This window comes from Podarcis filfolensis, assembly GCF_964270895.1.
Source record: "Podarcis filfolensis genome assembly, chromosome: 16".
NCBI classification, from domain to species: Eukaryota; Metazoa; Chordata; class Lepidosauria; order Squamata; family Lacertidae; genus Podarcis; species Podarcis filfolensis.
The window spans coordinates 15628221-15696679 of NC_139620.1; the positions used below are offsets into that span (position 1 = coordinate 15628221).

The 68459-nt window shown below is 45.8% G+C and overlaps 6 protein-coding genes across 15 annotated transcripts in view; 2 read left to right on the top strand and 4 right to left on the bottom strand.

Annotated features, from left to right (window-relative positions):
- Window positions 1-527: 527 nt before the first annotated feature.
- LOC310752197 (cystatin-like) lies at window positions 528-11371 on the bottom strand. The gene is made up of 3 exons (XM_083592073.1): window positions 11082-11371; window positions 6400-6528; window positions 528-921 (listed from the first exon to the last, which is right to left on the bottom strand). Exons 1-3 carry the CDS (start codon window positions 11349-11351, stop codon window positions 832-834), a joined length of 489 nt encoding a protein of 162 aa, XP_083448199.1. The 5' UTR covers window positions 11352-11371; the 3' UTR covers window positions 528-831.
- Window positions 11372-13118: 1747 nt separating this feature from the next.
- SSR2 (signal sequence receptor subunit 2) lies at window positions 13119-19092 on the bottom strand. Of its 3 annotated transcripts, none has more exons than XM_083592064.1 (6): window positions 19011-19092; window positions 17181-17335; window positions 15934-16032; window positions 15104-15212; window positions 14674-14751; window positions 13119-13636 (listed from the first exon to the last, which is right to left on the bottom strand). In XM_083592064.1, the coding sequence occupies exons 2-6, from the start codon at window positions 17333-17335 to the stop codon at window positions 13526-13528; spliced, it is 552 nt and encodes a 183-aa protein (XP_083448190.1). In that variant the 5' UTR covers window positions 19011-19092; the 3' UTR covers window positions 13119-13525. The 3 variants fall into 3 exon arrangements, with proteins under 3 accessions (XP_083448190.1, XP_083448189.1, XP_083448188.1); XM_083592063.1 differs by having other exon boundaries at window positions 17181-17370; window positions 19011-19068; XM_083592062.1 differs by lacking the exon at window positions 19011-19092 and adding an exon at window positions 18888-18908.
- Window positions 19093-20761: 1669 nt separating this feature from the next.
- On the bottom strand, window positions 20762-26491 carry TSACC (TSSK6 activating cochaperone). 4 transcript variants are annotated; one of them, XM_083592056.1, is made up of 6 exons: window positions 26341-26481; window positions 23905-23988; window positions 23731-23798; window positions 22679-22708; window positions 21756-21914; window positions 20762-21325 (listed from the first exon to the last, which is right to left on the bottom strand). In XM_083592056.1, the coding sequence occupies exons 1-6, from the start codon at window positions 26412-26414 to the stop codon at window positions 21099-21101; spliced, it is 642 nt and encodes a 213-aa protein (XP_083448182.1). In that variant the 5' UTR covers window positions 26415-26481; the 3' UTR covers window positions 20762-21098. The 4 variants fall into 4 exon arrangements, with proteins under 4 accessions (XP_083448182.1, XP_083448184.1, XP_083448183.1 ...); XM_083592058.1 differs by lacking the exon at window positions 21756-21914 and having other exon boundaries at window positions 26341-26491; XM_083592057.1 differs by lacking the exon at window positions 23905-23988 and having other exon boundaries at window positions 23731-23799; window positions 26341-26473.
- Window positions 26492-26565: 74 nt separating this feature from the next.
- On the top strand, window positions 26566-38858 carry CCT3 (chaperonin containing TCP1 subunit 3). The gene is made up of 14 exons (XM_083592018.1): window positions 26566-26900; window positions 29523-29584; window positions 30264-30314; window positions 30443-30505; window positions 31111-31207; window positions 31961-32078; window positions 32651-32837; window positions 33361-33510; window positions 34092-34224; window positions 34321-34402; window positions 35120-35300; window positions 36167-36412; window positions 36807-36938; window positions 38457-38858. Exons 1-14 carry the CDS (start codon window positions 26870-26872, stop codon window positions 38562-38564), a joined length of 1641 nt encoding a protein of 546 aa, XP_083448144.1. The 5' UTR covers window positions 26566-26869; the 3' UTR covers window positions 38565-38858.
- A 2175-nt stretch (window positions 38859-41033) lies between these two features.
- Window positions 41034-50590, top strand: GLMP (glycosylated lysosomal membrane protein). The gene is made up of 7 exons (XM_083592036.1): window positions 41034-41169; window positions 44631-44888; window positions 45124-45321; window positions 46388-46606; window positions 47923-48200; window positions 48744-48893; window positions 49843-50590. The coding sequence occupies exons 1-7, from the start codon at window positions 41077-41079 to the stop codon at window positions 49916-49918; spliced, it is 1272 nt and encodes a 423-aa protein (XP_083448162.1). The 5' UTR covers window positions 41034-41076; the 3' UTR covers window positions 49919-50590.
- Window positions 50591-53043: 2453 nt separating this feature from the next.
- The window catches only part of TMEM79 (transmembrane protein 79), a 20790-nt gene continuing 5374 nt past the window's right edge, over window positions 53044-68459 (bottom strand). For 4 of the 5 annotated variants that reach the window (XM_083592042.1, XM_083592041.1, XM_083592040.1 and 1 more), the window contains exons 2-4: window positions 60267-61245; window positions 57930-58143; window positions 53044-55418 (exon numbers count right to left, since the gene is read on the bottom strand). In XM_083592042.1, coding sequence (XP_083448168.1) covers window positions 55202-55418; window positions 57930-58143; window positions 60267-61026 — 1191 coding nt within the window. In that variant the 5' untranslated portion in view covers window positions 61027-61245 and the 3' untranslated portion in view covers window positions 53044-55201. Of the gene's footprint in view, window positions 55419-57929; window positions 58144-60266; window positions 61246-61568; window positions 61909-68459 lie in introns of those variants that run through there. The other variant, XM_083592043.1, reaches the window with a different exon arrangement.

Below are 68459 nucleotides of genomic sequence, written 5' to 3' on the forward strand. Positions count from 1 at the left end.
AACGCCAAACATGGCCAGTGGTCAGGGATGATGGGAGATTTAATTCCAACAACCTCTGGGGACCCAAGTTTGAGAAAGGCTGGGTTCCGGCATCCGATGAGGACCTGGGAAAGACCAGGGTTCAAATCCCCACTCAACCATGATGCTTACTAGGTGCCCATAGGCCAGTCATTGCCTCTGAGCCTAACCTACTTCACAGGGTTGTTGTGGGACGGGGAAGAACTATGTTTGGCACCATCAGTTCCTTGGATCAAAAAGTGGGAAGCAAATGAACTAAAACAAACAAACAGGACTGGGGAGGGGGAGAGCTCATACACCGCCAATGTTCAACCTTGGCATGTGCTGCAAACCCAGAACACTGTCTGGTGACCCACGTCCAAGAATTTAATTTCATTCCCATGGAGGTAGATAACAGAAGCAAGGTGGAATTATTTCAATACAATGGATGGAGTCCTTTAGGTGGTGGAATTCTGTGCAGGAAAGTGAGAATGAGCTCGTTAAAAGGAAAAAAAGCAATAACACTTGAACACTGACAAAGTGATACCTTTATTGGGATGAATCAGCAAGTTACAAAGAAAAAAAGAGATTTGCAGGACCATCAAAACAAAGAGAGGGAGTATATTTGGAGGCATGGTAGAAAAGCCCCAGTGCAATTTTAGAAATGTGGGAAATGTGATTTCAGAATTAAAATAGTGATTTTCCATTCTTGAGATAGGAGTGGGGTAGATAGTTTCAAGCTTGCACTGGCCCCCCAGGAATGATGCTTTGGCCTGAGTTCATTCAGGCAGCAGGGAAGCCGATGTCCATCCGAGTCACCCCCAGGCGTGACGTTCAGGAACTGGCTGCTCTGCAGCTCATGTGTGTCAGTCGCGTGTCACTGAGCCATGGACGGGACCAGACGTGGAACTCACAGATTTGTTTCTGGAAAGAGGGAAAAGGAGAGAGAGAGAAAAATATCCAGACAATTAGGGCTAAGTGTGTGTGGGGGGGGTTATTATAATTGATTCATTAATCACCTTCTAAACCACCTTCAAGGCAATTTGCATTATAAAAAACAGTTAAAAACGCAAAACAGCTAACACATTTAATGCAAAATTAAAACCCCAACAAATGAACACACGTGGCAAAGATCCTTTATCCAGCTGGGAAAGCCTGGCAGAGCAAAAATATCTCCAGCTATTTCCAGAAAGTGCAGATCGTGGGTGCCCTGTTATATCTGTGGATGCTATTCCACAGAACAGGGGCAGCACAGCCACGCTAAAAGCCCTGCACTCTGAGATACTACAGCATAGGCTTCCAATACTTTAAGAACTTGCAGGAGAAACTCTCCCACAGACACAGCCCAGTCACAGTTGCTGAACATTTGTGGTGGGGGAATAGGAGAGAGGCCTGGAACAGGAGCAGTCTATCTGAAATATGGAAGCATCGACATTCAACAGCATAGGCCTCAAAAAGAGCAAGGAAGGCATTATTGCGAACTCGCTTTGGGCCAGGAGCAGGAGAGTGGCATAGAATTGGGAACCAGCCCCGGTGTGGAAATAGCTCGTCATGGGAACGTGGACAACCTTGTTCTAGCAAGAGCCTCATGAATAAAGAGAACAGTTTTTTAAAAAAGTTGGTCAAGGAAGGCAGAAGCACTGGAGGGTTTTTGTGCAATGACGTGTCCTCACTATACAGGAATGCAATGCGCAAGGCTGCTTCCTCCCTGCTCTCAGGAAGAACCTTCCCTGGAGAGGTCACAGGGATTTCTTCTGAAATCTCAGAAACTGCACAGGCAACATTTCCAAGACAAGCAGAACCTGTTTCAGGATAGACATGCCAGGGCCTTCAGTGCATCTTGAGACATGCCACGTTCCACTCCCATGTTTTTTCCAGGTCAGAGAACGTGAGGAGGAGACAGGAAAGAGGTCAGTGCAAGACTCTCATCCCTGGATGCCTCAAACCCCAATGATGCCGTAGTCAGCTGGGCCTGCTCAGTGGTGAGTCAAATGAACTTCATACACACAAGATTCGCATCTCTGTTGCTTCGTCAATAAATACATGGGGTTAAGGCAGAGGGAGCCTCGGCTCAGATTAAACACAGCACCAACATGACACATTTTGCACCAATACAACTATAGCTGGGGACCCTGCTTCCATCTGGGGTTAACTGGAGTCAACCTTAGAACATATTTGCAGCAAGAGAGCACCTGCCCCTTTGCCCGGCCTGCACACATTCAAGCTGCCACTCATCAGAGACACAGTTGTGGGGGGGAAAGACACCAAACTGTACTTGTTGTCTCCCCTAGTGCAGCAGGCTTGGAGAGTCCATCTCATTACTCCATTGCAGATTTTCAGACCAACCAAGAACATTTCCCCAAACATTCCAGCTGTGTACAGAGGTGATTCTCAGGCACAGCAATGAGGGTTCACTGGGAAACTCCAAACTGAAAATGATTCCTAATTGTGCCAATTTGCATCAGAACGGTTTCTGACGCCCTGGAGCACGATCTAATTTAGCAATGTTTCTTTTCCTTGTATCGAATAAGCAAAGCTGGTTCCCTAATCTTGCACCTGTAATTAATTGCATCCATTAATTGTCCCTCTTGAGCCAACGAAATGTCAAATTTTCCATGGAAAAATTAAGCACTGCCATTTAATGCTGTATTGTTTTTAACACTTGATTGGAAGCCGCCCAGAGTGGCTGGGGAAACTCAGCCAGATGGGCGGGGTATAAATAATAAATTATTATTATATTATTATTATTATTTGGGGGCGGAAGTGGAATTCTGATGGTATGGGGGCAAGAGGCTTTGGGAACCATTAGGGGACACAGATCTGGAGACAGCTCTCCTTCACAAATGAACAGAAGCTTATTCAAGGACAACACAGCAGTGTTGTTGTGAAGGAGAACTTGCTGGTGACTTGACTTGGGCCCTGGGCTTTATTAGCAGAAAGTGATATAGCGTTGCAATTCGCTAATACAGCCCCCAGAACATCTTCAGTCAGCCCAGCTGGTGAACTATTTACCAGACCATATTTGGGGGCATCACCCAAAAACATGTACCAAGACCCATTTTTTCTTTACAGGCATTTGAGCTGCTGGCCTTGTAAAATCCTCATCTCCCCCTTGTCTGAGCTATATTTGCCAGCCATTATGTGTTTAGCTCATTACGATAAAAATATAAATGACAAAATAGATTACAGTGGTACCTTGGGTTACATACGCTTCAGGTTACATACGCTTCAGGTTACAGACTCCGCTAAGCCAGAAATAGTGCTTCAGGTTAAGAACTTTGCTTCAGAATGAACAGAAATCATGCTCCGGCAGCGGGAGGCCCCATTAGCTAAAGTGGTGCTTCAGGTTAAGAACGGTTTCAGGTTAAGAACGGACCTCCGGAACGAATTAAGTACTTAACCCGAGGTACCACTGTATATTACAAAACATAATATTCTACTATGTTAGCCGCTGAACTTTTTTTATAAACTGAAAGGTAAAATACAATGCTTTTTATCACTAAATTACAACACAAAAATGATTTCATCTATAAACTATAAAATTATTGATCACAACCAAAACAGCAAACTCTGATTTCTTTAAATTTTTTAAAAGCATGGCTTTGTTGCCCATTAGGCATAATTGGCCACTTTTATGATTTAAATGCAAAATGTCAGACTGTAAGAATGAATTTGTATTGGAATTTAAAATTCTAGTAACAAGCAAGCTCCATTTTTTAAAAAAATAAACATATTTCACACACATCCTTCAATGTCTCATTGGCAACAGGAAATGTTTGTTAACAAAGCTACATCCTCACACTTCCTTGTGCCATTGCAATATGCCAAGTGAAATGTCAGATTTCCAATTGTTTGCTATTACTGGTCTAGCCACCATTAGCTGTCACAAGTTTCAGGTCACCCTTGGGAGGTGAAATATAAAGGTATAACACTTTATCCAGACATAATGTTTGGACAGTTAAAATAATATTCAGGTTGTATCCCGTATTAATCATACTCTGAGTAAACCCATTGAAGTAGACAGACATGACTAACTTGACACCATTAATCACAATGGGCTCATATGACTAATGTCCACTGAGATTAATGTCCTATGAGCCCATTGAAATTAATGGTGTCAAGCATCACAAGATATACAAGATGTGGCAATAGCCACTGGCCTGGATAGCTTTCCTAAAGGAATTGTGTGGGGGAGATATGTCAACTAACGGCTATTCAGCTAACAGCAAAACAAACCCTCCTTATACAGAAGCAGTCTACCCAGTGTGTGAACAAAAGAACAACCAGCACATTCATGTCCCATCTGTAAGTGTCCACAGGTGGTCAGCTAGTTACTGATGAGCAAAACTACTATTGCTTTCTTTAAATAAATAAAACCCACGCCAAACCCTAGCAAACTGAGAATGAGGAAGCCCCATGGAAATCCCATTTTTCCTCAGGTTTCCATCTGTGGTCCTCCAGATGTTGCTGGACTGACACCAGCCAGAGACTACTGAGGTGGGAAGTCCATCAACACCTGGAGAGCCACAATTGGTTTTCATCCACAAAGGCTGCTCTGATTTACTTCTGTGCAAGAATGGCAGGTCAACAAGGTGTGGTGGTAGGAAATACTCACTGGCCAAGAGACTACACATTTCAAGGGTTTGTGGCTTTCCACAGCTCAAGTCCAAGCTTTTCTGAAAAACCACACTCTCTCATACAAACCTGCTCAGGTTTTGAGGTCTTTTGGGAAGGCCCTTCTCTCGGTCCCACAACCCTTACAGACCCACTTGGTGGGGATGTGAGAGAGGGCCTTCTCAGTGATGGCTCCGAAAGTTTGGAGCTCCTTCCCTAGAGAAGTTCGACTGGCTCCCTCCTTGCCTTAGTTCCTCTGGCAAGCAAAAACTTTCTGGTTCCAACAGGCTTTGAGAAACAGACCGCTTTTAATGAAAGGGTTGGTGCCATGCTCTTCTTGTTGTAATTGTCTGGCTTTAATAGATTTTATATATGGTCATAGTTTTCATTCCACCAATGTTTACTTTTTTAATGATTGCTTTTTCTATAATCTTAGAGGTTCTTATTTTTATCTGTAAGCTGCCTTGAGTTCCATCAGGGGAAAAGGCAGGGAGTGAACAAATATAGTAACTGTGGAAATGACAAGAAGATTAAACGGCTGGCTGGCTGCCAGTTTCAACAAGAGAAGCTGCCTCTTGCTTATTTACAATGATTAGTCATTAAACACAGGAAGGAGTTACTCACAACGTTCTTAGGACATGATAAACACTACTTATATAATGCTCTAATCCGACACCAACCAGGCAGGTGAAATAGGCCTAAGGTTACATTCTGCACAAGGAAGGCTGCAGCTGAGTGCCAGGACATCTGCACTGCATGCAGAATGTTCCCTGGTTAGATTATTCAGCATTCCCAGGCAGGACTAGGAAATACCCCCTCCCATCTGAAAAACCTGGAGAGCTGTTGCCACTCAGCATTGACAGCAGTGGGCACCTGGACCAAGGGTCTGATTCTGCTTAAGGCAGATTCCCATGTGCTTGCTGGCAGTGGGGAATGCTAGGCACAGACTGGCTGCAATGTGGGGCTTCCCTTACACTTGAACCAGAAGCTGCAGTTAGTGCAGAATGCTGCAGCACAATTTCTAACAGGAGTTGACCCTGTCAGCTTATTAACACCTATGCTCAGAGACCCACACTGCTTGCCGATTTGCTACCGGACCAGGTTCAAGGTGTTACTAGGAGTATATAAAGCCCTGAACAGCTTAGGACCACTTTACCTATGAGATTGCTTCACCCCATATATGCCCAGTCAACTACTTTGATCTGTGGAACTGGCACTGTTACAGGTGACACAGAATACTCATTTTGCTTTCCTAATACATCAGTCTTTTAGTGTGGTAGCGTAACACTTTAGAAATCCCTGCCCAATGGCATCAGCAGAGGCCATCACCATATCCCTTTGGGTGCCTGCTAAAAACAGCTTTGTTCAGGCAGGCTTACCCAGTTAGGTAGAATATTGTCTTTTAACTGTTGTAACCCACCCTGGGAACTAAGGGTGAAAGGTGGGCAATTAATAATAATTATAACAATAACAATTATTATGCTCTCATCAGCTCTAGCATCCCACAGCTGGCTGTGGCTGATGTAAGCTGTAGTCCAGATCACCAGATGAGCACCAGGCGGTTCAGAGAATTATTACTGTATCTTGGAATTACTCAACAAAACTGAGGATATTCACAAATTCCTAAAGCTGTTTGCATGAAGGGCTGGAAAGTCGCATCATCAAAGCTGCTCCATCTACGGCAGTTTTAAACTGTGTTGTACAGGGAGGGCCCAGCCTTTCTTATCACTGAATAAACACCAAGAAGCTGTGAGGTCCCCGGTCAACACATCTGGTTCCTAGTCTCACCTGCTGTTCTCCTTCCAAGGGCAGGCTGCAGCGCTGGAGGTCCTCGGCACTCAGGTTTGACCCTCCCTTCTTCTCACACAGGGTATTCACCAACTCGACAGTCAAGTAGTATTTCACACCCTGCACCACCTGGAAAACAAATGAGGCATTTGACATTTAGCAGAGTAATGCAAGATATATATATATCTTGAGAGAGAGATACGGAGGCAGGAAATAGATTGATGTAAACAGATGCAATTAAAGGTTAGTGTCATTTAATGAACCATGTGCTCAATTCTACATGAAAAAAGTCCTGCTGGATCAGGCCGATGGCCCATGCAATCCAGCATCCTGTTCTCACAGGGGTCAGCCAGATAACCCAGATGCAAGCAAGGACCCAAGTACAAGAGCACTCTCCCTTTGTGAAGTTTCCAGCAAACAGTGTCCAGAAGTATTACAGTGGTACCTCGGGTTACATACGCTTCAGGTTACATACACTTCAGGTTATAGACTCCACTAACCCAGAAATGGGACGCGGGTGGCACTGTGGGTTATACCACAGCGCCTAGGACTTGCTGGTCAGAAGGTTGGCGGTTCGAATCCCCGCAATGGGGTGAGCTCCCATTGCTTGGACCCTGCTCCTGCCAACCTAGCAGTTCGAAAGCACATCAAAGTGCAAGTAGATAAATAGGTACCGCTCCGGCGGGAAGGTAAACAGGCGTTTCTGTGAGCTGCTCTGGTTTGCCAGAAGCGGCTTAGTCATGCTGGCCACATGACCCAGAAGCTGTACGCCGGCTCCCTCTGCCAATAAAGCGAGATGAACACCACAACCCCAGAGTCAGTCACGACTGGACCTAACGGTCAGGGGTCCCTTTACCTTTACCCCAGAAATAGTACCTCGGGTTAAGAACTTTGCTTCAGGATGAGAACAGAAATCACGTGGCGGCGGCGCAGCAGGCCCCATTAGCTAAAGTGGTGCTTTCAGGTTAAGAACGGACCCCCAGAACAAATTAAGTATGTAACCAGAGGTACCATTGTACTGCCTTTGACTGCAGAGAATAGCCATCATGACAAATAGCCACTGACAGCCTTCTCCCTCTGTGAATTGGTCCAATCCTCTTTCAAAGCCATCAAAATGGGTGGCCATCCCTTCGATAATATAATATGGGAATTCATGTTGAAAAATCTTGAATATATGGAGGTAGGAGAAGAGTTCTTTAACGGTATCAAGGCAATATATACAGAGCAGCGAGCTAAATTGATAGTTAACAATGTGGTCTCCGAAGATATAAAAATATCTAAAGGAACAAGACAGGGATGTCCGCTCTCGCCACTGTTATTTATAACGGTCCTGGAGGTCTTTCTAAATGCAATAAGACAAAATAGTCGAATAAAAGGGGTAACAGTAGGTCAGAATGAATATAAAGTGAAAGCTTTTGCCGACGATCTGGTTATAACGATGGAGGAACCATTAGAAAGCGTTGGAGAGGTATTAGAGGAGATTGAACAATTTGGGATGGTGGCCGGGTTTAGATTGAATAAGAAAAAAACTAAAATAATGGCTAAAAATATGGATCAGGATAAGATAGAAATATTGCAACAACAAACGGAGATAGAAGTAGTGAAGAAAATAAAATACTTGGGAATATGGATAACAACTAAAAATATTGACCTGTACCAGAATAATTATGTTCAAATATGGAAAGATATAAAAAAAGACCTGGAGGTGTGGAATAGAATGAAGCTGTCCTTTTGGGGCAGGATCTCTACAATTAAGATGAACGTGCTCCCAAGGTTGTTATTTTTGTTCCAGACAATCCCCATAATTAAGGGGAGTGGAACCTTCAAAGATTGGCAAAAAGTGATATCAAGGTTTATCTGGCAGGGCAAGAAGCCAAGAATAAAATATAAATTACTTACAGATGCGAAAGAGAGAGGAGGCTTCGCCCTGCCAGATTTGAAACTATATTATGAGGCAGCATGTATTTGCTGGTTAAAAGATTGGATTAAGCTTGAAAATAAGGAATTATTAGATCTTGAAGGTTTCGACAACAGGTTCGGGTGGCACGCTTATTTATGGAGTGACAAGAAAAAGGTTCACAAAGGCTTCGGAAACCACGTCTTCAGAAATTCGTTAATAGAGGTATGGGACAGGTACAAAAGCCTTTTAGAACCAAGGGTTCCACATTGGTTATCTCCGTTGGAGGCTATGAGTGTAAAGAAAGTGAACATGAGAGGCAATTGGGCTACATACGGAGATTTGGTAATGAAGGAAGGAGGAAAATGGAAACTAAAACCATATGAACAAGTTAAGGACTATGTATATGATTGGTTACACTACTTCCAGTTAAATGAAATGTTTAAGAAAGAGGCAAAGGAAAAGGCGTATATAGAAAAAGACTCTAGGTTTCAAATGGATATAATTAATAGTGATAATAAGATTTTGTCAAAAATGTACAAGATATTGCTGGAATGGTGTACGAAGGACGAAGAAGTTAAATCAGTAATGATACACTGGGCTAGAGATTTTGGATATAATATCCAATTTGATGATTGGGAGAAATTATGGAAAGAAAATTTAAAATTCACTGCATGCATGGGATTGAAGGAAAATGTGATGAAAATGTTCTATAGGTGGTATATCACACCTGTCAAGTTAGCTAAAATGTATAAAATGGACAATAAGTGTTGGAAATGCAAAGAAAGGGAGGGAACATTTCATCACATGTGGTGGGAATGCAAGAAAGTTAAGAACTTCTGGGAAGGGATATATAACGAACTAAAAAAAATGTTAAAATATACTTTTGTCAAGAAACCAGAAGCTTTTCTTTTAGGTATCACAGGAAAAGAGATAAGAAGGAAAGACTGTAAGCTATTCCAGTATGCAGTTACGGCAGCAAGAATTTTACTAGCCCAGAAGTGGAAACAGGAAGAAACGCCGACAATTCAAGAGTGGAGAACGAAATTAATAGACTATGCGGAGCTAGATAAACTGACTGGAAAAATAAGATACTATAAAAATCGAAAGTTCATCGAACACTGGGGGAATTTTGTAGATTATCTGAAAAATTTATGTGATTCACAAACAACGCTAGTGGGGTTTCAAGAAGCACTGTAAAGGTTAAGATGTATTGTTTGGGAAAATATATATTGGTAAAGGTGAAAGTTAAAAGACAATGCAAAAAAGGAAATGCGTTATAGTTAGGAGTATATATGGATGATTACCAGAAAAATCGAAGGAAGTCTCAAAAGTATAATTTGTGAAAATTTGGTTAGAAATATATGATTTTTGCTGTAAACTAATAAAAAGTATATTGGAAAAAAAAATGGGTGGCCATCACTTCCTTTTCTATCACCAACTCAGAACCCGATGGCTTTTTAATATGCTAATATGAGTTTGTATTCTCTGGGAATACACCTTGGGGGGAGGGGTGTATCCTGAAAGGCAGGACAAGAGTTGCCATAAATAAGTAATGTTACCTCTGAACCTTTTTCAGTACCTCTTACTTCCTGCTTTGCAAACACACACTGCACCTCAACAATCGTCACCCTCAATGAGGACTACCTTGTTCCTTTTTGTCTCAGGACCCTAGACTTCTACATCCCAGTGCCATTTTCCCCCAGGGATGATGGGGGAAAGAAAGCCCAGACTACCTAGCTAGATATTTTAGCCTTTCTAGCTGGGGCAGGGGGGGGGAGCTGAGTGTTTAACCTTTTGCTTGACTTAGGTTCACACTGAAGCATTTAAGAAAACTGAATTTAAAATGAGCGTTTGTATGTACACATCATTAGTCTACAGCAGTTGCCAGAACATCATGCATTTATTCAGCTTGCCACTTGGCCTGGGGGCATTTTAGCAGTCCGTGACAGTTCATAAGGAGCCATGATTTCCAATCCTGTCCTTTTCTTGGGACTCCTCCCCCTACAAAAAAAACCATCACACACACACTCACTCTCCTACTGTGTCAACCCATCTCAATTCTCTTCCCTCCACCCCCAGCTTCCAGGAACTTAAGAAGTTGCCTTTAAACCGACAGACCGTTCATCCATCTTGCCCATTATTGTCTACACTGACTGGCAGAAATGACTCTCCAGCATTTCAGGCGGGGGGGGGGGTCTCTCCCATCCCTACCTAGGGATGCCAGGGACTGAACCTGGGATCTTCTGCATTCAAGGCAGATAGATGACAACTTGCACACTGCTTTTCAATCTGGGACATAGCTGTCAACTTTCAGATTTGAAAATAAGGGATCAGCAGCCTCGAAAATAAGGGATCAGCAGCCTCACCTGTCCCGGGGACAGTCTACGGGATATCTAACAATCCGGGATAGCAGCGAGAAACGGCGCTGGAATAAGGGAATTTCCCGCAAAAAAAAGGAAGGTTGACAGCTATGATCTGGGACCTTCTACACACAAGACAGATGCTCTACGGCTGAGTTACAGCCCTTCCATTCCCCTCTCCACCCCCCGAGGCCCTCCTTCCTTCAACGACTAGGCTACTTCTCTATGTCAGCCTGCACCCTTTCGGATGCTTTGGGCTGTGGGCTGGAGGCTAATGACAGGCCAAGACAGCAGGAGGGCACCAGGCTGGGGAAGGCTGGTGTGAAGAGAGAGGTTAAGTGGTTTTTAAAAAAAAATAGTTTTAGGGATGGAGAGTGGAAAAGGGGCCCAAGAATTTCTTGCAAGCCCCCCCGCGTCCTTACCTGGCTCTCCGCCTTGACGATGCTCAGCTGCCGGCAATAGAACATGCTGTTGCTGGCCTGGTTGTAGGCGGACACGGCGAAGGCAGCGGCCTTCTGCACGTCGGGATCCGAGACGGAGCGAGGCGTCAGGCCTCCGGGCATCCCGATGCTTCCCGCAAACAGCGCCGGGAGGAAAAGCAGCAGCAGCCCAAGGCAAGAGGAGATGCGCATCGCGACAAGTGAGCACAACTGCGCCATTGCTGAGAATGAGCTGGAAGTGAGCGCGGCCATAGGCTGATATAAAGGCCGAGGCCACGCCTACGCCGCAGAGCCGGCCAATCAACGACGCGGGAGGCGGAAGCTTGAAAGGACAGGGAAGGCGCGGAGCCACGCCCACTCCTGGGGAGGGCTGCTCCCGCTGGAGGGAAGACGCAGGCGCGTCCTGGGAATGTTCGTGCCTTTACCTGGGAGTAAATCCCACTACGCCGCGTGGGGCTTCCTTTTGCGTAGGCGCTGCAGAGGACGGCGTGGATCTTTCGCTGGTGGGTCACCTCTGGGTTGCAGCCTGACCGGAGGTGACCGATTCAGATTCAAAGCAGCGCAAATATAAAGGATCCTTCCTCAACCATGTGCCCTCCAGATATTTGGACTCTGGTGGGACGTAGTCCACTAGAGGGCACCAGGTTTGGGAAAGGCAGCTGTTTCTGGAAGATCCTGTGCTGTGCATGCGCACCAGACATGTAAAACACATCCAATGCGCATGGTGGCGCTGTGGGTTAAACCACAGAGCCTAGGACTTGCCAATCAGGTCGGCGGTTCGAATCCCAGCAACAGAGTGAGCTCCTGTTGCTCGGTCCCTGCTCCTGCCAAACTAGCAGTTCGAAAGCACGGCAAAGTGCAAGTAGATAAATAGGTACTGCTCCGGCGGGAAGGTAAACTGCGTTTCCGTGCGCTGCTCTGGTTCGCCAGAAGTGGCTTAGTCATGCTGGCCACATGACCCAGAAGCTGTACGCTGGCTCGCTCGGCCAATAAAGCAAGATGAACGCCGCAACCCCAGAGTTGGTCAAGACTGGACCCAATGGTCAGGGGTCCCTTTACCTTTTACCTCCCCCAAAATCCTGGCAACTGTAGTTTCGCACTCAGATTGTTCCCAAGCAGCCTGAACAAGATTATTCCCAATATTCTGTGTTTTGAATGTGTATTGCGTGTGCTTTAAACCTTCCACTTGGATTTGACCTGTGTCACTACAGCAGCACTCAGACCAGGCAAATATTGAGCGGAACAGATTTGCAGAAAAGACTCTACAACCTGAAATTAGAGACAATGCATGTACTTTTGTAACCCAATAAAATCTTCAATAAAAATTATTTTTAAAAATTGAGAAGTGTGTCCTAAAATGCCTATTTAGGAAAATGGTAGGATCCTGCTCTGAAAAGATTGGAGACTCACTGCTCTAAGGCACTTAAAAGTAAGTATTGTTTTTCATTCCTTTTAAATTTGTTAGCAATGTTATTACCTTATAATTTAAATACCTTATTTTTCCGTGTATAAGACAATGTTTTTGCTAAACACCAGAAAAATACGGTATTTCCTTGATCTTCCAGCGGCTGCTTCCGCCACCAGACAAGTGTTGCCTCCTTCTCCTTCCCCTGCTGCATGTGCCGCTCTTTCTCGTGCGTGCACACACGGGTGCAAGGCGCCGCAAACTGCGCAAGGTTAAGGGCACCAACAGAGAACTCCGAGTAAAAGTGCATCCGGGGCCTTCTTCATTTCTCTGTTTTGGGTTCAAATAAACAGGGGTCGTCTTATACATGGAAAAATGCAGTAATATCCTTTTGGACTGGGCCTGCACATATTTTACAGAACCTGACGCAGTTAAAACAATACCATTTGTTTCTGTTCAGTACCCCCATTTCAAAACATGCTGGTGCCAATGCCTTTCCACCCATCTGGTGCCCTACAGATGTTTTGAACGACAACTCCTCCCTTCCCACTGGGATCAGAGGTAGGAGAAGGCCTGCTTTTGTGCTAAGGGAAGAGAAAAGAAATCACAGCAGATTCAAAGTTTGTGTTTTATTTTTCATGATAAAAAAACACACACGCACACCATTCTGAGGCACAACAGATTTCTCTGACAGATTATCTAATTCTTCACGCTTAGGGCTCTGATATTTCCCCTTCCTTCCAGTGCCCTCCTGTGGCCAAGAAGAGCAGATTTGACGCGGAGAAGGAAGAGGGGTGGAACCTCCGTCACTGAGGCTGGACGGATCCCTCATTAGAATGGCTAGGAGGGCTGGCAGAAAATGTGGGGCCTGTTTTAATTCACTGATGGGTTGGTTTTCCTTTTTACGGCAGCTGTATCTTGAAGAGCAACACCCCAATTTGTTTGGAAACGCTGGCTGCTCTGCTGTCGCTCCTGAGTACCCCTAGAACCGCAGAGGGGAACACAATCCACCTGGCACAGCTCAGTTCTTCTTGCTCTTGGGGGTGTCGTACTTCCTTTTGCTCGAGTACCAGAGGAGCAGAGGGATGCCGATGGAGGGGAGCGTCATGACCCCAAAGGCTGCCCAATCCAGCTTTATAAAAGAAAAGGAGGTGAAAGGGAAATAATTAGTCGTTTCAATTCAACAAGTTCATTGTGCTAGTCCAGTGGTTTCCAAAGGGTGGGGGGAGGCAGCACCCTCTGGGAAGCGGTGGGATTACAGAGGTAAGGAGAGCAGCTGGAGGTATAAATGGCTATAGACTTTGAAAAGCTGGCATCACATGATCAAGTTCATCAACTCTGTTGAGGTCATTAAACTAAATAGTTTAAACTAGATTTTGAACAGATGTGCAACAACTAGCTGTTAGTCACGCATCTTCCTTAGTGGATTGTGCACACCACTATTCTGAATAATGCTTTTTATAGAGTAGAGTGGTGGACACTGGGGATTAGTTTATGGAACCAAGGGGATGGTGGCCTGAAAAAGTCTGGGAACCACTGTGCTAGTCAAAAGCCGTGACTGTGATGATGATATTATAGTGTTCCGAAACACAAGCATAGTGATAATATAACAAACATAAATAATACAGTGGTACCTCCGGTTACGAACAGGATCCGTTCCGGAGGCCGAGCCGCATCCTGAAAACTTCGTACTGGAGGTGCCTTTCTGCACATGCGCGCAATGTGATTGAGCGCTTCTGCGCATGCGGTGAAACCCGGAAGTATATACTTCTGAAGAAGTGTGCATGCACACGAAAGCTCATACCAATAACAAACTTAGTTGGTCTGTAAGGTGCTACTGGAAGGATTTTTTAAATATGGTTTCGACTACGGCAGACCAACACGGCTACCTACCTGTTCTTAATGGCTGCTAGCCATAATGGCTATGCTCTGCCACCACAGTCAGAGGCAGCAATGCTTCTGAATGGAAGCTGCTGGAATCCACAGGCGAGGGAAGTGCCCTTGTGCTCCGGTCCTGCTTACAAGTTTCCCAGTTGGGCACCTGGTTGGCCACTGTGAGATCAGGATGTGGACTAAATGAGCCATTGGGTTGATCCATCAGGCTCTTATGTTTTTAATGCCCCCAAGGCTGTATTGGAGCAGGTTGACAGCACTGCTTTATTTACTTACAAAGTGTGGCGAAAACCTCCGGTCAAATTCTCGCTGGGCGAGGATCCCCCCTTGCCCTGGAGCGCTGGTGAAGCCCACCTGAAAAGAAAGAAAATTGAGGGGGTTTGTGTTTGTTATTATTCTTATTATATATTTATTTAACCCCACCTTTTCCCCTGAAGGGCCATGGTCCTTGCGGTCATGCGAGGTCTCCTTGTTAAACAACCACCACAAAACTCTAACCCAGGGTTTCCCAGACTTGGGTCTCTAGCTGCTTTTGGACTTCAATTCCCATCACACACACCCTCCCCAAATTTCCCTGCACAAGTCATAGGACTCAAGAAAGGGAGGGGTCAGTGGTAACTACAAAGAATGCCTTTGTTTGTGAGCTGAGCCAAAGCCTGTGGGCCCCTGCAGATCCCAGGCTCCACCCAAGGCGCTTGCTACTTACCACCACCTGGGCCCCCTCCTGTGCCAGGTAAGTGATGGTGGCCGAGGTGAAGTTGAAGTAGCCGGCTTTCAGGGGTCTCAGGACCACCGTGTGGGACACGTTGCTGGCGCTGAGCGACAGTGGCTAAGGAAGCAGACTGTGTCGCGGAAAAGGAAAGAAAGAGAGGGGATTTTGGGGAGAAGAGACCAGGGGGTGGTTTGGGTCTTACTGCTCATGTGTGTAACACTGAATACTTGCTCACTGCTTCAAGATAAATAAGGGACAATCCCGAGGGTTTGTTGAGGCTTAAGATCTAAACCCAAATGTATTTGGGGGGCCCTGCCCCAATAGTTCCATAAACTTATTCCCAATGTGCCTGCTCTACCCTAGAAAAAGCATTACAGGCGACTCAATTTATGCAGGGGTTGCGTTCCAGTGATTACACAAGAAAGTCAAAGTTCCATCTAGTCCAAACACCTTGAGTGCAATGGTGGGTGGGAATGACAAAGTTGTTGTCCCCCCCGATGCCTGCCCCCTTTTTATTTTTGTCAAATGCATAAAGCTGAATGCACACAAGTTAAAGGTGATTTAAGTTGTGAGTTACCTGCATTCAGAATAGCGGTTTGCACAACCCAGTAAGAAAGGTAATAACACAACAAAACTCAACACAGTAACATTTAACTGCACATTTATTCCAAATCCAATTAAAACTATTGAGTTTGATTAATGGGTCATTGGTCTGATCCAGCAGGCTGCTCTACTGTTCTTACGACTCTAAAGAATCTAAAAAGAGCCACTGTCACCCCTACACACACACACACCTGCCACACTCTGTGCAAAAAAAAGGATACGGTGCGATCCTGTCCCACTTGACATTGAGCATCCCAGAAACAATGCCGAAGTCTTCAGGAGGAAACGAGTCATCCGACAACTCCACCTCTAAGGCAGCGCTTTATGCCAGCAGATAAAAGGATAGGGATAACAGTATTAGGAACAAGACACCATTTGAAGGCAGGGTGTGTGGGGTGGTGGGACCCTTACCTAGATCCCTTCCAATCTGGCTTCCAACTTGAGTTTGGAACTAAAACTACCTTGATCACCCTGGCAGATGATTTGTATTGTGAGATGGAAAGGGTGAGTGAAATCTTATGGATTCTCCGGGATTTCTTAGCTGCCATTGACCATGGTGTCCTGTCCTTCCCAGAGGATAGGTCCCTGAAGTCTGGTGTGTAAGTGCCATAGCAATCCATCTTATTCCCAAATGCTATTCTTTAACACCTACATCATGGACCAATGGCAGGAGGCACCTGGAGATAAGGGGTAGGGTGCCATCAATATGCAGCTGACAGTGGCTTAATTTTTGATTAGACAAGTAACCTTAATGATTACCAGTATTTTTTTAAAAAATGAAAGTAACTTTTTTAAAAAAAGTTATATGATGGTAAAGAAATATTGATGATTTAATGAATTTGTACTCAATTTTTCTTCCAAATTGGAATTCAAGACAGCTTCCAACATTTAAAAAACATTATAAAATACAATGTAATAAAGACAAACTAAAATCAATAATTAAAAATACAACAAAACACATTTAGAACCAGCAATTAAAAGTACAGTTTGCCCTGATAGCAGCCCAGTGGTCAGCATTGTCTGTGCCTTAGTTTCCAAAGGTCTGACTGAACAGGAAGGTCATAGCCTGCCGGCCAAAGGATAACAAAAAGGAAACCAGTCTAACCTTTCTTGAGATGGAATTACACAATCTGGGAGCAGCCACACAGAAGCCTCTCTCTTGGGTCACCACCAGCCATGCATCTGATGTTGAAGGTGCACTCCCAAGGTTCATATAGGGAGATAGACTCTTTCAGGTGGCCTGGGCCGAAGCCCTAGAGGGCTTTATACGTTATAACCAACACTTTGAATTTTGCCCGGAAACAGACCAGTAGTCAGTGACAAGAGAATAACATGCTTCCTGCAACCCGCTCCAGTCTGCAGGCTGGTCATAGCATTCTGCACCAGCTGCAGCTTCTAAAAACTTTTCAAATGCATCTCCATGGAAAGAGCATTAAGATACCATCAGCCTTTCCTAAGAGGGATTTACCTAGAGCCAACATTGTAGATGTTGTACTGCAAAGTGAGATCCCGGCCCTCGACGGCATATCTGTTCAACAGGGACTTGGAGGCCAAGAGCCTGGCCCCTTCCTCACAGTAGACTGAGGAGGTGGCAACCAGCACAGCAAGAATCAACAGCTTCATCTGGAATGGAGAAGAGGATGGATTTGTAGTTGCACCTGAAGAAGAATATCATTTGGATAAAGTGAAGTACAGAATGGTGAATCTGTTTAAAGTGTGAGGAAGGGAAACAGTATCAGCACAGCAATTAAATGTGTGTTTATTTTTAAAAACCTGCTGCCAAATTAATCAAATTGAAAATTTGTTTTAATCGGTTAGCCTAACCGATTCACCAATTAAAACACTGCTATCTTACTAAACAGAGATTAGAACCCCTACTTTGCCTCTAAGCGAATATGGTTTTGGGATGGCTAAAGAGTATATAACCCTAATCCATGATACATGATCTTTGAGCATCCATGCTCAAACATGAATGAAATATGGCCATGCCTCCAAAGTGACTTAAAATAAATCAGTAAAAATACAATTAAGAAACATACAAAATCTTAGCACAGTGGATTACAATTGCTACAACAGGCAGGAAACTGATTTACGTGGTTTGTCAAGACCCTCAGCAATTTTCATCTGGCCCGTGAAGGAAAAAGTTTGGGAACTGCTGAGCTAGAGAAGGGAATGCTGGGCAAAGTGAATTTTATTTATTAACTTAGTCCATACAATGCTGCTTCCTGTGATCCAACACCACTATAGGTTTATCCTATAGTTCTGATCCCCTCAATGGAATGGCAAATACTCTTGATGTTTCCTATAGTTCTGATCCCCTCAACTGAATGGCAATTTTTTCTCTACTGTGATCCCGTCCTCTTTTTCTTCTGTCAGGACCCTTCCCCAATTGCTCAGAAATTGCCCCATAATAAGATTCCATCAAGAGCCAGTGTGATGTAGTGGTTAGAGCATCAGTCTAGTAGGATCTGGGACAGACCAGGGTTCAAATATCCACTTGGCCATCATGAAGTTCAGTGGGTGACCTTGGGCCAGTCAACATCCCTCTCAGCCTAGGGTTGTTGTGGGGATTAAATTAGGAGAGGGACAACGGTGTGCGCCACCTTGAACACCACAGAGCAAAAGGTGGGATAAAAACGCAATAAACAGTAGTAGTAATAGCAGTAGTTCATCTCGCCAAGTGATCATTCTGACTGCCAGCCACTCTCCAGAATCTCAGTCCATGAAAAGAGACAATGTTGTGTAGCAGAGTGTTCGACCCGAGAGAGACCAGGGTTCGAATCCCCACCCAGCCAGGAAGCTCACTAAGGGAATGACCCTGAGCTTATTCCCTGCCTCTCAGCCTAACCGACCTAACACGGTTGTGGTGGGGATTAAATATGGACTAGGATTTAGGAGACCAGGTTCAAAACCTCCACTTGGCCATGAAACTGCTGGGCGGGGGGGACCTCACTGTCCTCTCAGCCTAACCAACCTCAAAGGGTTGTTGTGGGGATAAAACGGGGGACGGGGACCCACGTGCACCACCTCGAGCTACTCGGAGGAAAGAAGATGGGACACAACTGCTGTCAATGAATGAATGAAACTTTCTCTGCCAAGCCTCCTTGCACCCAGCACCCAGTTCCAATCGCCCTCCTTTTTCCCTGGCAGAATAGACCCCCCTCCTCCCATCAACCTGCATTTCCCCAACTAGAAACCCCTCTCCTCCTTTTCTCATCCAAAGCTGTCCTCCGATCAGACCCCCAAACCCGGTTTTGCCTGCCAAGACCACCTGCCCTCCCCTCCTGCGCTCGCCCACCTCGGCTCCTGCAGCTGCCAGCAGAACGGAAGGGAGAGTCAGCACTCCCCGCGGCCGGAACCCCGCCTCTCTCTTTCGCGCGCGCGCGCGCGCATTACGTCCCTTCCTCGCGTTGCCGCTGAGCTCGCTGGGAAATGTAGTCCTCAGCCCTGCTTAAGAACCTATGCGGAGACAAGCTGGAGGATGCCAGTGGCCCTTTTGACTCAGCATCCTGTTCTCCCAGATGAACCAGAGGGGTGCCCACAGGAAGGTCCCGAGCACAACAGCAAACCTCCTCTCTTGGGGCTGCCAGAGACCAGCACCTGATCCTGGATTTACCGCCTGCTCTCAGGTTATTTTGGTGCATAGCTGTCAACTTTCAGATTTGAAAATAAGGGATCAGCAGCCTCGAAAATAAGGGATCAGCAGCCTCACCTGTCCTGGGGACAGTCTACGGGATATCTAACAATCTGAGATAGCAGCGGGAAGCAGCAGGAAACCGCGCTGGAATAAGGGGATTTCCCACAAAAAAAGGGAAGGTTGACAGCTATGTTTTGGTGTTAGAATATGCAAAAAACACGAAAGATCATTAGGAGAGCCCTGCTAGATCAGACCAGTGGCCCATCAAGTCCTTGCATAGTTTTATAACCTTCTATCATGCCACCTCTTTCTTGCCTTTTCTCTAAACTAGCCATTCCCAAAAGCTGCAATCTTTCCTTCATCCTTCTCCTGACCCTATTCTGAACCTTTTCCAAGTCTACAATATCCATTTTGAGAGGAGGTGACCAGAACAGTATTCCAAATGTGGTCTTAGATATGTACAACAACATTTTGATAGTGGCAATTTTATTTTCAATTCCTCTAATGATCCCTAGCATGGAATTTCCCTTTTTCATGCCTTCCACATGCTGGGTTGACATTTTCATTGAGCTATCCATTAAGGCTCCAAGGTGTTACTCCTTTTCTGCCACCACCAGTTCAGCCCCCATGAGAAATTAATATTTTTTTGCCCCCACATGCATCACTACACACTTGTTTACATTGAACTGAATTTGCCATTTTACTGCCCATTCACTCAGTTTAGAGAAGTCCTTTTGGAGCTCTTTGCAATCTTTTTAACAACCCTGAAAAAAATCTAGTATCATCAGCAAACTTTGCCACTTCACTGCCAAGTCCTAACTCTCGATTGTTTATGAACAAGTTAAAAAACACAGGACCAATACCAATCCTTGGGGGGGGACACCACTTTTTACCTCTCTTCGTTTGGAGAACTGTTCATTTGGACAGTTAACTATCCAATTAGTCACTGTAACTATTTTGTGTTCAGATAAATCACCAGTTCCTCTGCCTATTTTGCATTTCATTGCTCACTGAACTCATTTTTCCACACCCACCCAGTGTGATGTATGCCAACCAATTCAAGATTTCACTCCGTGCATCTGATTGGCAGCACTGGCAAAGCCCTGTGGAAAACTTCACCCACAGCACTTTACAAATGGGCAAAAAGGGGGTCGCCTGATGTCACTGTGACATCAGGTGATCGACAGGTGGCTTGCCCCACCTACCTGTCAAATTTGGCCTGCAGGAGGTAGGGAAGATAGCCAGTTCCCCAACCCTGCTTTAATCCAAAGAACACCCTCATTCCTAGCTGCCACTTTTTATTTAGAGCAATATGTTTTTTGTTTTTTTTAATTGCATTAGGCAAGCAGGCTGGCCTGGCTTGTCTTACTCATCACGAACCTTTCCTGAAAAGATCACACTGCAGAACCATGTTTATAACAACCATGTTTATTTCAAATCACTGTCTCTTCCCACACCACAAAATACTGCCAGCCAGTGCAGAAAAAGAAATCAAATTTTGACAAGCATTGCTAATCTACGGAAATCGTATATTGTCGCAGTGTGTGGTAGGAATAGGTACACAGTTGCTCTAGGGTAGCTTTTACCCACCTGGCAGCCCTCCAGATGTGTTTGACCACAATGCCCATCTACCCCGGCCAACGTGATGGGAATTGTCACCCGAAATATCTGGAGGACATGAGGTTTGCTACCGTGGCTCTAGGGAGACTGAGAGCTTTGAGTTGGACAGGAGGGCATGTGCCAAGGCTGCTAGCTGGTGGGGTTGGGAGAGGTGGCAGAGTTCTTCGTGGTGCGTTGATCTGACTGCCCCAGGCGCTCCTGGTTTTGCTTCTCCTGCCTGGCAAGGAGGATGTTCATGGACTCTCGCATGTCTTCGAGGAGGGAGAGCTGTGCCTGTGCGATCTGCGTCTGTGTCTGGATGTTGTTGTGCATGCACTCCAGCAGGCCGAAACACTCCTGGGGCTGATGTTCAGGGGCTGGGGAGAGAGAGGAGGAGGGAAGGGAACAGGCAGAGGTTGGCTGAATCATCCACATTTTCTGTAAAGAGAGGGAGCCAAGGTGTTTGGTTTCCCAGGTAAGACTGTATTTGGAAAATACAACCTGTGTACTGCTCCTATATTTTGTAACTTGCTTATGTTTTTGTTTGTTTGTACTTTTGATTCCATTTTAATAAAAACTTAAAAAGCGGGGGATAGGGAACAAGATAAAGAACCCTAGAGGGAAAGGGAGGGATCAGTGAGTCACTCAAAGCAGACGGAGCAGGCATACAAATATTATATGCATCTCTACATATAAAGATGTGTATGCAATGTTTGCACAAATTGGTGTCCACTTTTTTGGCCATGGGGCTACTCTAAGATGATGGCCCACATGCATATAAAGCATGAGAGGGTTCCCCTAACTTACAGAAATGTCTCTTTCCCTTCCCGATCCGAGCTGTCTGGGTATATGGCAGGCCTGGGCTGGGCCTCCACTGAGTTGACGGGAGTTCCAGGAAACTGGGGGAGGGCTTGGCCGGACACAGAGGCTTAAAAGAAGGAGGCGGAGGACCATCAAAGTCTTCTCCTGTTGAGAGAGAAAGAGTGGATCAGGTTGCATGGCCAAGATCTCTAGAATCCTGGGATCAACTCTCACATCGTTAAAAGTCATCTTAGTTTATTAATCGTATGAGCTGGGTTAGTCGCTGAAATTTGATTAAGCGATTAAATTTGCATGCATGTGCATTTGGATATAAAAATTGTTTTGTGCAAGAAGCGTAATTTATTATGAGTAGCGGGCATTATCTTGGAAAATACATTCCCTCCTGTGTTAGGGAAAACAGGGAAAGTACTTAAGATGCTGATATCACAGACAGAAAGAGGAACTGAATGGGTGGCAGCTGATTTCAGCATCAACTTTCAGCCAGGTCTTTGGCTGATTGTCTTTGTCGTTTTAAATGAGTTTGAGGGAGGGTGGGGGTTGTTCTTTGGTTTTGTTGTTTTTAATATGTACTTTGGTTTTATTCTGTATATTTATGCTGTGAAACGCCCTGAGATCTTCACATGAAGGACAGTATTTAAATATAATAAATTAATAACTTTTAAACTGCTCCTGCTGCTGTACCATTACCAATAAAAGCAGCAGATTGCAACAAGAGAGCAATTGCTTTTATCTGTGTACCAGGAAAAGCTTCACTGTTAATTCTTGCATCTCAAACTGCTGTTAAAAGATGCAGCAATAAGCGGTTGACTGAAAAAACCCAAATCACTGGAAACCTAGATGAAAGTGACTGAGTTTGGCTGGGTCACCCCCCGCCCCCCGGGCAAAGATGTCTAAATAAAAACACTTACGTGGGACTTGTGAAGATCTTCTTGGTGTACCTGAAAAATATAAAATTATAGTTATTATGGATCTTTTTGGGGGTGAATGGGTTGCTCTTTTTATTTAGTAAATATTCATTTTATTCCTCTGTAAATATAGAGTCCATACTTTTGCTGTCTCTTTCGTCTAGGGAGAAAAGTTGCTAAGTACTTTTATCTGACCCTCCAAACTCAGCTCTGGGACTTTTAATAAATCTGCAGAACTTATTCTACCTCCACCTCATTAGCTTTCTCTATGGCTTGTTGTGGCCACCATTGCCTCGGGTGTAGCCGCCACGTTTTTCTCACCATAAGGCACATAAGAATGCAGGGAATTTAGGACTGGTGCCATGGCTGCCAACACAACTTAAGAGGTACATGGTATAAGTGACATCCATAAGATACTAAAGGGTCTCAAACTGAGACTGTAGAGGGGCCATGCAGCTCACTTCTGGCACCAATGTTGCAGCTTGCCACAGGAGGGAACTTTGGGCTGCTCTTTCCTGGGCTGTAGCATCACCTCCCCTGCTGATGGTCAGGAAGTGGTACTTAGGGTTCCCATTTCCCCAAAAGCAGGGCAGCCCTAGTGGTACTGCAGTTACCAAAACAGCAAGTGCTAATACAGGGTTGCCAAGTCTCTTTACCCCAGTGTGTGTGTGTGTACATGTACTTGTGTGTAGAGCACAAAGACTGAGGGGTGCAGCTGGGGGACAGCACACGGAGGTATTGCAGCACATTGCTTGATGCCTCACATTGGGCAATGTTGGCCCCCTTAACAGCGTAGGCAAGTTGGTGCCTCTGACTGTGATAATATATCTTGCTCACGTGAGTGAAAGAGAGGGGTGTTTTTACGGACCTCTAACTTTTGTGTCACAGTAGATGCCCTGCCTGCTTTTTGGCTTCTGGCCTTGCCCACCGGGGATATGTGACTCCCACAAGTTTATCCATGAGGGAATGTGGCCCCCGGGCTGGAAAAAAATTCCCTATCCCTGGTTTAAAACGTTAGCTAGAGAAGGGGAAAGTCTGATGTGGGTCTAACCTACTTTTCCGATGCTGCTTCTCATCCTGGGGGTTGACATCTGGCTCCATCCGAACGGGACTGGAACTCTTACCTGGAACAGGAGGAGAGGAAGAAAATAGTTATTAGTATCACAAGCAAGAGTTTCCAGGTTGGGGAGGGTTAAAGAAAAGGAGGTCCAAGACTGGAAAGCAACTCCCCTTTCATATGGACTGGAGGGAGAGCCTTATGTTTCTTATTTAAGGCCAAGATGGTCTTCCGGTGTCTTTCTGGTTTCATACTGCTGCGGTTGGAAAAAAATGATAGATTAGAGCATACTCAACAGGGTGCACTTGCTTTCCTGGGCTGGCAGCCACTTCAAACCTCAGAAGATAAACCCTAGGTAGGCCTTTTGAGCTTGTCGCAACACGTCCCGCTGCATCCTGGCCAAAGGGGACACCTCATTCTCATTAGTCAGAGGGGCCTTCTTGGTGGCTGCTCCCAGGATTTGGTCCCTAAAGAAGCCAGACTCCCTCTCTCCTTGCTGTCTTTCTGCCTGCAGGTGAAGTCTTTTACTGTATTGCAAAAGGCCTTGGGAAACGGACTATTTTTTAAAGGAAATGGCTTTTGATAGGGCGGTGCTGTTTTTATGATCTGTGTTTTAATCGGTTGGTTTCTTGTATTGTTGTAATTCTATTAGAGTTTAATTACTTTAGAAATAAGTATAATAATAGCAATAATAACAACAATCAATGACTGTCCTTCATTGTGCTCTGTTTTTATATTCTGGGCAAGACTGGGAATGTGTTTGTGAGGAGTTGCAAACTCTACCAACTGCTGACCAGCCACTCTTCCTCTTCTCCCAGGTATAAAAAGATGGAGAAGTCCAAGATAGCACTTTGGCTAAATGCAAAGCAGGATGGTAGGTGTGCATCGACACTGCACAAAACATTGCATGGGTGACTATAGGAGAACATAATCCTTGGGGTGATCTTGAGCCAGTCGGCACAACCTACCTCACAGGGTTGTTGTGGGTATTAAATGAGGAGTGGGAGAACCATGTACACCACTTTGAGCTCCTTGGAGAAAAAGGTGGGATATAAATGTGATAAACAAATAAATAAAGTTACTGTTAAACCAGGTTCATCCTTTTTTATTTTATTTTCAGACAAGCAAAAATGCAAGAAACATAGAATTGGAAGGGACCAAAAGGGCCATCTAGTCCAGCCCCCAGCAATGCAGGAAGGGGAGGATCTTTTTAATTATGAGAAAGTGGCAATGCAAGAGGCACAGCCCACACTCTAAACTGGGGAGGTTGGATTCCTTCACACACACACACCCGTCAGACCCACGCGGCCTCTTCTCTCCCTCTCTCAGTCAATTGCTTTCTGGGGTGAATTGCTTATCTTGTCACTCTCCCAGCTGGAGGTGAATCTGCGAAAGTGCTCCCTCTGTGTACCCATACAGGCAGCAAGATTGAGAAGAAAGTTCTCGTCACAAAATGGATTGCAACTGTTCCTGCATTATGTGCCTTAGATCGATCGGCAAATAGCATGTGACAAGAGATGAAATGGGGATGACATGATATTCAGATGAAGTGCAGTATATAAATTTAATAAAATAAAAGATATGGCATGTATAGCACCTCCCAAAGGTGCCTGCATTTAGCAATGAATGCACATTATCATGCAGTATGTGCACAAGCCATGATACTTGATACATTGAAGGAGGAGAAGAGAGTGTGGCTATTAGACTTTTCACTTTGTTTTCACTTATAACCACTGTGTGGCTGTACTAGGATTTGTAAGATTAGGTATCATCCATATGTTCAATAAAACAAATGTGGTTCATTGTTTTTGCTCTATAATGGACAGTTTCCAATATCTTTTGCAATCTATTGTGTGTGCACATTGTGTGTGTGTGTGTGTGTGTGTGTGTGTGTGTTGCTTAATTTTAATAACGGGGTGTGTGAAAATATTACAATAACTTTTAACCTGGCACTTACCTAACTTCCAATTTATGCACTGTTATTAGGGATTAATTTTAATTTTATTTATTTTGGCCTTGCATCCTGTCTCTGCCACAAACTCACCAGGTGTCCTAACCATTACATTCTGAGCCTTAAATCTTTTTATAGAGTGCCTGCAGCTGGCCCGTGCTGCATGTAAAACTTGTTACTAAGAATCTGAAACTGAGTTTGCTTATTTCCTTCTCCCACCTGATTTATTTTCCTTTTGTGTCGTATATTTTAAAAGCAGATCTTATTTGTATTGTTCTCTGTAATGATGTTTTCTCAGCTGAAAAGTGGCCTAATTTTCTTTTTCTTTAAATAAAATGATCCAGGGGATGCAGCAAAATCCAACCCTATAACCCGTCTCCCAGGATATCTCACCCTGGAGAAAGCTCAATATCTAACTAGCTGCACTTTGGCAGCTCAAAGGGCATCTTCGTCAGGGAAAATACTACAACTCCCATCATGCTCAGCGGTGAGGATGGGCGAGGGTTGGCTTGGGAGTGAATGGGGCCCGGATTGAAACTTCAACTCCCATGATGCTCCTCTGACCAGAACTTAAAACGAGACCACAAATCCCATCATGCCTAGGCTCGGGCCAGTCAGGACTCCGGAGTTCCTTTTTGTGGTTTCCCCAAAACTCGCCTCTGGGGTGCGACTGGTCGGGGTCGGAGCGCGGCAAGTGCTGCAGCGACCGCCGGTGTGAAGACTCCATCCATCTAACCGCTGACTGGAGCCCGTGCGCGTGCGCACTTCCGCCTTCCTCAGAACTGTGCGCAGGCGTAGTTGGTGTCCTGCAGCTTTCGTTCTGCGCAGGCGCGTCCAGCGGGGGCAGAGTGAATAAGGAAGACGACGCGCAAGCGCATTGCTTTTTCCGTTTTGTAGTGAAGCGCCGCACGCGCTACGCGAAGGGCGGGGCGGGGGGGAGAGCGTGAGTAGTCCGTTGTCCTATCAACCGATCTTGGTGGAAGAGGGGTGGGCGGGGCCATGGTGGCAGAGCCCGCTTCCTCATTGGTGGCGGCTGAGGCGCCTCCAACCCTGATTGGCTGTGCAGCCGCAGCAGTCAATTTAGGCTGTTCGGGCGCGGTGAAACGGCATTTCCCCCCTCCCTTTCCTTTCCTTTCTCCTCCTCCAGAAGGTTCCGCGCCGGCTTCCCTCACGCGTCGTCGTGAAGATGATGGGCCAGCGCCCCGTCCTCGTGCTCAGTGAGTCTGAGGGAAAGAGGGGTGGGTGAGAGGAGCCCCTCCATGGACCCCGCCCCTCCTCTGCCACCTCACGAAGACCCCCCCTCAGAAAACCCCCTTAATTCGGTTACCTCACCCTTCCCCAATTCCCTCCCATAATATCTCTTTTCAGATATGCACAGAAAATATATGTTGGAGACCACTCCTTCTTATTGCCCCCTCGTACTAAATTCCCCATATAATGCTCTGCCTCCTTTAGCTCCCCCCCCAGTATAAACTGAACCCCAACATTCCTGGTTGCTCCTGTCTCGCCTCCCCGACTGTATAATAAATATGCCCCATAATTTAAATATATCCCGCCTCTTTTATCTCTGGACACCCTCCCTGGAAAGTATGTTATGTAGACCCCCTTCCCCCCTTAACCACCTACATTCCTTGATACTCCTGTTTTGTCCCCCTCCCACAAAAAACCAAGTGTGTAATAGGAACCTTTCCTGTTCCCCTTCATTTATACCCTCCCCCCTCCCAAAAAAGTGCCTATTAAGAGGCCTTTTTGTTGCCCCTCAAATAATTTTTCTCCTGCTGCATTAAAACACTTCTTGCTCCGGCCCACCTATGTTTCACTGAATTCTGCCCTGTTTCACATTCTTCCAAAATTTCCTAAATTCTGTATCTTCCCCATCCCCCCGAAAGTATGTGTTGGGCATTTCTCCTGATCATTCCAAACCCCTCCCAGAATGCTCCATTTCATTTAACACCCCCCTCCATACTCAAAAAGTGTATATGGGGGGGGGCTTCTACTAAATCTTCCCCATAATTTCCTGCTTCTTACATGCTGCCTCCTGCCTTCCCAGTTAATAATAATGTATTAGGTTGAGCTACTATGAGCCTTAATAGGGTTTAGGGTCCTGATCTGCTGTACCCCATTGTGTTTCAAGCTGGGCGTATATTGTGGATGTGCCTTCTCTTGTCAGTAAGCTGTTTGCGTGGAGGGTGCTCCCTTCATCAGTCTCCTCAAATATGCCCCCCCCCAATAATTATTCTCCCGCTGTTTTAAACACCTCTTCTTCCTACCCACCTTTGTTTCACTGAATTCTGCCTTGCTTCACATTTTATCACTGTCTGTTCCCTCACACTTTACTCATAATATTCTTCATTTTAAGATGCCTAAGGCAGCACACAGAACTAGGAATTAATGTTGGTGTCTTGACTCTGTTGATTCTTCTGTTCTTTTCCTGATGTCCATGTCCTCGGTTCTACTGCCCTGCCTCCTTTAAAAAAATATTCTCAGTAGACTGGTTTTGCTATTTTGTTCTGATTACTAGATTCTTTGCTCTACTATTGGATTGATCTTGTTGGATCCTCCTTTCATTCATAAAAGGAGAATCAAAGTGAGATTTGACACACTATCGGAGTGGATAGAAAGAGTTTCCAAATATGGGTGTGGATTTCTGGTGCAGAACACGCCACATGTGTGCAGCAGATAGCAGGGTTGTGGAGATGGCAGGAGTAAATATCTGAAATGGGGATACGCTTAAAGTGTGTGTGTTGAGAGAGTTCCCTAAATCAGCTTTCTGTTGCAGGCTCAAATATCATACAATACATTCCCATGTCATTGACAACAGGAGTTAGGTTTCCCTTGGTCTCTCCCTAGAGTCAAATGAATGTAGTTGAAAATTGAATAAGCCAGTGATAGCCCTTTCCTTGCTTGTCATAGTTATTGGATGTTTTAATATAACTTCCTGTCTTTGTTGGGGTGTAGGGAATGGAGATTGTAGCTGTCTGACTGCAAACTGTTTCTTAAAGGGCCCTTTTCTTAAAGAGATAGATAGATATAGATATGAACATTAATATGTATAGAGAGAAAGTAGATACTTAGCAATTAGCAATGTGTGTTTATTTTACACATTTAACAATTTATATACTGTACTGCTTAACTGCAAATTGTTTCAACTGCATGTTTAGTCAGGAGGACTCATGGGAAAGAACTCATAAATGAAATAAATAATAATAATAAGTAACTACCCCCAATTAGTAACAGTTTTTACTGTGGTATGCCGATTGTAGAGTTGTTGCAGTAAAGATGTTCTGTCATTAGCATTTGAACATTCTAGACCATTGTTGGGGGGGGGAATAATATGCCATGTAGCCCTTAAGACAAAAATGGGTATTCCAGAAGCCTTGCTAGTGCAGGAACATCACAAGCAACTATATTGCCATTTAGGGTTGGTTGGTTATGATTGATTTGGTTACTAGAGAAGTGATTTCCTACATTGCCTGCTACAAATTGTGTAATATTCCATTTCTGTTCCTTTCAGACATGCTTTATTTACCTATGCTGTGCTGTTATGCATTCTTACCTGAGAATACTTCTCATTGAATATGGTGGGATTAATGTCTGATTAAGCATGCATAGGAATGTGCTATTTGTGGCAGAAGTCACAGATTATTATTGCACTGGGCCCATTCTAAAGTCCCGTGGTGGAGAGGGAATAGGAAAACAAGGAGGAATGAATGTGAACGAAAGAAGTAGTTAGGGTGAAAATGGGAGGCCTACAAAAGAAATTTTAAGAAAGAGAGCCTGCATTTTTGTGAACGAGTTGTATTAGATGATTTTCATTATTGTTTTTCTGTTTGCTTTAGGTCAGAACACAAAGCGAGAGACTGGCAGAAAAGTCCAGACCGGAAATATTAATGCTGCTAAGGTATATTTTTCTGTAAAATGCATTGGGGATGTGAAAGACAGCCTGTTAAAAGTGCACACAGGAGTGGGTGGTGACCAGATAAAAAGAGGGTAACACTTTTTTACTTTTAACCATTGCCTACTAAAGAAAGTTTCATCAAGGACACAAAGCTCTCCTGCCAGCATTCCTTCTTCTATATTTGTTTAGTCTAAAAAGAGACGACGGGCAGACACACAAACACAAAAAAATAGAAGTCGTTCCTCATTGAAGTTTTGGGTTAAAGTTGGATCCTGGGTCTGAAAAGACTGAAGGCTGCTGATTTAATATTTGATGCAACAAACTGTCAAGCCTTTGCATAATAATATCTAATTACCTTTTCCCCATGGTCTCCAGAGTTCACTGTCTTTTCACTTCCTTTCAGTAGCACACAGTTCTCCTGTCTCCTAGCCAAACAGATCTTTTTCCTCCCTGCACAGAAGATGACCTGTTTTTAAGTGTTCTGTTGGCAACAGCTTGCTCTGCAGATGTTGGAATGTTTATGAATATTCCATAGTATCACAGCATGTTTAGGCTTACAGTTGACAGGCAGTAGCTAATTTTGTGTCTCATAATGTTTCTGAAATTCAGCGCATAAGTATCAAGGATGTACCTAAGCTTTTCTTTTAAAATCATGTTGCCTTATCAATTCCTTCCATTTCAGACCATTGCTGATATCATCAGAACATGCTTAGGACCAAGGGCCATGATGAAGGTGAGAATACTTTTTCCCATCATTGCTCCATTAATTCACAGTAAAGAGAGAATCTGAATACACATCTTCTTTTGTTGATATTGCATTCCATGTAATCTGAAATAAGTGTTTCTAAATCTCCAATGCAGATGCTGTTGGACCCAATGGGTGGCATAGTTATGACCAATGATGGCAACGCTATTCTTAGAGAAGTAAGTCTCCTTGGTGCTCACAGGAGCTGTAGTTTCTTAGGGCTTAGTCAAAAGGCAGGCACAACCTAAGAAATAAATATATAGTCTGTCTTGCCACATATGATTTGAAGAATTGTGAAATTGAACGGTGGGAAGTGCCTCTTAATGGGAATGCCCCAAAATTAACTTTAACAGCCAAAATGGCTTTTGAGAAGCACTTTAGGGCAGCCTTCATGCTCTTATTCCACCTGAAACAGGAGTATAGGGGCTGCCTTACCTTGTTTTTCAAAAGCACTGTTTGAAGCAACTTGCACGCTTCTCTTGTCCACTCGAAGGAAAAGTGTGCAATCTGCTTCAAACAGTGCTTTTGGGAAGTGCTTTAAACTCTGCTCACCAGATGAAATAGGGATTAATCCTGCTGCCTTGGCTGTATGATCCTGTTCCCTTTTGGGAACAGGATGCACGGCCAATATAGTGAAGCATTAAACCCTGTCCTGTAATCCCATTCCATCTCTATGTAGGTCTAATTCAAGACCCCCTGGTGTTTCAGGAGGTTTCAATAAGGGAGCAGGAGTGCTCTAGAATGCAAGGTTTGTTCATGAGTCCTTCCTTCCTTCCCTTTACAGATTCAGGTCCAGCACCCAGCTGCCAAGTCCATGATTGAAATCAGCCGCACTCAGGATGAAGAGGTGGGCGATGGGACCACATCTGTGATTATACTTGGTAAGATCACTCTGTGTATGCTCTTGTATGCCTGCCTGCACAAAAGAAACCGTAAATCAGAGAAGCATGTTGGTGTGTTAAATGGCCACAAATGATTCACCTCTATTGAGGTGTTGTGGGTATCATTGTGTTGGAGACAGTAGAAATATTGAACACTGGACGCCACCTGTTATTTGAATGAATGGGATCTGGACACAAGAGCATTGTGATTCTGTTTCACAGATCCTTTTCATTTCAATGGGACATGCAGGAGAATCTCTCTGGCTTTGACCCTATGTTAAATGGTGGGGGGTACTATTTGGATTTGCCAGCTCTTTGTAAAAAAAACAACATGTTCATAGGTGCTTGCATATTAATGAAGCCAATTTAACATGAAAAGGTGTTGGCTCTCCCCAATATGATCCATTCTCAAGAGAGCAAACCTAGATAGAGCTTGTAACATGAAAGAATCAGATAGTCTAGCATTATTAGCGACAGTCTAGCTCAATACTTCTGTCTTGGCCCACTGTGAGTCACTTGCTGTCAAAAGGAACTATTTCTCCTCCATGCCTGGAATTGACGACACTTCTGGTTTTTGCCAGCTGGCAGAGCGATCATTGGGGGAGACCTGGGGATAAAGGTCTTGAGAGGCTCTGACTAATTTGTGTCACTGGCCATAACTTGTGCTAACTGTAGTTCATTACTGTGTGCAATTCAGAAGCATTGCAGTTGGTTGCAGAAATCCTCATTAACTGCTCTCTGTTTGCTGTTTAGCTGGTGAGATGTTGTCAGTTGCAGAGCACTTCCTTGAGCAGCAGATGCACCCAACAGTGATCATTAGTGCATACCGAAAAGCTCTGGATGACATGATCACTGCTCTGAAAAAGATCAGGTGAGCAGGGAAGCTGAAAAGTAGAAGGGAATATGGTGGGTGGGCAGGTGATCTGATGACCCATCTCTGGACACCCGACGGATGTGACAGAAAGGCAAATGAAAAGCCCAGAGCTAGGTAGAAGTGATGCAAGAGTAGTTGTGATCATCACTTTGCCCAAGTGTTTGTGCATCAAGGTGCAAATTCACATTTGTTCCCTGTCTATTCCTTTCTGAGGAGGGACCCTTATTTACATGATATACTAAATTATTTGCATGTGGAAGGTCCCAGGGTTCTCTGCCTGAGATCTTGAAGTTCTGTTGTCACAATGGACAGTATTGGAGTAGATGAAATACTTGACTTGGTTTAAGCATCTTTGATAAGAGCAAAGCATTACAAATCAAAATAAAGTTGAAACATGTAGCTGGGGCAGTTGCAGAGAACTTCATGACCATCCAATCTGCTTCAAGTGTGCTTTGATTTGGTCTTTGGTTATCCCCAAAGTCTACTAGCACGCTCAGCCAGCAGTGAACTGCGTAAAGTTCTATTCTGTTTGTCTTCTGGATGACATGCTTTATGCTTGGTTTTTGCAGCACTCCAGTCGACATTGGCAACCGAGAAGCCATGCTTAAAATAATCAACAGTGCCATCAGCACAAAGGCTATCAGTCGCTGGTCAGATCTGGCCTGCACCATTGCCCTCGATGCAGTCAGGACAGTGGAGTTTGAAGAGAATGGCAGGAAGGAAATCGACATCAAGAAATATGCCAAAGTAGAAAAGGTACAAAGGGAAAAAATGTACTGCTTTTTGAAGGCCTGGAAGAAAAGTATTTGAAGCCCCTTAGGAATCACTGACACCATCTTACATTTGTGAAATAAACAAACCAAAATACAGAGAATGAATATAGATTGATCCTTCTGAGGTCATATTTGCTTTCAAGTGTGGAAGAGCCTTGCTCTCAGAGTCAGAATATTGTTTAAAGCATAGTTTATAATATATCAAAACATAAAAGGTAAAGGACTCCTGGACAGTTAAGTCCAGTCAAAGGCGACTATGGGGTTGCGGCGCTCATCTCGCTTTCAGGCCAAGGGAGCCGGCGTTTGTCCACAGACAGTTTTCCAGGTCATGTGGCCAGCATGACTAAACCGCATATATACAATCAAAACAAAGGGAAGGTTCTAATAAAACACATCCAAAAGCATTACCACCTACATGCCTTCGTAGCAACAAATACAAAAGAGATTGCCTTTCCCCCACTTTTCTCTTGTTCCTGACTTGTGGGTGTCCTCTTTGCCTCATCCAGATTCCCGGTGGCTTTATTGAGGATTCATGTGTCCTGCGTGGGGTCATGATCAATAAAGACATCACTCACCCCCGGATGCGTCGCACCATCAAGAACCCCCGCATCATCTTGCTGGATTGCTCATTGGAGTACAAGAAAGGCGAGAGTCAGGTATGTTGGGCTGCAAGTCTCATCTGCTCTTTAGTGCTGAGGGCTGGAATGAGTTGAACCCAAGCACTTCTCACATCTTTTTAAACATTGTATTCTTATTGTTATCAGTTCAGATACAAAAGATACAATTCAAGATACAAGAAAGGAAAGAAAGAGCTAGCCATCTAAACAATAATTGAGATTATAATTTGTGATCAAATGATACAGGCTCATCATGCCCTCAGCAGTCTCCATTGATGGATTTATGTTTTCTTGTACCTTAGAAGGTAAAGCTAACTCTCAGTGTGCTGGCTGAAGCTGATGGAAGTCATAGTCCAAAACATCAGGAGGGTATCAGGTTGGGAAAAGTTGACCCACCATTTTATGTACCTCTTATTCTTTTAAGAGAATTATAAGCATTATATATTGTCAAAGTGGTCAGGAGATACACTTTCCAGTTAGTAGAGGATGCATATTTAACTTTCCAGTTAGTGGAGGATGCTTCGGCCTAAAAGGCAGCAAATAACGAAATAAGCAAAAGTTTATGAAAGAACCAAGTATGCCCAGTGGAGTATAAATCTCACTTGTCTTCTTTTATGCAGACTGACATTGAAATAACTCGTGAGGAGGACTTTGCTCGCATTCTGCAGATGGAGGAGGAGTTTATTCATCAGATGTGCGAGCACTTGATCAAGGTCAAACCAGATCTCATCATCACAGAGAAGGGAATCTCAGGTAAACACCAAAGTGTTTCTGTGGGTAAACATCTGGTTATTAAAATCTTCTCACCTCCCTGCCTTTGCATTGTACTTAATATTTTTTTGTTTTCAGACCTGGCACAACATTTCCTAATGAGAGCCAATATCACAGCCATACGCCGGGTGAGGAAAACTGACAATAACCGGATTGCGAGGTGATTGCAACACTGATTTTTGGTTTTGATTTTTTTATCAATACAAGCTGGTAATGTTGAAGTGAATGAACATGTTTTTGATGGCATGCCAAGGGTGCTTTCTCTTCTTCTGCATTCCATCAGTTTGTTTTTAATCTTTAGGGTAGCAGCTATCTTAGCCCAGGGCAGAGCATAGTGGTGAGAAGCCAGATATTCTTCTACTTTCCCTCCTTGTTACTACATGCTGGCTGAGGATGAAAGCTCTGATGTTCTGTCTGTTTAGTCAGGATTGTATATATCTTTTGGGGAAAATTTGGAAGCGTGGGAGAATGCTTAAGTTCTGGAAACTTCCTTTTATGCCTTAAGCCAGCTGTGGGGGGGAGTAAGGGATTAGAAGCTTCCTGATATCACTAGTAGGAAACACGGATGGTTGGGGGAGGAAACTTCACTGCCTGGCCTTCAAAACTGCAAACTTATCTGAAACCAGGCAGAGAGGCTAGGCATGCAGCTGATTAGATGCCAGCTTGATTTGTGTCCTGAAGGAAGGGTTGCCAATCCTCTGAAGAGCAGATAAGGACACAATTTCCCAGCGGTTCCGAGACCCAGTTTTCCCCTCTTCAGAATTATCCACTAGCAAGAAAATGAAACTGTTGGTAATGCCTGTCCTCCAAGGAAGAGTCTTGGATGCAGGTGTGGAGCTACAGCACTGGAGTTGTGTCTTTTGCTCTTTTTCTGCAGGGCCTGCGGGGCTCGTATTGTCAGCCGCCCAGATGAACTGCGTGAGGAGGATGTTGGAACTGGGGCAGGACTTTTTGAAGTGAAGAAAATTGGGGACGAGTACTTTACATTCATCACTGAGTGCAAGGAGCCCAAGGCCTGCACCATTATGCTCCGGGGCGCTAGCAAAGAGATTCTGGCGGTAAGCACCCAGTCATTAATAGGAGACAGATAGGCAACAACTTTTGTTCAGGGCTTTTTTTTTTTCTGGGGAGACAGGAGAGATGTGGCTCTGGAATGGAATCACTTAAAGATGATCCAAATCTATGTCAACCTGTTTTGAATGTCAAGAGTTTAAAAGAACCCTCTGGAACATCTAGTCCAGCCTTCCTCAACATGGTGCCCTTCAGATATTTTGGATATCTCCTGTTATTCCCAGCCAGCATGGCCAACGGTCAAGGATGATTGGAGTTGTAGTCGAAAACATCTTGAGAGCAGCAGATTGAGGATGGCTAGTCTAGATCACTTCCAAGAAGCTCTCTGAAACTTAATATCTTTCAAACTCCTGATGGCTCTATGTGCACTGTTTGTTTTCAGAATTAAAGTTGGCACTTGCTTTGAGTGTAGTCCTAAAACTTTTTTGTTTTTGAAATGTTGGTGTGTTTGCTGCCCCGAGATCCTTCAGGAAGGGCAGGAGAAAAATTCAGTTAAGAATAAAAAGGTTTATCTTTTAGAGTAATGAGTGTGAATAGCCTGTCCTTGGGAAAGTTAGTCCCTGTGGGTGTTCTGTGTGTATTTCTGCATCAGGAATAGTTGGCGCATTCTGTTGCTCCTTATAGAGAAATGCCTTGGAATTGCCTGTGCTCGGTGGATTTTGTCTAAGGCAAGGTGAAAACAGTGACGCCTGCACCAAGCAGCCTCCTCTGTGGGTGCTTCGCGAGAGGCTTTCCGTATTTCATTAGTTATTGTTTCCACAGCCATCTCCCCTTTGAAATGTTCACCGGTTTGCTAAGCATTGTGGCATGAAATGTGAACCTTTGCACTCTCTCCTCTTCCCCTTTCTTGCAGGAGGTGGAGCGCAACCTCCAGGACGCCATGCAGGTCTGTCGGAATGTCCTGATTGATGCTCAACTGGTGCCGGGAGGTGGTGCTTCTGAGATGGCCGTTGCTCATTCCTTGACAGAGAGGTCGAAGGTCATGACTGGGGTGGAGCAGTGGCCCTACCGTGCAGTTGCCCAGGCCCTAGAAGTCATTCCCAGGACCCTGATTCAGAACTGTGGCGCTAGTACCATCCGCACACTCACTTCACTACGGGTAAGGGATGTGTTTGCTGTTGCTGCTGTTCTGCTCTGATTCCTCTCCTTTTGTCCTTGCCGCTAATAGCTGAAGATTGTCAAAAGCAAGAATTGTGCTAGGTGCTCTGTGCAGAGTAGAAATGATACTGTCTGCTCAGAGGCCCCTAGAAATCATTCCAGAAAAGATTGTGAGTTTTGAACCTCAAATGTTAAATCAGCGGGGAGTGAGCATGAGCTGAGTAGATGGGAGTCCTTTAGGAATGGTCACAGGGCTGCTTCATGACCTTTGGAACTTTCATTACAGAAGCGTGGTATTGGTGGGGTGGCAACTGGATTGTTCAGTTGAATCAATAAGTAGAAATCGGGCATTTCTGATATTGCATTGCATCAGGACTTTCTATTGTTGCTTACAGGCCAAGCACACCCAGGAAGGCAGTCAGACCTGGGGAGTAAATGGGGAGACTGGAGCCTTGGCAGACATGAAGGAGCTGGGTATATGGGAGCCTTTGTCTGTCAAGCTGCAGACCTACAAGACAGCTGTAGAGGTAAGAGAGAAACCACATGCCTGATTACACAGAAGCCAAAGTTTTCACTACCCTGCCAAAAGAGGTCTGTGGCAAGAAGTGGGTGTAAAGTCTGCCTTGTTCATTGCAAGTGAAATTTTTATTCCAAAATTCTCTTCTGGGAGAATGCTTTCTTCCCTCTGCAGTCTGCTGCTATGTGCCATGTTCATACAAGAGCACTGAAAGAATTCTTACTGGCTGCCCCACGACTTTGCTTCTCTAAGCCTGTTGATCAGGCACAGGGAACCTGTAGCCCTTCAGACTACATACATCTCACATAATGCCCGAGTGTTGGCCATGCTAGCTGTTGGGAGCTGGAGGCCAACAGGTTATTCAGTCACGTTGAACATCTTTGGAAAACCCTTTTATATATTTTGGGTTAAGTTTGATAATGAGAGTGAAAAGACGGCCTAATTTGCTAGTCTGACTTTCTTGGATGCATTATATTTTTAGTTTAGTTGCCCATCTCTTTAAACTCATGTCCCCACCTGTCTTAGGACATGCTGTAATCTATAAAATATACCATATTGGCACAAATATAAGACGCACCCGCAAATAAGCCTCACCTTTAAAATTGAAGGGGGAGGAGAAAAAAATATATATAACCAGGCTACTTCCTGTGGGGGGGGGGGAGCTGGGCTGCTTTGCTGGCGGCCTTTCCACCTTCCCCCTTCCTTAGGCAGCTTGGGAAGGCTTGGGAGCAGCGGGCAGGTTGAGCGTGGCTGCTCCATGCTCCCGGCTGTTCTCTGGAGGGGGGGATCTGCATCACTTTGCCGGCGGTCTCCCCCCCTCCCCTAGCGGAGGCTTGGGAGCGGCGGGCGGGCTGCACGCCATTGCCCCATGCTCCTGGCTGCTCTCTGGGGGATGAGAGCCCTGTCACTTTGCCGGCGGCCTCTCCCCCCCCCCCCCCCCGACTGCCAGGGAAGGTTTGGGAGCAGCGGGCGGTACACCGCATAAGGTCACAAATATAAGGTCACTTATATTCCGCATTGGCGGAATTGGGGTGTGTGGCTTATATTCAGGCCAATATGGTAAAAACAGTGTTCTAATTGATGCTTGTGAAGTGGGTGAAAAAAATGAATGGTGATCATCCAGTTATATGTTGGTGTTGGGCACACCAAGGAGAAAGTCTAGGATCATGCAAGATTAAATTGGGCATTTCGATAGAATCTGAGCTTCGATGCAATTCCTGGAGCCAACATTGTACTAGGTTTAAAGTTCTATGTCTCAGATTCCACAAACGTATTTAAAGTACAGACACACACAAAACCTGGGGGCTGTAGTTTTCCCCTCAGAGCTACAATTCCCAGTGCCCCTTGTCAAGCTACAGTTCACAGGATTCTTTGGGGGCAGTGCTTTAAATGTATGGTGTGTATACAGCCATAGTATAAAGACCAGTTGGCAACTTGTGTTATCTTACAAATCACAGGAGTATAGGATGGGAATTCTGCCTCTCCCAAGATTATTGTTCTTACTGAAAATAAGTTTTCTCCACCTTAGACTGCTGTCCTCCTCCTGCGTATTGATGACATTGTTTCGGGCCATAAGAAGAAAGGAGATGATCAAAGCCAGCAGCAGCCTGGAGCCCCAGATGGACCCCAAGAGTAACTTTGTGGAGTTTGGAAAGAGCTATAGGGAAAGCCATGCGCTGGGATAGCTGGACATGGAAACCACCTGGATTGATTTTGAGTGCTGCTTTTCTTCTCTCTCCCCTCCCCCACCTGGGTTCAAGGGCAGTCAGTGTCCAAATACCAATTTGTTTCAAGCGGAGAGAAAAAAGGAAGGCCAATGATGCGTTGGTTACCCCCATTCTGTTAAGGAGACACTGACGCTTTATTTAAACGTATACTGTAGCTTCTTTGTGGCTTTATTAATAAAAATGTCACCACATTCATAGATCAATTTTCTTTGTCACTTCTTCCTGTCCATAGCTGTAATGAGACTTCTTTCTGTGGTGTGGTCTCAAATCCAGCTGCTTTGGAGCAGTTTCACACTTTGTGCACCAGCATAGCCAGGCTTGCCTTGGGCAAGGGCTACAGCCATACTCGTCTGTCTTGTGCATGTATCTTAAGCACCTGATTGATACAGTCAAATATTTTTGAAAATGTCCATTTTTTCCTCCCCTAAGGGAATTCCAAACAGTTAACATCAAGCAATATTAATAATTGATGCCATATCAAAGGTATGATGAAACCATTACAGAACTGGTAAGCAGAACAGAGTGCCAGTTTAGTTTTCCCCAGTGTAGCACAACTTAAACAAGCCAGATCTTCACCAGACACCAGAAGGCATATAGTGAGGTGGCCATATGAGAGGGCACTCCACAGTGCTGGCCCCACAATCATAGAGACCCCGTTGTTCATGCAACATACAACTACTGAACATAAAAATGTTAGCAAATGCGTTTTGATCCTCAAGTCTTCCTTAGTGGTCCTAATTGCATATATATACCTGCAGATCACTGCAGATGGTGACAGCAGTCATGAAATTAAAAGACGCCTGCTCCTTGGGAGAAAGGCGATGGCAAACCTAGAAAGCATCTTAAAAAGCAGAGACATCACCTTGCCAACAAAGGTCTGTATAGTTAAAGCTATGGTTTTCCCAGTAGTGATGTATGGAAGTGAGAGCTGGACCATAAAGAAGGCTGATCGCCGAAGAATTGATGCTTTTGAATTATGGTGCTGGATGAGACTCTTGAGAGTCCCATGGACTGCAAGAAGATCAAATGCATCCATTCTGAAGGAAATCAGCCCTGAGTGCTCACTGGAAGGACAGATCGTGAAGCCGAGGCTCCAATACTTTGGCCACCTCATGAGAAGAGAAGACTCCCTGGAAAAGACCCTGATGTTGGGAAAGATGGAGGGAACAAGGAGAAGGGGACGACAGAGGACGAGAAGCTACAAACATGAGTTTGACCAAACTGCGGGAGGCAGTGGAAGACAGGAGTGCCTGGCGTGCTCTGGTCCATGGGGTCACGAAGAGTCGGACACGACTAAATGACTAAACAACAACAACCTACATCCAGTTTGACGTGACCTGCAGATGTTGGAGAACAATTTACAAACATCCCAGAAACGAATTGGTAGCCAGTACAGTCAGCCCAGGATTGGTATAATATGCTCAAACTGTCTTGCCCCAGAGAGCAACCTGGCACTGGCTGAAGTTTCCAAACTGTCTTCAGAGGCATACCATGTAAAAACCATATAAACAAGTTTAAAACACATCATGTACTCTTAATTACCTGCATAGGCCTGGTGAAATAGAAAACTTCAAAGGCATTTAAAAGTTGAAGCAGAAGGCACCTGCTGCGTCTTTATTAACAAGAGTATCCCACAATACTAGGCTGATAAAATTAAAGGCCGTTTCTTGTTTGCAAATGAGCCTCACCAACTTAGGGAATGGCCAATGATGCTTCTGCTGATGATCTCTGGTGGAGCTGGGGTATATATAAGGTAACCTGGACCTAAGTTCAGAACTTTGTAAACTAATCTGGCTTGGAAGAAGATAGGCAGCCAAACAAAGATATCCCATGTTCTTGGCCAGATGCCCCCACCAGCATTCTGACTGACAGATTCTGCACCAGCTGCAGCTTCTGAACTAGACCCAAGGGCAGCCCCACATCAAGCCTTGAAGTTACCAATGCATGGCATACAGTGATCAAACTATCCCTGCCCAGGAACAGCTGTAGTTGAGAACCAGGCAAAGCCATCCAAGTTGGTGGCCATCATTGCCTCCAGTGGGAGCAACTTCCATAGTTTATGAGTTGTGTGAAGCACTTTACAGTATTTTACATATACAGGGTAAAGTGTTGCTTCCTACAGAATACAGAAAAGAAAGCAAAAAAACGGGAGTTTTGGGGAGGCATTTGGTTAGCCACTGTGAGGCCAGGATGTGGGACATGCAGCATGACACTGTTATTCTGGTCCACAAGCCTCCGTGCTTTTCCTTCTGCTGCAAGAATCCGGGTTCCGTTCCATTCTCTCCCAAGAAAAGAAACCCAGCAAGCCGACTCCTCCACGCAGCGGCCCCTTTAAGAGCCTCCTCCCTTTTTAAGAATGAACCGGAATGATCAGCTGCAGGCGTCACGTGGTCTTGCAGCCCTGGCAGTTGGAGGAGCAACATGCTGGCAGGCGGCGGCGGCGGCTGGGTCTGGCTGCCCCTCCTGTGGCTGGTGGGGAGCCGGGCAGGGGATCCCGCCGGGTATAAGAGGAAGGTAGGACGGCCCAGGGGCCGGTGGGTGGATGCCCTCCTTGGAGGAGATTTATTTCTAAGGGATGTTTGAGGGCTGGGTGAGGTCAGCCGCTGCCAGCCTGGGCTGGCTCATGGTGGCTGGGGCTGATGGGAGCTGTAGTCCAAAACATCTGGTGGACGGGCAGGTTGGCAAAGGCTAGGAGCCTCGGGAGCTGCCTTATGCAGAGTCAGAGCATTGGTCTATCTAGCTCAGTGTTGCCTGCACTGACTGGCAGCAGCAGCTCTCCTGGGTTCTGGCCAGGGGACATTCCCAGCCCTACCTGCCTTATACTGACTCAGACCATGCTCCTTCTAGCTCAGTATTGTCTACACTGACTGGCAGCTGTGGTTCTCCAGGATTTGGGGCAGGAAGTCTATTCCAACCCTACCTGGAGATGATGTTGGGGATTGAACTTTGGAGCTTTTAACATACAACCCAGGTGCTCTCCCTCTGAGCTCTGGCTCCTTCTAGTGTCATGGGAAGTTGCCTTATACCAAGTCCGACCATTCGTCCATCTAGCTCAGTATTGCCTGCATCGGTTGGCAGTGGCATTCCGGGGTTTCAGGCAGGGATTCTATTCCAACCCTACCTGGACATGCTATTGGAGATCGCACCTGGGATCTTCTGCATGCAAAGCAAATGCTCTCCAGCTTTTCTCAACCTGTGGGTCCCCAGATGTTGTTGAACTACAACTCCCATCACCCCTAGCTAGCAAGACCAGAGCTCAGGGATTATGGGAACTGTAGTCCAACAACATCTGGAGACCCACAGGTTGAGAACCACTGCGAGTCTACCCACTGAGCTGCAGCTGACCCTGATCAATGTTGTGTACCCCAGGAATGGGGCGCCCCTTTGGTCCTCCAGGTGTTGGGTTCCATTGCCCATCCACCTGGCAATATAGTTCAGCAACACCTGAAGCTTTATTTTTACATGCTAATTTACACTTATTATGTTTTATTTTCTCTGTTACGCCTGTTGAAGGAAAGGAAAGTGGGGGGGTGGGAGAGAGAATGATCAGTGAAAATGAGAAAAACAGGAAGAGAGAGGAAAACTGTGCTGTGTTGTGGGTGGATTTTAGGACTAGGGGATTTCCATGTGGGCTTCAACCATTTCAAAGACCCAACTTTGAATCTTGTTCTGCCAAGTGGGAGCCAGTTGTTGTTTTTAACCACTGTGTGCTTTTATGAGTTCCAAATCCTTGCTCCGTCGTAAAACCCTGCAAGATTCCTCTTGGCGCTAGTCACCATTTCTGTTTTATATTTTAATCCTCCTTCCTCTCAGCTGCTCAGGAAGGCATGGTTCCCCCCCTGTGTTATCCTCACAGCATCTGTGTAAGGTGGGCAAGGCAGAATAGAAGTGCCTGGGCCGCAGAGGTCACCCAGTGAGCTTCATGGCTCAGTGGGGATTTGAACCCCTAGCCTGACACTCAGTCCACTAAACAATGCCAGCTCTCCACCTCTTAGCCTGGCCCACCTCATAAGGTGGTTGTGAGGGTGAGATGGAAGCAGAGGCATACATATGCCACCTTGAGCTTCCTGGGAGGAAGTGTGGGGTTAAAATACAAAAAAAGGATGCATGTGCATGTTTTTAAAATGGCAGATCCAATCTTGTAAGCTGGGTTTCACAACTAGAACCAAGACTCTGAGCTTTTCGAAGACAGTGTGTTCCTGCATTGTCTGATTTTTGCCTCCCGAAAATCTTGCGCCAGGGCCAAATCTGACTCCTGGGAATCACCACTTGTTCCTCTGATCTCTGGATGGGACACCAGTGTGTTAGACTTCTCTGGTGCCCTGTTTTTTATACTGAGGGTGAGGAGATCAACAGGGGTCCCAAGCAGGAGTTTCAGACTCTCAAATCCTGCCTTTGGCCTGTGAAAAATATGTATGTGTGCATTGGTATTCCCTGCTTAGAAGCCAGATCAGGAGTCTGTAGGGACTTAATTTTTCTCCTGGTGAAACACTACCACCAAGGTGCAAAGTTAGGGAATCAAATCCATTTATTTCCTGTCAGTGTTCGGGGTGTAATAAAACCCACATTCCAACCTCATTGCCTGCTTTCCCACTCTAAGCTGCTTGGGCTGAGGCAAATTACAGGTTTGTTTGTGTTAAAAAAATACTTTTTATTGACGTTTTTAAAACCAAGGCCCAAAGTTCACTGCAGTAAAAATACAAGGAAGGAAAATGGTGATCTTCCCTTAGTTCCACAATCACTTTTGGTTTCACAGTACATAATATTTTTTAAAATAGAGATTTGCCCTTATTTGCTGGGCTAACAGTGCCTCAGAAAGCAGAGTGATAAACACAGTCCTGGACTGCCTTTCCCAATGTGGTTAGAAGTTCTTTTCTTTAACTTCTAAAAGTTGTCAACCCTAGAAGAAGTTTTTAGTGAGCTGATATGTAAGGCAAGTATTCCTTGCTTTTCAGTTATGTAATACTTTCAGTTCGTTCTTTTTTTTACAGTGGAAATAAGATATGCTGATCTGGTCATATTTCAGTGTTTTGAAATGGCCATTGCCGGCTGGCTGCCTTCCAGTTGTTTTGACAAAGGCAGGAGGGATTTGCAATTCAAAACTTCTAGATCCTAAGTTGGCTTTGGATTGTAGTTTCCTTTGAAAATAAACTAAATGAAGCTCAAAACACTCTCTTCTCTGACAGTTCTCTACACCTTGGGAGGGATTTTTGCGTGCCCTCTATCCCCACCCAGCACTGGTGTGAGTCTCCCAGAAGATTGCCCAGATGTTGAGTGTTGGACTAAAACCCTGGGCAAGACCAGGATTCGAATCCGCACTCAGCTATGAAGCTCATTAGGTGACCTTGGGCCAGTCACTGCTTCTCTCAACCTAACCTACCTCACAGGGTTGTTGTGAGGATAAAAATGGGGAGGAGGAGAGGACAATGTATGCCATTTCCTACTCCTTGGAAGAAATAAGGTGGGATGCAATAAATAAATAAGTGAAACACTCTTAGGCCACAGGTAATGAAAAGCCCATAAGGGACCACAGAGCCTAGGACTTTCCGATCAGAAGGTCGGCGGTTCGAATCCCCGCGACGGGGTGAGCTCCCTTCGCTCGGTCCCAGCTCCTGCCAACCTAGCAGTTCGAAAGCACGTCAAAGTGCAAGTAGATAAATACTTCCAGTGGGAAGGTAAACGGTGTTTCCGTGCGCTGCTCTGGTTTGCCAGAAGCGGCTCAGTCATGCTGGCCACATGACCCGGAAGCTGTATGCCGGCTCCCTCGGCCAATAAAGCGAGATGAGCGCCACAACCCCAGAGTCGTCCGTGACTGGACCTAACGGTCAGGGTTCCCTTTACCCTTTACCTAGTGAAAAGCCCAAGGCCTGGCAAAAAAGAAGTGTTTATGCCTGGTGCCTAAAGATACGTAATAATGACTTTGCCCGGCGTTTGTGAAGCAGATTTAACACCCTGGTGGGGACGCCCATTTCCAGGTCTCCCTGGAGTATAACCCGGGCTGGAACAGCTCTGCCGTGAACCTCCTGCACGTCCGGGCGGTGGGTCTCAACGACACCATCCATTATGTCTGGAGTACCATCGGGGCACCCACTGTGTTGCTGGTCTACACAAGAAGCCAGAGCAGTGGTCTCCACGTCAACTGGACCCGGCTCCTCTCCCCCTCGCCCTCCGGAGCCATCCAGGTCGAGCCAGCTGGAAGCGTTTTGTATTCCATGGCTGTCATCTTTTCCAAGGTAAGCTTGGGGGGCTGCGGAGTCTGAAATGAAGGCAGGAGGTGGTGTGTGGGGTCATCCAAGTGGGGTGGAACGAGAATGGCAGCAGTGGGGAGAAAAGGGGTGTGAATATAACTGCTCCAGGACATTGGGCATCATCTGGCTAGCCACTATGAGAACACGGTGCTGGGCTAGATGGGGCCTACTTTGGCCTAATCCAGCTGGGCTCGTCCTACATTAACACGGATGTTTCTAGGTGTTTGAGTACAACGGCACAAAGACCTCAGATCTCTCCAAAGCTAATGCAAGCAGTTTCTACCCTACCTATGATTTGGCCAACTTCACCTGGGACAGCCTTGATGGCCGGCTGAACGAGACTACTTTGACAGCGACGTTTCAGGGGGTTGGCCCTGACTCTGGAGGAACCTTCCGGAACGGAAGCATCTCCTTCCAGGTAAAAAAGGGCGTGGCTTCCCCTCCGACAGGTCAGAGAGCCAGTTGCTGCGTGTTGTCATGACGGGCTGTTGTAGATCATTCCGTATATCTAATCAGTGATGCAAGGTGGAATTTTTCTCTCTTCGACAATGGATGGGTGTCAGTTGCAAATAAATACAGTGGTACCTCGGGTTAAGTTCTGGAGGTCCATTCTTAACCTGAAACTGTTCTTAATCTGAAGCACCACTTTAGCTAATGGCGCCTCCTGCTGCTGCTGCGCTGCCGGAGCATGATTTCTGTTCTCATCCTGAAGCAAAGTACTTAACCCGAGGTAATATTTCTGGGTTAGCGGAGTCTGTAACCTGAAGCGTATGTAACCCGAAGTACCACTGTATAAGGCAGCTTTGTTTTTTCCAAACTTGGTTCGCTAGATGCAAGTCAAATAAACATGCTAAATTAGATCACTTTTTCGGGAGGGCATGGGGAACATCTGTGGCTGCGCATAGTTTAACTATGGAACTTGCTGCCACAGGAGGCAGGGATGGCCACCAATTTGGATGGCTTTGAAAGAGGATTCAACAGATTCATGGAGGAGAAAGCTATCAATGGCTACTAGCCGTAATGACTATGCTCCGTCTCCATACTTGGAGGCAGCAAAGCTTATGAATACCAGCTATGGAAACCACAGGAGTGGAGAAGGTTCTTGTGCTCAGGTGCTGCTTGCGGGTTTCCCATAATGGGCATCTGGTTGGCCACTGTGGGAACAGGATGCTGGACTAGATGGGCCACTGGAATTGAAATGGAATTGAAATATAAGGAATTGAAGGAGGAGGGCTGGGGAACCTTTGGCCCTACATATGTAGCTTGATGCAGCCCCCATTGTCTCCACTGGCCATACTGTTTGGGGCTCATGAGAGTTGGCAGTCCATTGATACACCTGGACAGCCGTGGCTTCTCCACCCTGGGCTGTTTTTATCCAGCTATGCCACAGCACGTCTCTCGCAACTGCAGGGCATGCACTGTGAGACTCTCTTGCCTAACCAGCCAACTTTCCACCGTTGGCGGTCCCCGTCGCTGCTCCCCAGGTGACGGCGTATGAAGAGACCAGCCGCGACGGCCTGCTCCCGCGTCTCCTGCACACGGCCAACAGCTCCAAGGTGGACTTTGTCATGCGCGGGGTCGCTCCTCGGGGCAACCGCTCTCGCTTTGCGCTGGAGATCGTCACTGTGGAGGAGAGAGGCGGGCAGAAGCAGTTGGAATCCACCCGCTCGATCGACGACGAGTATACGCCGACCATATTCGAGGTAATGAATATGGGGCATGAAACTTGCATTGTGCAGAAAGGGCGCCTCTGAAACGCGTGCAGAGTGTCATTTCCCTGCTAACTAGTCACGCTTAGCTCCAAGTATTGAGGTTAGGAAAAGTGGCTTCTGGCTTAAGAGGGTACAGGGAGGTAGGTATTAGCCCTGAAATCCCAAACTGAGGCTGGATGGCCATCGGCCAGGGATTCCTTAGCTGTGATTCCTGCATCGCAGGGCATTAGGACTAGAGGGCTCTTGGGTCCCCTTCCAACTCTATGATTTCTCTTGCCTGGAAATTATTTATTTACCGTATTTTTCCATGTATAACATGCCCCCATGTATAAAACGACCCCTATTTTTTGGGACTCCAAATTGAGGAAATGGGGGAAGATTGCCCACAGTTGGTGAGCTTTGGGGGGGGGTTGCCAACAATCGCTCACCCGCCTGACTGCCACTGCCAATCCCACGCATCGGTGAAGCCACCAGCAGCCGCCTATCACCCGCCCAAATGCCGCAGCAGCAAATCGCCAGCAGACCTTGCCGCAGCCACCAATCACCAGACCAAATGCCACTGACAATCTCCTGCTTGTGGCAGCCACCAATTGCCCGTCCCACCTCAGCACTATCCGTGTATAAGATGATCCCCAACTTTTAGCATTTTTAATAATAAAAAAACCTCGTCTTATACACAGAAAAATATGGTACATAAATAGACCACCATTTCCTACAAGGATCTCAGGGTGGCATACAGGCTTCTCCTGCTTCATTCTGTTGTTACAGCAGTTCAGTGAGGTAGGTTAGAGAGAGACAGACAGACACAAACAGAGTGAGCAATTGCCCCAAGTTGACTAATTATTATTAGTAGTAGTAATAGTAGTACCCTTCCTATCTGACTCGGTTGCCCCAGTGGTATCATTACACTTTAAATCAGGAGTAGGCAACCTAAGGCCCGGGGACCGGATGCGGCCCAATTGCCGCCTCAGTCCAGCCCACAGATGGTCCGGGAAACAGTGTGTTTTTACATGAGTAGAATGCGTCCTTTTATTTAAAATGCATCTCTGGGTTATTTGTGGGTCCTGCCTGGTGTTTTTACCTGAGTAGAATGTGTGCTTTTATTTAAAATGCATCTCTGGGTTATTTGTGGGGCACAGGAATTGGTTCATTTACCCCCCCTTCAAAATATAGTCCGGCCCCCCACAAGGTGTGAGGGACAGTGGACTGGCCCGCTGCTGAAAAAGGTTGCTGACCCCTGCTTTAAATGTATGGTATGAATGTGGCCCTAATTTCACGAATGCCCACTTTTCCTTTCCTTGGAGCAGATGGCCCAGCTGGTTTCTGTCCCCCGCAACGACAGCGCTGGGTTCAGCTTCCTCCAGTGGAAGACGGCAGCGTACAGCGCCTTGCAGCCCAAGCGGGAAGACACCGTCCACTGCGAGTATTACCAGCTGGAGACTGAGAATCGCACGGTTCCTCAGCCTAGCATAGCCCACGCCTACTTTGGGGAGGAGCTGGAGGTGCACAATGGCGTGGCCGCCATCAACATCTCCTTCGGCAGCGAGGACAGCGAGGCCTACCAAGAAAAGAGCTACCTGAGCTGGTGAGAAGCAGTCTTGGGGGGCTAGGTTTCTTTTCTCTGTGTAAAAAACAGGTGGGGAAAAGGAGGCCCCTCTTAACCCCTACGCCACACGGATAGTGGATGGAGAGCAGGGAGAAGAGAGTCTATAAGTTGAGGTAAAGGTACCCCTGACCATTAGGTCCAGTCGTGGCCGACTCTGGGGTTGCGGCGCTCATCTCGCTTTATTGGCCGAGGGAGCTGGCATACAGCTTCTGGGTCATGTGGCCAGCATGACTAAGCCGCTTCTGGCGAACCAGAGCAGCTGCACGGAAACGCCGTTTACCTTCCGCCAGAGCGGTACCTATTTATCTACTTTGACGTGCTTTCAAACTGCTAGGTTGGCAGGAGCAGGGACCGAGCAACAGGAGCTCACCCTGTCGCAGGGATTCAAACCGCCAACCTTCCAATCGGCAAGCCCTAGGGTCTGTGGTTTAACCCACAGCGCCACCCGTGTCCCATATTAAGTTGAGGTATTGGCTAACAATTTCTCTAATCTCCCCCCACCCCACCTGTCACCCCTTCCAGGTCTGCGCTGATTGGCTTCGGCGAGCCCCCCAAGGACGGGTTCTCCCCCCTCGTGATCGCAATCCTCGCAGTGGGGCTGGGGACTCCAGTGCTGCTCCTGGTGGGGGGCAGCATCACCGTCCTCGTCTCTCGGAAGAAGCCCTATTCAGAGTACGAACCCATCAACTGAGTGTTGTCAGTGGACAGTTGCCCTCAGCGTCTTGGCCAAACTGGCTTCTGGTAGCTTAACTCCAGAGGCGTTTCATGCAGCTGTTTCTGGGGAATGTTTCTTCTGTTTCCTTCAGGGGGACGTCTCAGTGGCTTAATTTATCTCCTGGTGAAGATGCTCTGGTCTGCTTACTATGTTTGGGTGCCCTCGGTAGATGGATGGTGCTACCTGGTGGGGTCACTTGCATTGTCCCCCACCTGTATTCTCTGGAGGGAGGAGGGATGTGCGTTTCAATAGTCCGGCTGCTTATCAGGATCACTCCCCAGAAGTTTCCCTTTCTACCACTTGAAATTATTGTCACTTGGAAGAATCTACCGTGATATGAGCAGTTCTCAATATTCCAGAAGCACAGGGGTGTTTACAATGGGACAGGGAATGTGTGGACCATTAGACATACTTGGACTCCAGCTGCTGTCGTCATCCCTGATCAAGGGCTGCTGGGAGTCGGAGTCTGTTGGCATCTCGAGGGCTGCAAGTTCCCGGTCCCTGGTTTACGGTGCCCATTTCCCAAAGAGGGTTCTGTGGTTTTTCTTTCGCTGGGGGACGCTGGAGAGGCTGAATTGTCTTTTCATTTCCCCCGCCAAACACCCTGCGATAAGCTTTGGGGATGGGTAGTATTTTGGGTCCTCCGTCCCCTCAGACATTCACTTTCTTACCCTCTCAAAATATAACGGCGTCTTTGCACTGTATTGCTTCATCAACAATCTCTTGACCAGACATCTTTCCAAAGATACGTTCTGCCTTTCATTTTTTTTTTAAAAAGCATTGTCTTGTTTTCAACAGGTTACATTTACAAAGTACTGTTTTCTTAAAAAAAAAAAATGCTGAAATGCCTCCTACAGTTGCAAACTTCTTTTCCAATTGAGGCTCCTCTGTATTATTTTTTTAAAGGGAACAAAGCTTTCCCCTGGTGGAGCCCTTCCGAGATGGTGGAGGCTGCAGCTGTTTCTCTTGCTGTGCATTATAATGATGATGGTGATGATGATTTGAACAGCTATATCCTCTGGTTCTCTCTCTCCGTGATACAGCTGTCAAATGTGGGAGGGAAGCTGGCAACCCGTTTGTCTTTTCCCCCCACAAAAAGGGTAAGCCACTGTCGTTGTGTTTACAGGCTAACGGCCATGAAACAAAGGACAAATTGCACTATTGACTGTTAAGTAACGCACCTTTTTCTTATTCTGGAAGTTAGGGTCAGAAAACCAGGACACCCCAAAATTATTGAGCTTTTTTAAAAAGGAAATCTCCGAAATTGTTAAGGTCAATTGTCAGAGGGCTGCTTGAAGAGCCAGTTCGGAAGCTCTCGTTTGAAGCGAGAAGGGCTTCCATTTGAGCAGCATGGACATCTTTTGGGGTTGGTAAGGGGAAGCCAATTCTGATTCCTTCTTTGGTGTGAAGCAGCACAGCACAGCCTAAGGCAAATCTCCCCAACCTGGTGCCTTCTGGATGTTGTTCAACCCAGCCAGCACGGCCAATACTCAGGGATGATGGGAAGTGTAGTTCAGCAATATCTGAAGGGCAGCAGGTTGGGGAAGGGAGGTCATGGGGAGGGTTTATTTGCAGAGGTTGTCGGGGAGTTTATGTGCATTTCCAGCTGCCACTTGTCTCTTGTGGACCAATTAAAGATTATTTTGTTTTGGAATTGGTTTTGTGTGGTTTCTGTAGGCTAATGCCTCTTTCTTTTGGAGCTAAATTTAGGGAGGTGAAGAATCGTTTCTTAATTTTTAATATTGGTATGTGGTCATTTTTTAAACCCTTTCTGTTTAAGGAAAGGTCAAAGGTCGGCTGCCTATTCATCTTTTGTTGTGTTTCCATAGAGTGACTGTGTGAAACAGAACAGTGGAATCTACATGTTTTTCACTTCTGCCATTACTGTTCCTGGTTTTGCAATCCTCTGGCTGGCTTCCTGCAAACTGCCAATATCCCACTTCCTGTGCTCTTCTTGGGCCTGCATGGGATTGTGCAATGTAGGCAGCACTGATAACAGGCGCCCTCCTGAGCCTGTGTTCTTCCTGGATCTTCCTCGTCCTCATCGCTGGTCTCTCTTTCAGGTAGCTGCTTCTGTTGCCATTTCTCCACCCTGCTTTTGCTCTCTTGCTCCAGGACAGAAATGGGAATAAGCATGAGGGCAAGAGCAGAGCCTCTTGGCTAAGGATGCTTTTGTTGCTGTTGTCAAGAAATCACACTAGCAGTAGTAATTGCAAAGATAGCAAATGATCCGCAGAGGCTGGATTATCTTTGCTGTTACAAAGCCATGTGCAAAACTTAGCTTAGCTTCCTTGCCCTGCTGGTGTCACCCTGAACTGATTCCCCACCCCCATACAACCATGTCTAAATCACTTTGGTTCCTTCTGCCTTGGCTGCTGTCATTTATTTATTTCGTAAAATTGATTGTAAAAGGACGCCCTCAAACCAGTTTACAAGAAATAATAAAATTGCCAATAAGAAGAATTAACCAATAATTTAAAACTTCCAGAAAGTTAAACTAAAGAGAGAATAAAACTCACATCAACTTTCTAAACACTGTATCAGCATAGGCTTGTAGTGAGTCCTATTGTTTATCTATGTGCTGCATGAAAAAAGTACTTTTTCATCTCTCCTGACATTTCCCTTCCTGCCCCCGACACCCAAAAAACACTCGATGAGCAAAAAACAACCCATTACACAGTCACTGCTGCTGTGTAAGCAAATTGACACTTTTGTGGTGAGCTGTTGCTCACAGACACATGGTGAGCTCTAACACCCTATCCCTACTTCTGCTTGCTTCTCATGGGAGCAGAACCGAGCAGTTTCTTTCCAGGGGCACAAACCTTCCAAGTGTGCCCGTTTCCACCAACTGCTGCCTGCCAAGGCATGTTCAGATTTCAACAACCGGTTTAGGAGGGAGCTGTTCTCTCAAGATCTCCAGAGAGTTATTGCAGCGCGTACATCAGGTTTTAAAAATAATGACGATGATGATGATAACAGAGGTGGTGTGCAAGCCTTAAGTCAGGAAAACGTCATACTTGTGCAAGAACTCCAAATTAAATGGCTATCACCTCTGCTTCCCAAAAGCAGAAGCTTTCATTGTGCCCACTGTGAAACAGAACGGCAGAATTGTAAGAGACCCAAAGGGTCGTCTAGTCCAGGCTTCCTCAACCTCGGCCCTCCAGATGTTTTTGGCCTACAACTCCCATGATCCCTAGCTAGCAGGACCAGTGGTCAGAGATGATGGGAATTGTAGTCTCAAAACATCTGGAGGGCCGAGGTTGAAGAAGCCTGGTCTGATCTAACCTCCTGCAATGCAGGAAGAGGATAACTAAGGGTGATAGAATTTGCTTAAAAAGAATATCCTTGGACTTCTGGTCTGCCTGCAGAACAGAATGGCGGTGCAAAACAGGTCATCTTGTCAACAGACAACCATTTCAGGCTATTTGGACCTGTAGGGGAAGTGCCACGGCTAGGCGCTCCCCTTAAAAACCCCCACGGAAGAGTGGGATCTTGAGGGGACCAGCTGTGTGGTGGGGGGGGGGAGGAGAAGCATTTGTTTAAAAAGAATAGCCTTCATGATTTAACTATGATTAACTATGCAATGGCATAGTTGTGACCAGTACAGTACACACACACAAATAGAAAATGATAATAAATAACATAGGTTATGTAATATTCTTAAAATATACTAGTGCCCTCAATGAAAAGTATATCATCCAAAAATAGAGAAATTGCATTATTACTCCTATATAGATGATATTACATGCCTGCCAGGTTGCAACGAGAATTTACCAGCCGCTTGCTGGAGAGGATTTAAGGGACGGGGAGGATGTTGCCGCATGGGGTGGCAATGCCTAGCAGCACAAGATTTATGGGTAAAGGTCCTAGCTCCTCCATAGCACCCCAAGTTATCCCTCCAGACCCAGGTTTAGCATTGCCATCACTTCCCCCCACCTTATATGTGTTATATAAGGAGCTAATGATCTACCTAGTAACAGCAACTAGGTTGGAATTTGTCTGGCATTGGAGACAGCATTCCCATTTCACCTTAAAGGTTAGCAGCTGTAGAAAAAGTCACATCACCAACATGAGCAGTTTGGAAAGCTCTGGCTTAGGACAACAAAAGGTTTTTAAAATGAGATTTATCACAGCATGAGTCAAAGACAAGTGTTCCACAGACAACTGGGCCTCCTTTAAAGGCCTTCACATTCCGAGATGGAGGTATGGAGCAGCTGTATCTCTAGAGCACACAGTCCATGTACATCATCAACAGCAGCCTGCAAGGATCTCGGAAGCCTCTGCACAGGTGTCGCCACTTGGTGGAGGGAGCCTCCTGGGACGCGGGTGGCGCTGTGGGTTAAACCACAGAGCCTAGGACTTGTCGATCAGCAGGTCAGTGGTTCGAATCCCCGCTGCTCCTGCCCACCTAGCAGTTCGAAAGCACGTCAAAGTGCAAGTAGATAAATAGGTACCGCTCTGGTAGGAAGGTAAATGGCGTTTCCGTGCACTGCTCTGGTTCGCCCGGAAGCTGTACGCCGGCTCCCTCGGCCAATAAAGCAAGATGAGCACCGCAACCCCAGAGTCAGTCATGACTGGACCTAATGGTCAGGGGTCCCTTTACCTATGCAAGAGAAGCATCCTGGAAGGAGGCGGCTCCTGGCTGCCACTGGGTGCGGCATCTCAGAAATCCAAGACATAGGAAGAGCCCTGCTAGATCAGGCTAACAGCCCAAGTAGTCCAGCATCCAGTTCTGACAGCGACCAGCCAGGTGCCCCCAACGGGACCTTGGTACCCTCTCCTGTAGCTTCCAGCAACTGGTACCTTGAGGGCAGTTGAAGAGGCAATGAAGTCCCTGCTGACCAATGTTTAACTCAAGGGTTGACAGGTCAGGAACGTTCCAGATCCTAAGACTTCGGGACTCAAACGTGAGACCAAGGGGTGGCCCCTGTCATGGGGAAAGCCCCTGGTGGTTCTTCCTCTGCATTTCCTCCTATCACTGAACCCTGGAGACGGAGGTTGATTGGGAGAGAGGAGGCAGGAGTAAAGGTTGGAGAGCCCCTTTCCCAAGAGTCTGTGCAATAACTGGCAGAGACAGAGGTTAATTGGGAGAGGGTAGACCACCACCCCATAGTGTCTGCGCAATAATTTGCAGCCAGGTCCTGCTGGGCTGAAGCTTGCTATCTGCATGCCCAGTCCTCCTTTTTATGCTTTTTTATTAATTGCACTCTTGCTCACTTGGAGATCCAAGCTTTCCCTCTGCCACTTAGCGGGGGGTCAGGCAAACCTGGAGACTTCAGGCCAGTCCTGGAGATCCAGTAACCCAATTCCATTCTACCTCAACTTCGCAGCCCAAATTTTTGTTGGCTGGAAGCATGCCTCATATCCAGGTTTTCCTCTGAATCTATGTGCACGTTGGGCCACGTGACAAGGAATCAATGGATTCAAATGACAAGAAAGGAAACATCAAACATCAAGAAAAACTTTCTGGTGGCAAGAGCTATTCAGCAGCTTAATGGACTTCCTCGGAAGGTGGCAAACTCTATTTCCCTGGAGGATTTTAACTGGTCGGATGGGCATCTGCCAGGGGTTCTTAAGCTGCAATTCCTGCATTGCAGGGGGTTAGACTAGATGACTCTTGGGGTCCCTTTCAATGCTACAATTATATGGTTCTATGTAGTCTCCATTTCCTGCACAGCCTGGCCCTACCACAACCATTTCTGAGTAACTCTGATTTCCTCCTATTTCCAGGAGATGATGACCTACAAATTGTGCTTTTTTTCTTTAAAAAAATGTTTAGGGGTCCTCTCATTTTGACTCAAGAAAACCACCATTTTATAATTCAAATCGGGGGAAATAAATACAGTAAATGGACAAAAGTACAAAGATTCACAAAATGTTTAGGGGTATGCATACCCCTGTGTCCCTCCAGAAAAAAGCACTGCCTACAAATGTCCCTGCCTTCAGACTTCTCACACAATAAGACTACCTGCACTTCAGATTTCAACTCTGCAGCTGGTCTAGAATAAGCTTCAATATTATAGGATACAATTTGGCCCCCGTTTTGAGGATAAAGTGGGCTCAAAGTAATGGGGAAGAGGGCTCCTGCCCTACAGGTGTATCAAACATTAGGACTATAGCAGGGGACTGTGGGCACCCCGTCAGGTAGTGAATGCCATCATGTGAAATGTCATTTGCATCAAGGCCAGAGTCCAAGGCAAGGCAGCGGCCATCCAAGAGAGGGGGCCTGGGCTGAGGCCTCTCCCCCTCCCCCCGCCTGCCCTCTTCAGCCCCAGAACCGAGGCTTGGCGGCTGCCAGGCGCTGCTCCTTCTCTTGGGAGGACTTGCCACTGCTGTCGGCCACAGCAAACATGTTCTCTGGATCCATGATGAACATGCTGTAGAGGTTGAACAGCAGCATGGTGAAGAGGGGCAGGAACGTCAGGCCGAATCCGAAACCACGGAAGGAGCGGCCCATGGCGTAGGCTAGCCAGTAGAGGAGCCTGGAGGAAATTGGGGGAAAGGGTGGGAGGGAGGAGAGAAAGCAAGCAAGAGGGTCAAAAGATGGTCGTGATTGTTATGTATTCAGTGGTCTCTGTTTGCCTGAGCTTGAGTTCTGGACTAAGCCTCTGTGTTCTGATTCGATACATGATAACCAATCACAGGACATTTCAGGATTTGGGCCTCTGCCATTGGCCCTTCAACTCTGAGTTATGATTCACAGCTTGGAAGTTTGGACAGCCAATCACGTTGGGAGTGGCCCAGGCCTTCAGAAATATATATAAGCAGTTGCTTTGCCCCCTGTTGTTCAGTTCTGTTAGTTCAATGAAGGTTCTAGCTGTTATCACTGTGTCTTGCCTTGTGGGAACCCACTGACACTTCAGTGATGCTAGATGCCGTCACTACCTTGAAGATGAAAAATGGAGATTTAACTGGCTTTTGTGGGACAGTGCAGCAGGGAAGGGGGTAGCCCCAGTGGTACCTCAGGTTAAGTACTTAATTCGTTCCGGAAGTCCGTTCTTAACCTGAAGCACCACTTTAGCTAATGGGGCCTCTGGCTGCTGCTGCGCCATCAGAGCACAATTTCTGTTCTCATCCTGAAGCAAAGTTCTTAACCTGAAGCAGTATTTCAGGGCTAGCGGAGTCTGTAACCTGAAGCGTATGTAACCTGAAGTGCATGTAACCTGAGGTACCACTGTATAGTGATTAGTGCGTTGGACTAGGGCTCAGGAGACCAGGGCTCAGCCACAAAGTTCACTGGGTGACCTTGGGCCAGAAACTGCCTCACAACCTAACCTACCTCACAGGGTTCTTGTGAGGATAAAATGGGGAGGAGGAGAAGTCTGTAGGCCATCTTGAGCTCCTTGGAGGAAAAAGCTGGCATATAAATAATCAACCGCCGGTCTCCCCAGGAATATTAGACAACGTGCCTAAAACTCAGCCTCACCTCTAATGAGCTAGATTAAACTGGCTGGTCACCTGCTGGTGCCCCCCCACGGGTTTTCCCCTCCTGCCAAACAGAGCAGGAAGTTGGGGGCATAAAATCCTTTAGACCGAGACAGACCCTTCTAGGTCAGTACTACCTGCAGGGCCACCGGCCCTTCCATTAGGCAAACGGAGGCAGCCTGAGTGCCCCCCTGGTCTTGCAGCTTTTATCTGCTGGGCTGTCCTACCACCACCTGCCCAGTGAGGCGCTCTCCTTGTCCTGCTTGAGGATCTTCTTTCAGAGCAAGGCACTCTGCCTAGAGGGGCCCTGAAAGTGCATTTGCTGTAGCAGTTAATGACGGGAAGCAGGGCGGGGGGGGGGGGGAGGTATTCTAGGCTGCATTAGCCCCTGAAGCAGACTGTGGCAGCAGACAGGTACTTTCATAGGATCCTAGGCAACTGCCTTATACTGGTCCAGTTAGTGTGGTGTAGTGGTTAAGAGCGATAGACTCATAATCTGGTGAACCGGGTTCGCGTCTCCGCTCCTCCACATGCAGCTGCTGGGTGACCTTGGGCCAGTCACACTTCTCTGAAGTCTCTCAGCCTCACTCACCTCACAGAGTGTTTGTTGTGGGGGAGGAAGGGAAAGGAGAATGTTAGCTGCTTTGAGACTCCTTCGGGTAGTGATAAAGCGGGATATCAAGTCCAAACTCTTCTTCTTCTTCTTCAGTATTGCCTACACTGGCTGGCAGCAGTGGCTCTCCAGGGTTTCAGGTGGGTTTCTCTCCCAGGCTTACCTGGAGATGCCAGCAGGGACTGAAGGGTTGGGCAATTAATGATTGGGAGTTGCTGTGCCATTAAACTTCAGATAACAGACTTTACAACATCCCGGATTGGAATGGAGTCAGAGGAAGCTGCGCTGATAAAAAGACAGTTGGAAAAATATATACTAACAAAGATGTATTCGACGGATGAAAGTATATGATGTTTGTCGTGATTGAGAATCGTGGACTCAAGGACGGAGAATTATAAAGCGTCAAAATCGAGATGTGGAAAATATGGAAACAACGAAGAGAGGCAGGACTGAGATGTGGAGATACGCTTCAGAGATCCAGACCGTGGGGAGCTCTGAAAAATTATTAATTATAATTTGGTCTTTTTATTTTAGTTTTTTATTTTAATTGGAGTATTATGATTGGATATATTAATTGGATGTTTTTTATTGGAAAATCAATAAAAAATGTTTTTTAAAAAAAGAACCTGGGACCTTCTCCATGAGAAGCAGGTGCTCTGTCACTGAGACACAACCCAAAGTCTGCTTTCATAGCCAACCTGCCCAGACCGTCTTGCTCAGGGAGAGGAACAGGGGCCTCCTAGCATCTCTCTGCACCCTTAACAAACCGCAGCTCTCAGGATTCTTTATGGGGAGAAGCCATGACTCTTTGAAGTGGTACCCTAGTGTTCTAAAAATGGATGGTGTGGACCTGGCCCTGGCTGCTGCATTAGGGGCCTCCAGACGAGGAGGCCCTGCTGGCCCTGCTGTTGAAATAATGCTAACCATTCGCTGCGTTTCTGCTTTTCTCTCTTACCGTGAAATGGCAAAGAGGGCTGTCAGCAGAGGGATGAGCTTGAGGCCTTCCTGGGGCAGGTAAGTGGAGAGGACGGAGATGTTGAAGAAGTACAGGATGAAGAGCTGGACCGACTGGGAGACATAGTGGCGGTGGATCTCCACCTCCCGGCGCAGCTCGCCAAAGGGCTGCAGGGAGGAGAAGCAGATCCGCGAGACCCCGTACACAATCATACCTGCAGGATGAAGAGAGAGAGAGAGTGCACTCAGACACCTGAACATGAAGATGCAGTGGACTTCAAAGGATGCCAGGACCCTGCATCCCAGGACATCTGCTTCTGAGCTGGGTTCAAGGCCCTCATATTAATTTACAAAATCCAGACCACCTAAACCCTTTTATTCCAGCTCGATCACCAATATGATCTGCAGGAACGTCTTTGACTATTCCCCAAGCTGGCAAGGCTCATTTGACAACTAGAAAACAAACCTTTAGTTTAGTGGTTCCCAGACTTTCTCAGGGACCTGCCACCTTGGTTCCAAGGGCCACATTCACACCATCCATTGAAAACATTGTGACACCACTTTAAACAGTTGTGGCTTCCCCGAAAAGAATTCTGGGAACTGTAGTTCATTAAAGGTGCTGAGAATAGTTAGGACACTCCCTATACCCTTCACACTGTTTACCAGAGTAGTTTAACTGCCAATCCCACTTCCCAGGCAACTCGGAATTGTAGCCCTGTTAGCAACTGTTTTGAGCAGGCTATTGGGGCAAGTGATTTGGTTAAAACTGGGAGGGGACAAGAGGAGGCATTTGTAAGAAATCCCTCTTTTAGTGTGGCAGCACCTACACTATGGAACTCTCTGCCTATTGACATCAGACATATACAAGAGAAGCAAGACCACTCTAGGGACCAGGGCAGAGAAGAGGTGGGTTGTTGATATTGCAAACATTGGCCAATCAAAACTGTGCAACATTAGGTTCTATTGCAAATGGCACAACTAGTTTTTCCTCCAGTCTTAGTCCTGGGCAGGGAATCCTAGATCCATTTGCAACATGGTGTAGATGCCCTTTGGAATTACAGTTTCTGATATTTAAATAGCATCCTCATTCAGCATAGCATCATGTACAGAGTAAAGCGAGAACAGGTCCCAGCTTGATCTGCCAGAAAAAGCAAGTCTGTTTACACACCCTCAGAATATCAACACGGAAATCAAACAATAAAAAGCCCTGAAGAATGTTACAGGTCGGGGTTGGGCATCGCCTGAGAAGCGCATTTGTTCACCTATTGCACAAATGCAAATTCTGGGATCTGGCACAAGAGTGTACATATATTTCACTGCTCTCTGCTTTTATGAGCAAGTTTATAGTTTCCATAGTTTCTATGATCTCAGGCCAGAGAGGGAGAGCAAGAACGGTTGTCAGTATTGGTGGGTAAAGTTCTCAGCGCTAGCAGAAGCAATTATGCAAAGTGTGGAAATAGATTAAAGTGTGCTAGATTTGCATAACTGATTCAAGTCAGCAGCTGGTACATTTGGGATGCTGAGCAGGGGCAAGAATGGGGGAGACTGGACTGCAGGGGTCAAATGAACAGAAGGACTGGGGTCAAAAGAGGCCCTCTCTTTCTAGCCCTCAGGACTCCCCTCAGGTCACACCTCCTCACACCAGGCAAACCCCTCTCCTTGGTCCTATTTTGCACCCTAGAATCACAGAATCATAGGGTTGGTACCCCATTTAGTCCACCCTCCTGCAATGCCCTCCTTGAGTACTGTTGTCCTTGAATTCCAACCATGCCTTTCGCTCGCCCAGTTGGAAGGAGAAGAAGAAGAAGAAGAAGAAGAAGAAGAAGAGTAGTAGTAGTAGTAGTAGTTTGGATTTGATATCCCGCTTTATCACTACCCGAAGGAGTCTCAAAGCGGCTAACATTCTCCTTTCCCTTCCTCCCTCACAACAAACACTCTGTGAGGTGAGTGGGGCTGAGAGACTTCAGAGAAGTGTGACTGGCCCAAGGTCACCCAGCAGCTGCATGTGGAGGAGCGGGGAAGCGAACCCGGTTCACCAGATTACAAGTCCACTGCTCTTAACCACTACACCACACTGGCTCTCTCAGTTGGAAGATAGAGGTGTGTGTGCAACTATGTGTAAAAACTAGCCTACTATATACAAAGGTACAATTCACACTTGTGGTTCTGCCATCTTTTACCTCTGGCACCTGCCCCACCCCCAGGCAAGTGGCCCTTGACCAGATTCCTAAAAGGGAATGTGGCCCTCAGCCTGAAAAGGCTTCCCAAAGGCTTTTTGGCCAAACCTGGCAGGGAAACCCTTTCTCCCCTGGAGCAAAACCCACAGCCAGACACTCACCTACGATGATTGGGAAGGTTGCAAAGACGCCACAGCGCATGGTGTAGACCAGGCGGGAGCTCATGGTGGGCATGAAAGGCGCATCAAAGGGCAAGAAGACATATGCCCCATAGATCAGGCAGGGGAAGATGACAGCGGCTCCAATCATGGAAGCCACCGCTTTGAGGTTGGCTGAGCTGCAGGTGCCGTTTTGAAGGCAAGGCCACCTCTCGGCGCAGGTCTTGCCTGCCTTCCCCTCGTAGCTTGGTGAGTCGTCAAAATGGGCTGAGTAGCCGCGGGAGATGAAGTTCTGCTTCTCGAGGGCGGCGTTCTCCCTCTCGCAGCGGATAATCTCATCCTCTTCATCGTACGCTGGGTACCATTCCTTTTTCTCGGTTACTGGCGTGCGTTCGATGCAGTAGGGGTCGATGGGGATGAAGACTTGGGCCGCCACCGCAGGCATACAGTTGTCATCCTCTTTCTCCTCCTCCTCCTCCTTCTCCTCCACCACTTGGGTAGCAGGAACTCCAGAGAAGGCCTCACTGTCCACACCAGGCCCCATAATGGCCTCTTCCCTGCTCCCCTCAGGACTTGGTCTGGAGTCAGTCTCCAACGTTTCCAGCGTTGGCGTCTCACAAGACGTATCATGACGGGCTTGATCCCATGGCAGGGTCGCCTCAGAATTCTGCTCTGGGGTGTAACTTGTCACTTCCTGGTTCTCAGGCGGGTCCTTTCCCAAAGCTACCATCACCATCTCCTCCAAAGGTATAGCAGCCGCCATTTTGGGACCTCCAGGAAGATCTCCAGCAAGTTTTGACTTCTTTTCAAGGGGACAGTTGCATCCAGTGGGCTTCTCAAGCTAGGGCGCCATAACAGCAATTTATCCCTGGTCCTGATGACTCCCTGCTTCCAGAAGGGCAATTTAGATCTGGAAAGTGGAGGTGCAATCTGTTTCTGGACAAGTTTATAGCTAGGCTCGCCTCATCTTCTCCGCCTGGCTCTACAAAGGGGTGGAAAAGCATACAACATGACTCAGTTTAAAGGCAGCCATTATAGGACTGTTCTATAAAACCAGGCCTCCCAACTCAAGCAAATACCAACAATGGAAAAAGCTTAAGGACATAAAAATGTAAGAAAAGCCTGTCGGATCAGGCCAAAGGGGGGGGGGGCAAGCAGATGATTGTATTCACAAGCATTACTGCCTCTGACTGTGGAGGCAGAGCATAGCCTCCTCCTCTATGAATTTGTCTAATCCTCTTTTTTAAAAGCAATCTAGGTTGGTGGCCATTACTGGCTCCAGTGGGAGGGAGTTCCATATGTTACCTATGTGCTGTGTGAAGGACTTTCTTTTATCTTCTCCTGAATCTTCCAATGTTCAGCTTTCATTGGAAGTCAACAAGTCGTAGCTTCAAGAGGGAGAAAAACTTATCTCTATCCACTTTCCCAATGCCAAGCATAATTTTATAAACTTCTATCATGTCACCTCTTCCTCAACTTTTCTCTAAACTAAAAAACCCCCAAACACTGCAACCTTTCTTCATTGTGGTTACCTTTTTGTGAACCTTAAACCTTGGCACAGACAGTCTTGGCTCATGAGAATCAATAAGGCCTCTCATGAGCGCCAATGACAGAACTGTAACCCTGGGTTAATATTTAGAAGGGAAATGACCAGCCTCGATCCTGAAACAGAAGCCACATTTGTGAGCTGGATGCCCGGGCTCCTAAATCCAGATCAAGCAGGACTAGGTAGGCTCTGGTTACTCAGCGATGATGAACTGGGCTGTCACCTAGCCAGAAACCAGGACCCGGCCCAACCAGAATGCTACCTTCCTGGCCTGTGGTAAGAAGACTTGGAGGATTATAAAGCCAGGAGGAAAAAGGGAAGGAGCCACACCCCACAACTCTACCCATTTTCCTTAGATACTCTCATGATTCCAGCTACAACCCAGGACACCAATGTGGCATCACTTCCCTCCAAATTACTCATCATGGCCTCTTGGGTGAAACATTTGGCTTAACATTGTCTGCTACTGAGCCGGGTCCCTCGTATTAATTTTAATAGTGCTGTTTTTACCATCTGTATTTTAATAGATTTCTTTGTGAGTCCCATAGTGCTGCGAGAGAAGTTCTTTCTTTTATCTGCCCTGAATCTTCCAACATTCAGCTTTGTTGAATGTCCACAACTTCTAGTCTTATGAGAGAGGGAGAAAAAAACTCTCCCCTAATCACTTTTTCCACCCCAAGAGTAATTCTATAAACGTCTATCGCCGAAGTACCTTAGCAGTACTAAAAAAAACCAAGCAAAAGAATTCATGAGCTCAGATTTCTTTAAATCTGTTTGTCTGCTGTTAGTGATTTCAGAGTTCTAGATCTCGCTGGCCAATGATCTTTCCATCCCTACTGTAAAATATCACCTGCAAATTGGCCTTCCCTAACCTGGCGCTCTTCGGATGCCTCACGCTACAACTCCCATCAGTCATGCTTATTGGGGCTGATGGGATTTATAGTTCAAAACACCTGGAGGGCTCCAGGATGGCAAAGGCTGATAGACGTCAAAACATATATATATGAAGTAATAACAGATAACGAAACAAAAGAATAACAAATAAGGAAACAAAAGAATAATAACAAATAAGGAAACAAAACAAAACAGAAGTTCAACCACATTTGGACTAATCTGTACAGGTCTGGACACCTCACCTCAAAAAGGATATTGTGGAGTTGGAAATGGTTTAGAAAGAGGACCTCAAAATGATCAAGGGGATGGGATGACTCCCCTATAAGGAAATGTGGCAGTGTTTGGGATTTCTTACTTTAGAGAAAACATGAGTAAGACGTGAAATAGAAGTTTATAAAATTATTTGAGGCATGGAGTAAGTTTTTCCTCCTCTCTCACAACACTAGGACTTGTGGGCTTCCAATAAAGCTGAATGTTGGAAGGTTCAGGGCAGAGAAAAGAAAGTCCAGTGTTAAACTCGCTCCCACAGGAAGGCAGAGATTGCCACTTGCTTGGTTAGCTTTAAAAGATTAGACAAATTTATGGAGGAGAGGGTGGTCGACGGCTGCTAGCCACAATAGCTATGCTCCACCTCCACAGCAGAGATAATAATAATAATTCTATTATCTACACCCCGCCCATCTGGCTGGGTTTCCCCAGCCACTCTTCTGAATACCAGTTGGTGGAAACTGTTACGTTGTGGGTGAACAACATAGCGATTCTTCAGACAGCTCTTGTTTATTCACAGGCCAGAACAGAACTGAACTGAAGAGTTCAGCCAACCTGCTTATATAGAGCTCAACTACAAAGCAACAGTAACAATTTTCTGTAACTATCCAATCACTGAACGTCACTTTCAATTCCTTATTTGCATATGCAGACCTGAGTAAAAACTATGCTGGCCCAGGGTGAGAACTTCAGTACATAACAGAAACCACAGGTAGGGTCAGAGCTCTCGTGCTTGAATTCTGCTTGCTGGTTTCCCACCGGGAATTGTTTGGTCATTGTTAGAACAGGATGCTGGACTAGATGGGTCACTGGCCTGATCCAGCAGGCTCAATCTTATGCAATGGGGCTCTAAGGAGAGGCTGCCTTTGCTGTGAAGGGACATTGCCCTGAGCTATGAATGCACCAGTGCAGGCCCTGTGGAAAGGTACTGGTGCCTGTTTGGGCTATTTCACACACTTGTGTTGGCCTCGGAGATCTGGAGACAGGCTGGACAGCCTCAGCCAGTTGGATGCCCTTAATGATGAAACAGTTTGACCAGGTCAGCTATGGGTCAATGCAGACTGCAAAAAATATTAGCCGCTCTAGCCTTGGCTCCCTTAACTGAAAGGAAGCTGCTTGTTTTGTTTTTTAAAGCAAAAGCTGGAATTGTAGAATTGAATTTTATAGTTCCATGAAACACCTGCTGTCTTGTTCAAAATCACCGTCCAGTCTGCTGTTAAAACAAAAAATAAAGGCAGCTTACTTTCAGCTGAAACAGGCAAGCCTAGGGTGGCTAATTTTTTTAGGGCCACTGGCCACAGTGACCCATGGCTGACCCTCACAGAGGGGAGAGATGCTTGTCAAATTGGGCGTGGCAATAAATCAGTGTTCAAAGACTGCCTCCCAAAAGGGTACATGAGAGAGGGGTCAGTAATTGTACAATGCAGAAAACCGTGCCATGTTTTTATTTTTGCATTTGATTGAAGGCCCTAGCTGGAGAGGTCAGTGGAGACTGAACCAGGAATTTTTCGCATGCCAAGCGGGTACTCTGCCATTGAGCTATGAGTCATAGGTAAGGCAAGAGTACTGGGAGATGACATCAACTGAGCTCCTGCAAAAAAAGGAGGAGCGGGAAGGCAGGCAAGGTGGAAATTCCAGAACAGTTCCTGCAAATGGTCCCTTCCGACTCTATAATTCTACAACTCTATGAAACAGTCTGTTCTTTTAGGTGTTTTCCTGGGCAGCTGCCTCCAAGCCGTGAGTTGTTGAGCAGGAATGACCGGCTCCATTAAATAACCGTCCTTCTCTCACCACCAATACGCAAAATTTCAGGATTATTATTATTTGTGGAACAGTATGGAAGCCATGCTCTCTATGTGGGGCTTCCTTTGCGCTTGATCCAGAAGCTGCAATTTGTGCATAATTTTGCAGCACAATTGCTGATAGGACACAGGCCTTCTAAGCATATAACATCCCTGCTCAGAAATCCACACTGGTTAAAAATTTGCTCCCAGGCTAAGGTCAAGGTGTTACTATTAGCACATAAAGCCTTCAACAACTCGGGACCGGTTTACCTAAGAGATTGCCTTACCCCGTATGTGCCCACCTGCTTAGACTGGTGGAAATGGCAATACTACAGGTGCCACGTAATACCCATTCCAGATTTATAAGGACTCAGTCATTTAGTGCGGCAGGACCTGCACTTTGGAACTCCCTGCCTGTTGAGATCAAGCAGGTGTCTTCACTATACTCTTTTCGGCATCTACTAGAAATATTTTTGTTTAGACAAGGCAGCCCAGATGCTTAGAAAGTTGAGGAAATTTTAACCTTCTGGTTAAGATGGCAACCAGTCAGGCAGCTGGACCCGGAGCCCCATAGTTTATGCGATTCATTTCAGTTTTAATTGTATCTATGCAGTCTTAAATCAGACTATTTTTGCATCTTGGAAAAGCAGCAGACAGCAGGTTAAAGATGCGGAGCTGTGTGGCTTGCTGCAATTAATAGAGTTTATGTCTAGTATTTTAACTTTTGTATGTTTTAAAGTAGGGTTGCTAATTTCCCTCGATTTTGTCATCTTTTTGTAAACCACTTTGAGGAGTTTTTTCTTACAACCAAGCAGCGTGTAATTTTTTTTTTTTTTTTTGAAATAAAAATAATATATAGGTTAGTTATTGTTCCCTATGAAGGGAAAGATCATCACTGGCACTCTTGCGGGTGCCACACAATATTCTTTCTACACTTGTCAAAACTTGATGTTTTAATGTGGAACCTCCCGCACTGTGGAACTCCCTGCCTTTTGACAGGAAAGTTCCTTCGTTGCACTCAAAAAGAGTGCATGTTAAAAAAAACATGCTTGTTTAGACAAGCTCAGATATGCAGAGGACCAATGTGTGCTTTAATTTGTTTTTAGTTTATTGCTCATTTTATTTTTATTTTATTTTCAAAATGTTTTAAATAGTTGTTTTTAACAAATAATTTTATTGTTTTATTCTTTCTGGAAACCACATTGAGTTTGTTTGTTTGTTTGTTTGTTGTTGTTGTTTACAATTGTGTGGTGTATACACGTTATGGAAAAAAAGTAAATAGAATAAATCATTTGCTGAGCTTCTGCTCTGCACATAGAAGGTTCAAGGTTCTCCAAAAAGGCACCTGCCAGTCAACAATGCTGGGCTCGATGCACAAACAGTCTGACTCTCTATAAGGTCCCTTCTTCCGTTCTTGTGAACAATGGAACTGCACCATTTAAAACAGCCAGCCGGCAGCTGCTGCCTTATTAGGAAACGTTAAAACTGATAAGGAGAATTACTTTCCATTTGTACGGGGCTTTTTACATTGTCCCAATGCTCTTCACATACAGCAAACCACACTGGGTTTGGCTCTCACCATAGTTTAGAAGCCAAAACATGATTAGAACTTTGAAAATGTACAACAGGCAAACAGGGTCCTGATCAATGACTTATTTCATTTTTCTGCCTGCTCAATGCTCCTGGCTCAGATAGCTCTCATGCTGTCCTCCAGATACTGATTGACTGATTGTATGTTTTCAATCACCTGCCCTTCTCCCTAAGGTCTCAGGGTGGGTTACAACAATTATAACAGAATATTAAAAACAAGTTAAAAGAGCTTACAACCATAACAGTAAGGTAAGTCTGAAAAACATACGCCTAAAGTGTCAAAAGCCAGGAGAAAGAGGCACATCTTCAGCATCTTCTGAAAGCTGTAGGATGAGGGTGCCAGATGCTCCTCATATCATACCATATCTTAGGGGCTGCTACAGAGAAGGCCCTGTCCCTAGGCCACCACCTCCTGAAGATTTGAGAGTGGAATTACCAAGAGGTAATCTTAACACCCAAGAGAGTCTGTGGGGAAGGAGGCAACCTTAAAGGCATTTGAGGTCTGAGTTGTTTAGGGCATTAAATACTAACATGAGCACCTTGTATTGAGCCCAGAAACAAATTGGAAGTCAGTGCTGCTTGTTTAAAACAGGAATCACATGGGATATAAATGGAACACCTGCCAGTAATCTGGCTGGACCAACTGAAGTCTCCAAGTCATCTTCAAGGGCAGCCCCATGCAGAGTTGTACCTTAGAACTACAAGTCCCAGCATCCCATGCTGGCTAGGGCTGATGGGAGTTATAGTCTGAAACATCTGGAGAACACCAGGTTGGTAAAGAATGAAAAAGATTAAACTTCGGGGTCCCTTCCAACTGTACCATTCTAGGCAACTAATATAAAAGAATTAAAACATCTAAATAGTACATCAGAAAAAATATATATACACTGGTGAACCGGGCATTCTCATGACACACTTGGGAAATAATATATAAATGCCAAATATATATAGGATCAGTTACAACAACAGGCTTGCAAAGTTAACAAGCTTCTATCAACCTTGGAGAGAGTCAGAGACATGATATCTAAATAACGAAAATCTGGATAAAGTTCAGGCTCACACACCTCTCCAAAAGGAAAAGGGAACAGAAGGTGTTCTAGGCTGTTCTGGTGAGGAATTAATGAAATAAATGACGGGAGGCGAGTCATAACATTTATCTGTGGTAACATCACCTCTGACTACAATGCAATGTTGTGTTAGTTTGTCTACAAGCACAATCTTCAATCGGCAGAACTGGCACCATTGCAAGTGCCACATAATACCCATTCTGCCTTTGTAAGAACTCGATATTCTAGTGTGGCAGCACCCAAACTCTGGAACTCCCTGCCTGTTGATATCAAGCAGGTGCCTTTTTTCGGCACCTACTACAAACATTTTTGTTTAGACAAGCCTGCCTAGATAGAATCATAGAACTGGAAAGACGTTTCGAAAGCTGATGCGAGCTTTAATCTGTGTTTTATTTATTCCTATTTTTACTTTTTGAAAACCTTAAATTATCAGGACTCAAGTCCTCTTATTTACAATTTTATTGCCTTCTCTTTTTTGTAAAATGCTTTACGTGTTTGCTTGTCTGTTTACAATCAAGCGGTGTACGAAATTTTATGAAATAAATAAAATAGAAACAATCCAAATCCTATACCGCTTTTGCATAGTTAACATACAGCCCTAGTCTGACTGGGAGTTGCAAATTCTAAATGCGCCCAGAGGCCCCAAAAAGTTGGCAACCCCTCATTTAAAAACTAACAATTTAAAGCAGCAATCCTGTGTGCGTGCAGCTCAGTAGAGTTCCCTATCCAAAGCAAACATCCACAAGATTGCTTCGTAATGCTGCCGATTCTATCTACACTTATCTGGGAGACCCATTGAGCATCACCATTTACCTCTTCTGACTAAGGATCACAGAACTGTGTCTAGAATTTCCCTCGAATAGAATTCCCTGTGCAATTCAGATGTGCAAAAAGATTTCTTCCTTTCTTACCTGGTTTTCTTTGTGTATCACTAACACACAGGTCTTATTTTAAAACTTTGGAGTCCAAAGCCTGTGGCATTTTTTAAAAACACTGACCATTTTCAAGGAAATGCCAGTTTTCCCACCACACAAACACAACATGATGG

Bases quoted from the DNA above. Each gene is read 5' to 3' on its own strand.
- LOC310752197 (XM_083592073.1), bottom strand. From the start codon at position 11,351: ATGGCCGCGCTCACTTCCAGCTCATTCTCAGCAATGGCGCAGTTGTGC. The intron at 6,529-11,081 runs GTAAGGACGCGG...TTTGTTTTCCAG, and splicing joins TCGTCAAGGCGGAGAGCCAG to GTGGTGCAGGGTGTGAAATA. The intron at 922-6,399 runs GTGAGACTAGGA...CCCTCTTTCCAG, and splicing joins CCTTGGAAGGAGAACAGCAG to AAACAAATCTGTGAGTTCCA.
- TSACC (XM_083592056.1), bottom strand. From the start codon at position 26,414: ATGGATGGAGTCTTCACACCGGCGGTCGCTGCAGCACTTGCCGCGCTC. The intron at 22,709-23,730 runs GTAGGTTAGACC...TATATTTTTCAG, and splicing joins TGAGAAGCAGCATCGGAAAA to GTACACCAAGAAGATCTTCA. The intron at 21,326-21,755 runs GTAAGTTAGGGG...CTCTCTCCCCAG, and splicing joins GAAGGGAAAGAGACATTTCT to CCCCTGAACATCAGCCCCAG.
- SSR2 (XM_083592062.1), bottom strand. The intron at 16,033-17,180 runs GTAAATCCCTCT...GCTGGCATAAAG, and splicing joins ATCTACAATGTTGGCTCTAG to CGCTGCCTTAGAGGTGGAGT. The intron at 14,752-15,103 runs GTAAGTAGCAAG...CTTTCTTTTCAG, and splicing joins AGGAGGGGGCCCAGGTGGTG to GTGGGCTTCACCAGCGCTCC.
- CCT3 (XM_083592018.1), top strand. From the start codon at position 26,870: ATGATGGGCCAGCGCCCCGTCCTCGTGCTCA. The intron at 33,511-34,091 runs GTATGTTGGGCT...TCTTTTATGCAG, and splicing joins ACAAGAAAGGCGAGAGTCAG to ACTGACATTGAAATAACTCG. The intron at 35,301-36,166 runs GTAAGCACCCAG...CCTTTCTTGCAG, and splicing joins CTAGCAAAGAGATTCTGGCG to GAGGTGGAGCGCAACCTCCA.
- GLMP (XM_083592036.1), top strand. From the start codon at position 41,077: ATGCTGGCAGGCGGCGGCGGCGGCTGGGTCTGGCTGCCCCTCCTGTGG. The intron at 44,889-45,123 runs GTAAGCTTGGGG...GGATGTTTCTAG, and splicing joins TGGCTGTCATCTTTTCCAAG to GTGTTTGAGTACAACGGCAC. The intron at 45,322-46,387 runs GTAAAAAAGGGC...GCTGCTCCCCAG, and splicing joins ACGGAAGCATCTCCTTCCAG to GTGACGGCGTATGAAGAGAC.